This window comes from Cryptomeria japonica, chromosome 5, assembly GCF_030272615.1.
Source record: "Cryptomeria japonica chromosome 5, Sugi_1.0, whole genome shotgun sequence".
Taxonomy (NCBI): domain Eukaryota; kingdom Viridiplantae; phylum Streptophyta; class Pinopsida; order Cupressales; family Cupressaceae; genus Cryptomeria; species Cryptomeria japonica.
In genome coordinates this window covers 925,682,043-925,754,131 of record NC_081409.1, presented here as the reverse complement: position 1 = coordinate 925,754,131, position 72,089 = coordinate 925,682,043, and the positions used below count along the sequence as shown (strand labels likewise).

Here is a 72,089-nt window from a genome sequence, read left to right as displayed (position 1 = left end):
GTTATTTTAAAATGTTGTAGAAACTTTTCAAATAAGACAATGAAATATTAATAAGAAACATTTATAATCGAGATGCAAAAATGAGATCAGTAAAAATTCAAGAGTGATATATGTTTATAAAATAATACATGTTTATATCTGATGTGTATTACTTTAAAATTTATGTTTTTGATTAAGGATAAAGTAGGTTTTGAGGGGGACGTGAAACCCCTTACAATGGATTTTGAAGGGACCCCAAACCCTTATATTTTACTAGGATCTCAAACCACAATACAAGGCTACCAAAATGAATAATCATAGTGAAAAGCTAGTAGTACAACCTTAGTCAATACTAAAAACATCAACTTTAATAACATGCACAAGGGTTTTACTAAGGCTCCCTTGACCTTCAATAGATACCATGGGTGTTTCCAAGCACCCATAACCTTCAAAGACATCAGATTATAACAGATAGACATACAATCATAATCTGGACACATGGGGTTTTGAAAGGCTCCCTTAACCTTACTAAAAACAACAACTGGCCAGACTGGACCCTTGAAAATTACTAGCATCCAGCCTGCCTATGGGTTTTAAAAGGCTCCCACAACCTGAAATAGGCAACAAAAAGATAAGCATTGAGAAAAAACCAAAAGGGTGATTTTGAAAGGCCTCCCAAACCTTCAAGATGGGTTTAATAATGGGCCCCAAAACTAGCAAGAGGAAGCCAGTTGCCACCCAACATATGATCAAAGTCCACCTTCCAACATAACACCTCTCCACTTCTATAGGACTAAAAGAGAGGCCTAAACCAGAAAGACTCCATGTCGACAAACTCCACCAAAATCTTCACCTCTATAGGAGACGAGGTAAGGAAACCCAACAACAAGGAGAAAGATACAATAGCACACCTAGCCTTGACAAATAGGGCATCCAATACCCCTAGTAGAAGTCATCCCACAAAACTTAGCCCACAACTCTTTCCCTTTATAGAAGTGTTAATCTTAGAGGATTCAGTTAATACTGAGAAGGGGGGTGAATCATTATTAACAACAAATTCAAATCTGAAACTCAACCTTATAAAATATTTCACCAAATCAAACAATAACCAACAACAAAACCATATACCAGTACTGGTATCTGCAGATAATCATCTGCTAATCTGATTTATCAAGTCTGCACATTAAGTGTTCATTAACCATGCATGAATTGAAAATAAAACATAACAACACATAAAAACATTCACCATATGAACACCATGCTTTTCATGTGGAAACCCAAATAGGGAAAACCCATAGTGGGAATTGGTACCCACAAAAATTATGCACTCTTTCAGAATGCGCCTTGTTAGGAGCCTAGCCTGGTTAGGAGCTTACAAAGATGCTCTGTTAGGAGTCACCCAATTAAGGTATTTAAATGATGAGCTCTATTAGGAGCTTTGACCTGTTAGGATCAACCTCGCAAGAGGATTTAGAACTCATATGTTGAGCCGCCCTATTAGGGAATTTACAATGTAAGGTCCATTAGGACCTGCTTGGTTAAGGGATTTTGATTGTTGCTTGATTTGAGTATAACACTTAACTACGTGCTTGATCAGATCCAATTCTACTCCAAATCTGCTACGCTTTGGCAGATCTCTCACACTCTAGTTCTGCTTCACAACAAATATTTAATAAACCATCATAAATAACCTTTACAACTAGGTTAGTTACTAAGCCCTAAATACATCAAGAATTTACAATACAAATCATCTCAGGTCATATGAGATCATCATATATATCAATAAAACATTTTACAAGATAATATCAACTGTTGAGTGATCGTAACTCATCATATCAACTCGATCTAATACAAAGTCAAATCTTTAGAACACTTTTCTAAACGCTCAACTATTTCCTATTGGAATTGAGGAAAAATCAATTCTACAGCTCCCAAAGATCACCTGCATGCAAATCTGTCACAGAAAGAGAAAAGAAAAATAGCTATGGAGGCCTGAATTCAGAGTTCTAGAAAAGAGGAGTCATATTGATTGTGCAACAAGAATGCAATTCAATAATTATAGTTTTTAATAAAACTACAAAGAGAGAATCCTTATAAAAGGATACACGAAACCCTAAAGGTGAAAACCCTAAAGAATTATAAGATTCCTAAGTTTAGCTTAAGCATAGAGTATTATAGACTAATAATTAAATAAATAATTATTAGCTAATAAATGATAACTCTAACACCCCCCTTAAGATGAACTTAGGGAGCTGTTAAAAAACAACAAGGACTAAAAAAGCATGTAAAAATGCAGGAAAGCAAAAATGGGTCCCAGCAACTAGGCCTGATGAGGTACCCAAGTACAATAAAATCTTTGTAGTGAAGAAAAAGGAGAAAACCCTATGGGAAAAAAACTCCTCTCCAAGAAGAGATGAAAGATCAAGTGAAGGAATAAGAAGCCTCCAAACAATAGTGTTCCAGAAGATAGGAACAAAAAGAAGAGAATGAAGAACACCACTGAAGTATCAAATAACTGCAAACACTATCGAAGAGTAAGTGCTGATTTGAAGAACCTCCACTGAAATAGAACATGACTAGGTAGAGAAGACCATAATTTGCATGAGTTTCCTCAAATGAAACTACTTGAATCAGATGGCAAACAAAGGCAAACAACTGAACTCGAAGATACAGATGGCATGAAACACCAAAACCTGAAGAGTTGATCAATCGAACCAAGGAAGCATTAGAACAAGAAGATAAACCTCCCCATTATTCTGAAAAGGGAGAGGGAGAGGTACACTAAAAAGAATGGCCAACAAGAACTGCATGACAAAGAATTAGGAACTTCGACGGTGCAGAGAAAGTACATAGTGTCATGGAAGGAGCACTCATTTGACACACATCATGAGGCTAATGTCGTGGAAGGAACACTCATTTGACAAAGGTCGATGGCAAACAAAAGACAAACATCAACCCCCCCATGGCACTTTATAAGGAGTGCATGTACAATAAGGCAAAAGATGTGCAAGATCCCAAGTATACAATGCATAGTGGCACTTTATCTCAGTGTGTTTGCATAAATAAAATGGTACAATGATCAGAAGAGACAGAAGATTGGAAACAAAAAGAATAGCCAAAGATGAGACATCCTACTCAAATAAAAAGATCTCAAGACTTGAAACATCCAAGATATTCACCAGAGTGCTGAAAAGGCAAAAAATTGAATAAAATATACCTGGACCAGAATCTGAAAAGAAAACTCATATGAATGGAAATAACATAGGACAATCTTTCCAATGATATAGTTTTCAAAAAATGGAGCTCAGATGCTCAAGTTATGTCTCCTAGAGTGCAAAAAGGAACTTTTGGCTTTGACAGAAAAAAAACACCATCAAAAAATAAAATTAGAAGATCAAACCTCCAGATATGGATAGATCTCGGAAGAGCTTTCCGACAATATAAGGTTTTTGAAAAAGCTCCTCTGTATGAGCAACTTACAGCCAAAAGAAAAAAAACCCTCTTTTAGGGCATAAAAAGGGTAAGAAAAAAAAATTGACGAAAATTTTCTGACTCATTTGTAGGTACAACCATACATATTTTTGTGCCTCGTAAAGTGTACCAATAAAAAATCATGCCCTAGATGTCTCTCTCACTGAAAATAGGCAAATTATATATCAAAATTCATGGAATTGGCCTTCTGAATCCAACTATGACGTCCTTTCGGCACCAAAATGTACCAAGAAATTAGGTACCCTCAAAAATGGTAAAAAATAACTGCACAAAGCCCCGAATACATAGATCTAAAGAACAAGGCCCAAAAAATCTCATGAAGAGAACATGGGCATGCAGATCTGGAGCTCTAATACCATATTGGAATTGAGGAAAAATCAACTCTACAGCTCCCAAAGATCACCTACATGCAAACCTGTCACAGAAAGAGAGAAGCAAAATAGTTATGGAGGCCAGAATTCAGAGTTCCAAAAAAGAGGAGTCATATTGATTGTGCAAGAAGAATGCAATTCAATAATTACAATTGTTAATGAAAATACAAAGAGGGAATCCTTATAAAAGGATACTTGAAACCCTAAAGGTGAAAACCCTAAATAATTATAAGATTCCTAAGTTTAGCTTAAACATAGAGTATAATAGACTAATAATTAAATAAATAATTATTAGCTAATAAAAGATAACTCTAACATTTCCCAAAAAATTCCATCTTCAAACACGCCAAAACAGCAATTCATCCATCTACGTGGATTGTGCCACATCACCTCCAACATTTTAACTTGATGTAAATCACTGCCAAACCAAAAATCATTACCGGTTAAGAGAATTCTTTATAGGTCTTTAAACCCTAGAAATCATAAACATGACTTCCAGTAAGCAAAACATGATGCGGTTTTGGTTAGATACATATTACAATGATACAAACTCACATTCCAAACCACAATACTTCAATCATCACCAATCACTAGATATAATTAAAAATTCCTCGTTTACCGGTTAAGGTCCTAATTCCATGTTTCCTATTTCTTTACCGATAAGCTCTTTCCGGTAGACCAAAACGACTAAGATGACAAAATACAACATAGTAAACATAGGTTTCCATCAATGACAACATAAATAAATGATCAAAGTCATCCAATCATCACAAATAATCCTTTACCAGTTTAGTCCTCATTCTTCATCTACATCAGTTATGCCAATCATGCCAACATTCTCCCCCTTTGGCATTTTATGGAAACGCCAACATATTCAACTGAAATCATGTTGTTGAGTTTTGGAACTTCTCTATTGCATTTCACTCCTCTGTCAATTCTTCTCTTCTCCACCTGGAACTAAATCTTCATCTATTCTCCCCCTTTCTGTTACACATCTTTTCTTCCTTAGGCTAATATATTTCTTCAATCATATTTCCTATTCTCCCTCTTTGACAACAATTCCAAAGGTGCATATGCATCGTCGATCATCAAATCTAATCTTGTTGTCTTCAACATCTCTGCAAATCTTATCTAAGTTACTCCTCTTGCGGAGTAGCTATCATTTCATCAATCCATAGGGAAGTTTTCAATAATAATACTGGATTGATGCATCTCCTACATCCTATTTTTTCTTGTGTAGGCGTTGGACCCCTAACTTACCTTTGAGGTACTCAAAGGTAGTCTTTAAAAATGGTTTTGTAAAAATGCCTGCTAGCTGCTCTTTGCTTGTCACATACTCCATTTTGACTTATTTTTCCTATACTCTCTCCCTCAAAAAGTGATATTTCAATTCTATGTGTTTAGTTCTTGCATGTAATACATGATTTTTTGAAATATTAGTTGTACTTGTATTGTCACAATAAATAGTTATCGATTCAAACATATCAAGTTTAAAACCTTCTAACACATGTCTCATCTAGATTGTCTGCATGCAATTCATTGATGTTGCAAGATACTCTACCTCGGTTGTTGACTATGAAACACAAGTTTGCTTCTTATTTGTCCAAGCAAACAATCTATCTCCAAGAAGCAAAGCTCCATCGATAGTGCTTTTCCAGTCATCAACATTTCCTACCTAGTTGGCATTAGTAAACACTTTCAAAGAAAAATCACTTGTATAAGGATACCATAAACCATAATCTATTGTGCCTTTCAAGTACTGCAATATATTTTTCACCACTACCAAGTGAGTCTCCTTGGGATCCTTTTGAAATCTAGCAACCAAATCAACAACATGTGCAATATCAGGTCTACTATGAACAACATAATGCAAATTACCAATCATGGAATTGCATTCTTTTTCATCAATAGAGGGTGAATCATCCTATTTAGACAATTTACAACCTGTCACCATCAAAGTACCAACCAGTTTACAATCCTCCATGCCAAATGTTTTCAACACTTTACATACTTACTCTGACAGATAAATATTCCACCATCTAATTGCTAGACCTGCAATCCAATGAAAAATTTAATCTCACCAATAAAAGACATCTCAAATTATTTCTTCATCTCCTCAGTAAAAGTCATACATAAATCATCATCACCTCCAACAATTATGTCATCTACAAATACTTCATCTATCAACACTTGGTCTCCATCAGTCTTAAGATATATGTTACTGTCCTCACTGGTATGTTGGAATCATATCTTGAGCAGGTGTGCATGCAATCTTTAATACCATGCTCTTAGTGCAGACTTCAATCCATACAGTGCCTTATGTAACTTGTAAACCATATCTTTATCCCCAGACAAAGAAAATCCATCCAGTTGTTCTATGTACACTTATTCCTCAAGGATGCCATTAAGAAAATAGTATTGAACATCCATCTGGCAAACCGTAAAGATTTTAAATGCAACATAAGAAAGTAACATTCTTACTCCTTCCAATCTTGCCATTGGTGAAAAGGTTTCTCCATAATCTTCTCCTTCTTCTTGTGCATAGCCTTTGCATACCAACCTTTCTTTATTCCTCACAACCTGGCCTTCTTCATTCAATTTGTTTCTAAAGACCCATTTAGTGCCTATCACATTCTTGTCTTCTGGTTTGGAAACAAATGTCCATGTCTTGTTCTTCTCTATCTAATCCAATTCCTCATTCATAGCATTAATCCAGACATCATCATTCAATGCCTCTCTTACTGTTTTAGGCTCAATAGTTGAAATCAAGCAGGAATTTTCTCTGATTTTCCTTCTTGTTTGTACACCAACATTTTTATCTCCAATAATTTGGTCTTCTAATTGATTCAGTCTGACATATCTTAGTATTACCACTTTTTGTGTTGTGCCTTCTGCTTCATGTTATTCATCTTCATCATTGCTTTCTTCATTTACCAGTTAAGCACCTATTTCTGCATCTTCTTGCTCATCATTCTTTTGCACTTCTGGTTCAATAAACACAAGTTTTTCTTCATCTTTCTCAAGTTCAGATCTACTAGTCTCATCATATTTCTTAGAGAGTTCATCTACCTTCACATTTGCATTCTCAATGATACTTTTTGTTCTCTTGTTATAACATCTGAAAGCCTAACTCTTTGTAGAGTAACCAAGAAAAATACCTTCATCACACTTTACATCAAACTTTCCAGTGAAATCATCATGTTTAATGAAACATTTACTCCCAAAAATTTTAAAGTAACTTACATTAGGAGTCTTTCCATACCACTATTCATAAGGTGTTTTGTTGTTACCTCTCTTGACAAGTACCCAATTCAAAGTGTAAACAATAGTGCTAACTACTTCTCTCCAAAACATTTTTGGTACTTCACCTTGAATCAACATGGTTCTAGCAGCTTCAATAATTGTTCTATTCATTCTCTTTGTTATCCCATTCTATTGTGGAGTTCTAGGAGCTGACATCTGCCTCTTAATTCCCTTTTTATTGTAGAACTTCACAAACTCATCGGAAGTAAATTCTCGTCCCCGATCAAATCTCAAACATTTCAAATTCTTCCTGGTTTCTTTCTGAACTAAAGCTTTGAATTCTTTGAATTTACTAAATGCCTCGGACTTTTCTCTTAGAAAAGTTACCCACATCATCTTGGAAAAATCATCAATAAAAATCATGAAATATATATCACCATAATAGCTCTTAGTCCTCATAGGACCACCTAAATCAGTGTGAACTAAATCAAGGATATTCTCTAAAGAGAAATACTTACTCTTAACAAACACAGAAGTCATCTTATCCATCTGACAGTCCTTACATAACACATTATCAGGTTTAACAAGCTGGGGCAAACCTCTCACAATACTTGATTTTCTAACCTTTATCAAATTGTCAAAATTCACATGACAAAACCTGTTGTGCCATAACCAACTATCTTCAATCTTTTCCACCAAACAACTATTCACATTATTATTCAGATGAAAAAGATTACCTCTTGTCTTCTTTCCAGCATCAATCAATTCTCCATTACTTCCAAGAGCCTTGCACACTCCACTTTTAAATTCTAGAAGATATCCCTTATTAATTAATTGATCAACACTCAAAAGGGTATGTTTAAATCCATCAACCCAAAAGACATCATCTACATTGCTTTTTCCATTTAGTGAAATAGATCCTTTACCTTTAACCATGCATGGTGAGTTGTTACCAAACCTTACTACATCTCCATCAAATTATTCAAGGGATATGAACATGTTTCTTTCACTAATCATGTGGTGTGAGCAACCACTATCTATTATCCATTCATCACTGCTATCCATGTGAGACACCAATGCCTTTTCATCAATCAAATCTTCCTTCACAACAACAAACACTATCTCCTCATTGTCATCTTCTTCTGATTCTTCATCAGTTACTCCATCATCAACTACAGCATAGAATTATTTCTTGACTTTTCCTTTGAATTTCTTAAACTTCTCTTTCTTATCAGTGTTAGGACAATTAGCAACTATACGACGAATTTTATTGCAAGAGAAACACTTCAAGGGTAATATACCTTTATACTTACCAATGCATCTTGGTAATCTCCTAGCTAATAATGCCTCAAACTCCATTAGACCATCTTCATTATCATCATCTGCTCTACTACTTCCATGACTAGACCTGTTGTCATTATTATGATAAATATTCTTTCCTTTCCTCACAGATGTACCGGTTACAGAAGCTTTAAAAGCAGATTCTGACGGTTTTGAAACACTATTATCAAAGTTGTTTAACTAAAATGCAGTCAAATTTCCACTAAGAGAATCAACAATGACTTTATCTTTAGAAATAGATCTAAGTTCTTGAATTCCAGAAACTCTAATAGAATATTGTGGTAGGAGAGTTCTAAGCATTTTACTAACAACAATATCATCCTCAATCTTACATCTAGCACTCTTAATACCACCTACAAATTCTTTAATCCTTTGATCATATTGTGCAATGTTCTCACCATCAACCATTTTCCTATCATCAAATTTGCCTCTTCTTTTGCTCTTTGTACATGTTCATCTCCTCCATAAATCAAGTCTAATTTCTCCCATACCTCAAATACAATTTCTAATCCATGAACATTTATATACGCAAAATCAGATAAAGTACCTACAATTGCTTCCAAGGCTTGAATGTTTTGTTTTTGTTCTTTAAGCTCGTTCGGTGTCAAGGGGCTGGTAGTAGGACCAACATACTTGTTTATCACATGTTTTCAATACTGCAAACCCAATCATTTAATGTATATCTTCATCTAGTCTTTCCATATTCGGTAGTTGTCATTGGTAAACTTGGGACCCTCCTTCTTCATCATCTTACTTCAGGATCTTTCCCTAAAGCTATTAAGCCTTCTGCACATAAAGGACCAAGGCTTTGATACCAATTGTTAATCATAGATGATTCAGTTAATACTAAGATGAGGGGTGAATCAGTATTAACAACAAATTCGAATCTAAAACTCAACCTTATAAAATCTTTCACCAAATCAAACAATAACCAGCAACAAAACCATTTACCAGTACTGATATCTGCTGATAATCATCTACTAATTTGATTTATCAAGTCTGTACATTAAGTGTTCATTAACCATGCCTTAACAGAAAATAAAATATAATAGCACATAAAACAATTTACCATATGAACACCATGTTTTTCACATGGAAGCCCAAATAGGGAAAAACTGTGATGAGAATTGGTACCCACAAAAATTGTACACTGCTTCTGAAAGCGTCCTGTTAGTAGCCTAGCCTGGTTAGGAGCTTACAAAGATTCTCTATTAGGAGTAGACCCTGTTAGGAGTCACTTGGTTAAGGGATTTAAATTATGAGCCTTGTTAGGAGCTTTGACATGTTAGGATCAACCTCGCAAGAGGATTTAGAACTCAGATGTTGAGCCACCCTGTTAGGGGATTTACAATGTAAGGCCTGTTAGAACCTTCCTAGTTGAGGAATTTTGATTGCTACAACTATTAGGGAACAATAATAAATGATCTGGGTAGAGCACTTAACTACTTGCTTAATCAAATTCAATTCTGCTACACTCTAGCAGATCTCTCACACTTTGGTCTGGCTTCACACTCTTCTCAAAAACCACCGATACAAAAAAAATCAACTAAACCAACATAAATAACCTTTACAACTAGGTTGGTCACTAAACCCTAGATACATAAATAATTTACAATACAGATCATCATACAGATCATTATAACATTTTCAAAGACAATATCAATCTTTGAGTGATTGTAACTCATCACAACAACTCGATCTGATACAAAGTCAAACCCTTAGAAAACTCTTCTAAGCACTTCGTTGTTTCCCAAGAAATTCCATCTTCAAACATGCCAAAACAGAAATTCATCAATCTATGCGGGTTTTTCCACGTCACCTCCAACATTTGAACTTGATGTAAATCACCACCAAACCAAAAATCATTACCGGTTAAGAGAAATATTTACCGGTCCTTAAACCCTAGAAAAAATACAATAAAAATCATAAAAATGACTTTTGGTAACCAAACCATGATGCAATTTTGGCCAGATACATATTATAATGATACAAACTCACATTCCAAACCACAAGACTTCAATCATCACCAATCGCTAGATCTAATCAAAACATTTTCTCGTTTACCGGTTAAGGTCCCAATTCCTAGTTTCCCGTTTCTTTACTGGTAAGGTCTTTCTGGTAGACCAAAAAGACTAAGATGACAAAATACAACATAGTAAACATCATTTGCCATCAATGAAAACATAAATAACTAATCAAAGTTATCCAATCATGCAATCTCAATCTCTTCATCATAATGTCATCACAAACAATCCTTTACCAGTTTAGTCATCATTCTTCATCTGAATCGGCTATGCCAATCATGCCAACAAGAAGAATGGTCCACTCTAAAGGACAAGATGAGAAACACAAGAGAACCTCTTGACATGAATAAAACAAGAAAAGCACTCACAATCTATAAGAGAAAACTATAAAAGGTAACAAAAAAATGGCACAGTGATGTCTCCCACAAAGAACCCCTGCAGCACTAGATCCCTCCCTAAGTGAAAAAGACAACTCAAGTGGGGAGAGGAATCTAAAAATCCAGAAAATAACCATTCCCCTGAGACTCCACCCGAGTCCCAAACAACCTCTTCACTCCAAGGCTGAATTGGGTGAACACAAACAATAGATAGAGCGAAGACAACATCCACCGTAGCTTCTACAAACACCTTCCTGCATTGCATAAAAGCCACAAACAACAAATCCACCTCACTCTCCCACCAGGTCCACAAACAAAACCCTGCATTGCACCCTTTGGCCAAACTACACATCGAACAAGACAAGGTGGGGTCAAACCCATCCCCCACAAGGATCAAGGGAAGGTTTGAAACACGAGGCACTAAGCAGACGCTATGGAGGGTCCTACAAGTCACCAAGGAGGGAGGGAAAGAGAGCCACATAAGGTGGTGCCTTCCCAATGGCCCTTGCACAAAGTAGTAGATCCGTAGACACTTGGCCTCCCTAGCTCCTGAAGTAGTAGATCCTCTCTCACTTCATCCAACCACAAAAACCTCCACACTATCTACCCCTCCACTCCCAGATCAAACATCCTCCAAGCAGCAAACACGGATAGCCCAAGAGACAAGGCTTCAAATACAAGTTAAGATGAGATTCACTGTCAATCTGATCACCTCGCCTTCTTCATCTTCCTCACCTACCTCCCGAGCCACAGAAACCCTAGCTCCCCCTCCAACTCTTCCACTCATCTCTCCCTTGAATTCTTTTATGTTTGAAAAATTATGTTGTTTTATATGTTTTAAGGCACAAACTAAACATTCAACATTGAAATCAAAAAAAATTATAAATGAATTTCTTGAATCATTAATATATTTATTATGAAAAGAATAGAAAATTAACTAGATCCCCATCCTTTTATCCTTTATAAATATCATATACTGTTGACTAAAATTTAAATTCCTAAAAATGCTCTCTCAAAATATTTTCATATTAGAAAGGCACCTTGATGATACACATGCACATAGTTTTTTTTCTATCGTCTTATCTTATTCTATAGTTTAACTTGTTCTCAATGTATTTTATTTGAAATATCTTAGTAAATTTTAAAGAATCCTACATTGTTGTTAGCTGACATTACCAACCCTCAATGTTGTAAAGCTTTTAAGTTCATTAATCAACTTAATTTTCAACTAACCATTATGCTGATAATGGTGGACTTCTTCTCATGTATCTTCCAAACATATTAAAATAGAAATGGAAATGAGTCTTATATGAAATTGGCCCTACCAAAACCTATCAAAGAATGCCAAGTCCTTATAGGATTGAGTTAATAAGGAACATTTCACAATATTGAAACACATGCAGCTTTCAATGTTTAGAACTTCGTGTTGTAGTAGCTATTACTTTAAATTCATAAATAATGGTAAGCATTGAGTATTGCAATCATAAAGCGGGGGAAATGATATGCATTTTAACTTGAGGAAGTTATAGGAAAACTCAAAGAATGTGCAATATGTATTCCACCATGGGCCATGGTACATTTTACTACAGAGAGAAGGCCACAGTTTTTCAATCTCATTCAATGGAATTGCCTATACTTGCGGTGAAACATTTAGAATGTGATCTACCTAAAATGGGCAAGGCAATCTCACACGAGGAAGTAATCCATCATTTCCGCATGTCAGAGAACCACTTTTTGTATTGGATTTTTTATATGTTTAACAATCACCTGAACACAGTTTTTTGGGAGTCGGAAAGATGTTGCATGGCCTGAGACAATATTCACAAAAGGATGTAGTGGAGCAAGTCCACTTATAACAAAAGCCTATCGGCTAATTATCTAGAAGCAAAATAAGAAGTGAGAAGAAATCAATTGGAAGTAAATAGTTCCTATATTCAATAATTTTATTATTTACTTTTAGTTTTTTAAAGTTGATTTGTGCTATTATTTTTATTGTTTCTAGTTGTTGTCTTAATATTGTGTGTTTTTCTCTTATGAAGCTTGGTGGGGTAGGTGGGGTGGATTTCTAACAAAAAATTTCTGATTTTAATCTTTGGACCTTAATGACAACTATTGTTGTAAATAAATATTAATGTAACCCTTTCAACTTTCAAGATGAATATAATTTTCTCTTTAACTCTCTCTCACACACAACTTTGATAGATATTAAAGTCTTGCAAATAAAGTAAACTTGCTTATAAACATCAATTTAATAGTCAAAGATCATTTTTTGATCAATTAACATAGGATAAATATTTATATTTTGATGTGATGAGGCACAAAATTACTATCGACTATTTGATTATCATTTAGATGATGTTTAAATAGAATTAGTCATTCATAACATGAGATTGTCTAGAAGTAGAAGAAAAATAAATTTGTTGTAAGTTAACAATTTTTTTAATTAATGTCCCTAATATTTTCTCTTACTTTCATGTGTTGTATGACCACATGATTGAATAAATTTAAGTGCCTCATGTATTAGTGAAATAGTGTAATCAATGATTGACAAAATTATTAAATCATTTTTGCAAATATTTTTCTTGTGTTGTTGGAAAATATTGAGCCCCCATGTATTAGTGAAATGATCTAGTTTAATATTATTCATCTCGTCAAGTATCTAGCAATCAAGTCTTAATTGAACTATTAAAAGGTGTAAAAATTACATCAAATTATTTATGATTTTCAGTGATTCAACATGAATTTAAATATAGATCATGCAACCTTTTAAGTCAAAATATCAAAGTAAACTTAAAAGGAGGATTGGACTTTTCATCCAATTGCTTAGTTTGTGCAAAACTATGCCAAAGCTCAATTTTTATTATTTGTAACACCAAAGTAGGAAATATAAGTTTCATGTAATTCAATAGGTTTTACAAATGTGCCCCACAATTTGACAAATTAAAAAAAAAAGAATTGGTAGAAAATCAATCTTATCAAGATAGCTTATAATTTTGCAAGGTTACACAAAAGGTTCAAACTCCACGAGCAATGATTAAATAATATGCATGTTAGATTCCTTAAATTCAACAATAGATTATTAGTCATTATGTTAATTGACAAGACATACAAAATTTGAATTGTCCAAAAATTGCTTGAAATTAATATTTACTATTAACTCGTTTTAAAACCTTAAGTTAATTTTTTATGAAGAACATGTCAATAAATAAAATATTAGGAATTAGGTTCATGGAGAAAATATTTGATGGTTATCTAGTCCTCTGCAAGAGAATCCTAACAATATTGCAGAGCTCAATACTTTAAATCTTGGGCTTCTCTTATGTAAAGAAATGTACTTTAACAAAGTAGAGATTGAATGGGATTCAAATTTCGTGATTAATTCTATGAGGTCAAGATCCATATTCAATTAGAAATTGACATTTTTGTTAGAGACTATTTCAGCTTTGCTAAAATACTTTGAAGCATACACTATTAATCGCAAATATCGTGAACGCAATAAAGAAGTAGACATCTTGGCCAATAAATAAGTTGAAGGTTTGAAACAAGTCTATAAAGTGAATAATTAAAATTTAAATTAACCCAAAATTTAGTCAGTAAGGATATTTAGAGAAAGAAAATAAGAGGAAGAATCAATGGTTAAAGAAAAAGGTTGGAAATAGCTATCAAGATATGATAATTTGAATTTAAATTTGAATCTGGTAGCAAAAGTCTCTGAGGGTGACATTAGATTTCTGGGTTGATGCAACTATAGTTAAAGATATTACCCTTTGACAGAGATGTAGTTTAGTCACTAATTGAGGTGGATTATTGAATATCCATTTATATCCACCATGGCATGATTGACGTGTATTGAGTTTGAGTGGGCTTGAGTGGTAGATGATACAGACATGTTATTAATTTTAATGTATGAAATTGGTGAAAGCTTCTTAGCCTACGATACTACTTTTAGCTCCATAAATCTAAATTTGTTGGTATGTTTCTTTTTTATTTCTTTTGATGGTGGTGTTTTGTTTGAGAGTTGTTTTTTAAGGAAAAATTGGATATGGCTGACTAAACCGGAGATTTGAAAGGATATTGTAGTGTGTGGAGTTATTGATAGCACTGTGACAAAATTCTCTCAAGAAGTTTCCAAAATACCGGTTTCATCAAGCATGTTTTTTTGGAATGTTTGACATTCATATCCTTCTCCTTCACTTTTTGTAGGCATTTCTCTCCAAGTTTCCCCACTGGTCACTACAAGTAGTCCTTTTTGTCTCCATTGATTCTCTAATTAGACAAGTGGCTAGGAAGTGGAAAATGACTTTCCTAGAAGAAATAACTTAGAAGTGACTGGGTGAGGTAATTAATTATTTTCATAGATTATTTATGCATGCAGTGAAATCTATTTCCATTTAGATCACATATATCATGTCAACATGGATGTTTCAGCAATGTTTCTAGCCACATCATTAACCATGGGTGAAATGAAGGTTGTAGAAAAGGATTTTTTCCATCACATCTTCAAGGACACCTTTTTAGGTGATCTGGATAGAGTTTCTCTCTCAGTGGGTGAAGGAATTACTATTTCACTTCTAGCACAATATTTTGTTTTTCAAAACTCGTATAAGAGAGGTGCCATGGCTTCCAATTCTCACTATATGGAATCAATAGAGTTTAGATGCAAGGGAATTCCAAATTAAAAGGGGATAGACCTTCCTAAAGAGATTGATGGGGCTCACCAAGAAGGGTTGGGTAAAGAGAGCTATAGGGGATGATGTGAAAGAAGATGAAGCATGGGTTGTGAAATACAAATATGATGAACACTCGATGGTTTGGGGAGCTCATATTTGATTGATGATGAGGAGAAACTAAGTCTAGAATAGATGGAGGAACTGTGAGAGGCCATTGAAAGTGTTCAATAAAGATAATTTATAGATATTTAGGGTTTGAGACTCTCCAATGTGGGTTGAGGCAAGGAAAAAAAAAAAATTTCTTTTCCCATAGTAAACTTGTCCTCTTTTTTGTTTGCCTTTGTTCTTTTTTTTGGTTTGCCTATATCAATTATGATTTTGATAGAATCTAGTTCGGAATGGCTTTGCTTATATGTCTTATTCTTTAAACTTCCATAGAAGTATTAACTAGAAAGATCCCCTATTTCATTTGTTTCTTCCTAAAACTCTATGATGGTTGTTTTTTTAAATATCTAATAGATACTCTAGCTTTGGCCTTTTATTGAGCCAAAAACAATTTACAATATATAGAATCAAACAATATAAAGTTTTAAAAAATACATATTACATAACACTTACTACAAAATATTATGTCTTATTCATATTTTATTCTTTCTCATCACACATGTACGTATTTATGTACACATACATTTGCATCCATCCATCTATATATACACACATCCATCCATCCATAAATGTGCATACGTACATATATATACATGTAAAAATGTGTGTGCACACATATGTAGATATACAAACATATATATTCCTACCACAAACTCAAAACACCACAATTTATATGTATTTTTGTTAGCATGATAATTGAAATAGAATTGTGAAAGACAAAGAGCTATTAAGAATTATATATATATATAAACACAATTTTTTCTTTTGTTTTACATTTAAATATACATCAATGTTTTTTTCTTTTTTCTTGTAATTAAATAGTTGGAAGGCCCAACTCCCATTGTATTAAAACTAGAACTTGCACCTCAGCAAGGTGCAATGGTTACGTCGATAGGAAGATATCCTTTGAGTAATATATTGGAGGATAGGGAATAGTTGGAAGAAACAAACATTGTCTTTGTTAGGAGTAATTATTTAGAATATATCTCAGTTGATCCTAAAATATGGTAGAAAATGAATATGAATGGATGCAACTTATAATTTAAACTCGCAAGATATGCAAGACATTTTTATAATACAAAATGTCCTTATAATGTATGAAGACGATTAACTTAGGATATTGATTACATTGAGTAGATTTCTTTTGTGCTATATTCAAAAATATGATCATCAACAATTGTAGTGATTGGTGTCCCTAAGAATGTTGTAGTATGAGTACAATTAAACCGCTACTGGTTTCACCTCTAATAAATGATAAGGTCATCTTCAAAAGATCAACATAAAATATGAAGAAGACATCTCATAGTTAGCAGCAAATGTATTCAATAGTAATCAATTTCTAAGTTAATCATTTTATATATCCATAATGAATTCCTTCTTATTTTAGTGTATTAAATAAAGCCATTGTAATGTGTTGTGGAAACAAATTTAGTTAACAATTTAACAATTTGAATCATATAGGTATGTAACTTTGATTAGGTTGTATACTTGCATTTGATAGGAACTCTTGTTGCATAGTAGCCTTTGTTTATTAGAGTTCATGATCTTCAAAATGTAATAACTCATATTTAACAATAGGGAAAATATAAATGACCCCAATTCAATTGTCAATATTTACAAGGGTTTCCTTGCCTTTTTTCCTAAATCACTACAAAGACTTACTATGCTACTTTGAGAGGATGAATAGGTATTTTATTCTTCCAATTGTTTAATCTTAAAAATCATAGCGATCAAATTAGGTACAAATACTATAATGATTTTCAAATCTAGACTAACCGTAATCACATGATCATTGTTGACCATAAAATTTAAGAGAACAATTTACAATTCTACTTATAGCCACTAGAGAAATATGATGCCAAATTTTATCATCTTTGATTCAAGCATAATATATGTATATTTTAAGTACATAAAAGGTATGAACCAAAAGTATAATGGACTCATAAAATTATGAAAAATAGCAGTAGTACCATTCGTTTAACCTTTAGAATTAAAGTGGGAAAATTAATTGCAAATATTATAATGATTTTAAAACATGGATCAACAATAATCTCATGATCAACATGACTATCATGATTCACAAGCACAACATAAAATAGTATTTATAGTCACTCATGAAAGTCTAATGCCAAACCTTATCATCTTTAACTCAATTGTCAAAAATATGTTTACTAACCCCAACCAATTGAAAATTACACAGATGAATGACAATCAATAGCATTAGGGACTCATAAAATTATGAAAAATAGCAATAGTACAAAGAAAACTATATAAAAATTAAATTATATATTTTATTCATTGAAGTAGATTATAACATATGACTTCAAAGAAGTGCAACAAACTTATAATAGACTCTTGAGAATATGAAAAGAATTATACTTTATAAAATAATAAAACTGAAGCTAAAACATGTAATGCTCCAAATTCATGATAGCACACTCACACTAAAACCCTCTCTAATGTCAAACATCCACTAAACTATGAATGAGCACACTATTGTCCTTTGAACCCTCAAGCATCTCTCCTCCAATCACACCCCAATGGAAGTATGTTGAGATACCTATATTTCCTGTGACAACCTTTTATATATGTACTTTGATAATCGCAACAGATCTAACAAATTATTTGAATAATTTATTCATCTTCATACAACCAGTTCAACTAATCAAAGCATCAAAATTTTCAAATATAAGCTCCACCTTGCAAAACTATGTTGTTTTCTCCTCCTCATTATGTTGCACATGCAAACACACCCACATTTCACACTTACATTACTTAAACTGGATTTCAAATATGATTATATAACTAATACAAACAACAGATACTGATGCTTTCAAATAAAATTAAGATGCACTTAGAAAGAATGGGATTCTTTCATGAAAAAAAAGTGCAGACGGTCAACTAGGAGGGAGAAGAGCTACCATCACATAGCTGTGGGCTCCTTGAGAGGGCATTAAACTTCCCAAATAATCAATCATGTCAGTTTGAACGTCTCGTCGATGTACATTATTCACATATATTCTTTATCTTTGATAATTTTTAGCATATATTTTTTTTTCAAATGCACATTATTCACATATATTCTCCATTCTTCAGCATCTTAAAAAAATGTAAAAATAAAGAAGAAGAATTGGTGAGAAAAATGAATAGATATGTTTGAAGCATTTTGTCAAACAGTTTACATGCCTTTTATATACTTCTACATTTTTCATACATGTCAACCATGGCGACTATATCTGACAAAATCCATCTATCCTTTGTCCATACCCTGTTCCAAAGCTCCCATTTTGACGCAGGCAGGGAGGATGCTTCCACATTTTGCATACGTCTACCAAGGCAGTTGCAACTACAACATATAATATTTTTTCTCTATCCTTTATGCTTTGATGGATGTCCATACCCTGCTCCAAAGCTGTCATTTTGGCACAGGCAGAACAGATGTCGGCAAACGTTGTAGAATTTGATTTCATGCCTGCCAATCGCATTTGCTTGAAAGTTTATAAATCCTTTTCAACAGATCCATTCTATGTATATCCTATAGTAATGGTATTCCACGAGACTACATTATCATCAGTCATTATGTGAAACAATTCATATGCCTTTTGTATGCTTCCACATTTTGCATACATATCTATCGATGCATTTGTAACTACAACATCAGATGAAAATTTACTTTCTAATATTCTTTGATGGATGTTCATTCCCTGTTCCAGAGATCCCACTTTGCCGCAAGCTGATAGAATACTGCAAAGGTTATGGAGACTGTTGTCACACCTGCCAATTGCATTTTCTTAAGAGTTTCAAAGGCCTTTTCAACAAACCCATTTTGTGAGCATCCTACAGTCATCACATTTCATGATACGACATTTATTTGAGGCATTTCTTTGAAAAGTCTTAAAGCCTTGTGAACACCATTATATGGATATCCTGCCACCATTTCAATCCATGAGACAACGCACCTTGTATATGCTTCCATATTAGCATATGTACCAGGGCAATTCCAACTATATCATCTAACAAAAATCTGCTCTCCATTATGCGTTAATGGATTTCCATACCCTATTCCAAAGCTCTTAATTTGGCATAGGCTTGGAGTGTGTTGGCTAAAACGAAATTCCGAGAAGACATCTTGCTCACTTAGAAAGGGGTTTCAGAGTCCAGTTAAAGTTCACAATATTTTTGCATCCTAAGGCAGGTTGATCGGCCTATAAAAGCACATTTATGCGTCCATTTTAGCTAATGGCTGAAACAAGCAAGAAATTTAAGCGAGTTGGGCGTTAATGGTAGCAGCTCATGAACATTAATAGTAGGTAGGCAGCAGGTCTGCTCACAACTTGATAGCAATAGTATATTTGAGTCATTTCTACTGACATGCCTCAGATACAGAGACGGATAAATTAAGCAAATGGAAAAAGGAAATTTTTGGCCACCGGAAACTGGCGTGAAACATGATGTGTTCCGGTGGGCTTTCTCAACAGATATAGCCTATCGGTTAATAAAAGTTCAAGGTTAAACTGAGTCCAAGAAGTTTAACAGAAGTATGAACTATGATAAAATCCCCCAATATACTAGTCCCAAACAATTATAGAGTAAGGTTGTTTGAGGGAAAAATAAAAATAAAAAAATCTTTAGAATATAATTCAAAGTTTATTGCTTATATAAAGATTATAATTTTGTAAAATAAATTTATTAATTAATTGTTTTGAAAATTTTCAAATAAAATTGGACATAAAGTATGAAAAGTTAGTCAAATAGATGTCCACAATTCTATTGTAAGAATATAATTTATATAAGTTTTCACCTAAATTAATGTGCATGTCTCACAAGTAGTTCATATCCATTGTTTCTCATTTACTTTTGTATTTGGCTAGATGCTGTTATTTTTATTATTTGTGGATTTCCAACAAGGATGTTGGAATCACAACTTTTTGGTTATGTCATCCACACTACAGATATCTATTGATGATATTCATCGGAGCATTTGATGGGAAATGTAATTGTTTTTTATTTACATTTCTAATGTATAAACTTAGGATGAAATGTATTCATGATATAAATACTTTGCAAAAGATTTGATATATTCCCATATGCTAATCTCTTGTCTTGAAAGCATGGCACCTTTGGTGTAATTGTATAGGGCTTGAAAAGTGAATATGATTAAAGCCAAAGATGATACCATTCCTGTGATTAGGTAGAGGCCCTCGAAGCTTACCACATCTAGTCTTGTTACATATTCTTCATAATTAGAACATGTATTGGTAGAGTCTTTCAAATACATGCCTTCAATGTCTCGAATGTCACCATTATCTAGAAGACTTAAAATCCCCTTAAAAAAATCTTGCTCCATATTTAGTGACTAATAATGTGAGGTCAATATCCATATTCAATTAGAAATTGGAAGCTTTGTTAGAGACAGTTTTAGCTTTGCTAAAACACTTTGAAGCATACACTATTAATCACATATATCATGAAGGAAATAAGGAAGTAGACATCTTGGCCAATAAAGAAGTTGAAGGTTTGAAACAAATCTATAAAGTGAATAATTAAAATTTAAATTAACCCAAAATTGAGTTAGTAAGGATATTTAGAGAAAGAAAATAAAAGGAGGAAGAATTAATGGTTAAAGAAATAGGTTGGAAATAGCTATTAAGATATGATAATTTGAATTTTAATTTGAGTGTGGTGGCAAAACTCTCTGCAGGTGACGTTAGATTTCTGGGTTGATGCAACTATAGTTAAAGATAGTACCCTTTGGCAAAGATGTAGTTTAGTCACTAATTGAGGTGGATTTTTTAATATACATTTATATCCACCATGGCATGATCGACGTGTATTGAGTTTGAGTAGGATTGACTGGAAGAGGATGGATGGTAGATGATGGAGACGGGCTATTAATTTTGATGTATGAAATTGGTGACTGCGGTACTACGTTCAGTTCCATAAACGTAGATTGGTTGGTATGTTTCTTTTTATTTCTTTTGATGGTGGTGTTTGGTTTGAGAGTTGTTTTTTAAGGAAAAGCTAGATATGGTTGATTAAACCAGAGATTTGGAAGGATATTGTAGTGTGTCGAGTTATTGATAGCATTAATGACAAAATTCTCTTAAGCAGTTTGCAAAATATGGGTTTAAGAAGTTTGCAAAATATGGGTTCCATCAAGAATATTTTTTTGGGAATGTCTGACATTCATATCCTTCTCCTTCATTTTTCACAAGAATTTCTCTCCAAATTTCTCCTCTGGTCACTACTAGTAGTCCTTTCTGTCTCCATGGATTCTCTATTAGACTAGTGGCTAGGAAAGGGAAAATGACTTTCCTAGGATAAATAACTTAGAAGAGACTGGGTGAGGTAATTAATTATTTCCATAGATTATTTATGTATACAATGAAAGCTATCTCCATGCAGATCATAGATATCGTGTCAACACAGATGTTTCATCAATGTTTCTAGCCACATCATTAACCATGGGTGAAAAGAAGGTGGTAGAAAAGGTTTTTTTCAATCGCATCTTCAAGGACACCTTTTTAGGTGATTTGGATGAGTTTCTCTCTCGGTGGGTGAAGGACTCACTATTTCACTTCTAGGACAGTATTTTGTTATTAAAAATCGAATAAGAGAGGTGCTGCAACTTTCAATTCTCACTATATGGAATCAACAAAGTTTAGATGCAAGGGAATTCCAAATTAAAAGGGGATCGGCCCTTCATAAAGAGATTGATGGGGCTCACCGAGAAGGGTTGGGTAGAGTGAGCTATAGGGGTGATGTGAAAGAATTTGAAGCATGGGTTTGGAAATACAAAAATGATGAACACTGGATGGTTTGGGGAGCCAATATTTGATTGATGATGAGGAGAAACGGAGTCTAGAATAGATGGAGGAACTGTTAGAGGCCATTGAAAGTGTTCAATAGAGAACATTTATAGATATTTAGGGTCTGAGAATCTCCAATGTTGATTGAGGCAAGGAAAATCTATTTTTTTTTGCCCATAGTAAACTTGTCCTCTTTTTTGTTTGCCTTTGTGCTTTATTTTTTTTTTGCCTATATCAATTATGATTTTGATAGAATCTGGTTTGGAATGGCTTTGCTTATATTTCTTATACTTTCAACTTCCATGGAAGTATTACCTAGCAAGCTCCCCTGATACATCTGTTTCTTCCTAAAACTCTGTGATGGTTGTTTTTTTTAATATGTAATAGATACTCTAGCTTAGGCCTTTTATTGAGCAAAAAAAAATTACAATATATAGAATCAAACAATATTAAATTTCAAAAAATACATATTACATAACACTTACTACAAAATATTATGCTTTATTCATCTTTTATTCTTTCTCATCACACATGTGTGTATTTCTGTACACATATATTTGCATCCATTCATCTATATACACACACATCCATCCATCCATCCATACATACATGTGCATACGTGCATATATATACATATAAAAATGTCTGTATGCATGTATGTAGATATACAAATATATATATCGCTACCACAAACTCAAAAGCACCATAATTTATATGTATTATTGTTAGAGCAATAATTGAAATATAACTGTGAAACAAAAAGAACTATTAAGAATTATATATATATATATATATATATATATATAAACACAATGTTTTCTTCAGTTTTACATTTAAATATACGTCAATTTTTTTTTCTATTTTTTTTGTAATTAAATAGTTGGAAGGCCCAACTCCCATTATATTAAAACTAGCACTTGCACCTCAACAAGGTGCAATGGTTATGCCGATAGCAAGATATGCTTTGAGTAATATATTGGAGGATGGGAAAAAGTTGGAAGAAACAAACATTGTCTTTGTTAGGAGTAACTATTTAGAATAGATCTAAGTTGATCCTAAAATATGGTAGAAAATAAATATGAACAAATGCAACTTATAATTTAAACTCGCAATCTATGCAAGATGTTTTTTTCATACAAAATGTTCTTATGATGTATGAAGACGATTACCTTAGGATATTGATTACATTGAGTAGATTTGTTTGGTGCTATATTCAAAAATATGATCATCAACAATTGTAGTGATTGGTGTCCCTAAGAATGTTGTAGTATGAGTACAATAAAACCGCTATAGATTTCAACTCTAATAAATGACAAGGTAATCTTCAAAAGATCAACATTAAAAATGAAGAGGACATCACATAGTTAGCAACAAATGTATTCAATATAATCAATTTCTAAGTTAATCATTTTATATATTCATAATGAATTCCTTCTTATTTTAGTATGTTAAACAAAGCCATTGTAATGTGTTGTGGAAGAAAATGTAGCTAATAATTTAAAAATTTGAGTCATATAGATATGTAACTTTGATTAGGTTATATACTTGCATTTGATAGGAACTCCTATTGCACAGTAGCCTTTGTTTATTAGAGTTCATGATCTTCAAAATGTAATAACTCATATTTAACAAAAGGGAAAATATAAATGACCCTAATTCAATTGTCAATATTTACAAGTAAGGCTTTCCATGCCTTTTTTTTAATCACTACAAAGACTTACTATGCTACTTGGAGAGGATGAATATGTCTTTTATTCTTCCAATTGTTTAATCTTAATAATCATAGCGATCAAATTAGGTACAAATATTATAATTATTTTCAAATCTAGACTAACTATAGTCTCATGATTGACATTGACTATAAAATTTAAGAGAACAATTTACAATTCTACTTATAGACACTTGAGAAATATGATGCCAAAGTTAATCATCTTTGATTGAAGCATAAAATATGCATATCTTAAGTACAAAAAGATATGACAACCAAAAGTATTATGGACTCATAAATTAATGAAAAATAGTAGTAGTACCAATCGTTTAACCTTTAGAATTAAAGTGGGAAAATTAATTACAAATATTATAATGATTTTAAAAGCTGGATCAACTATAATCTCATGATCAACATGACTATCATGATTCACAAGCACAACTTAAAATTGTATTTATGGTCACTCATGAAAGTCTAATGCCAAACCTTTTCATTTGTAACTCATTTGTCACAAATATGTTTACTAACCCCAACCAATTGAAAATTACAAAGAAGAATGAAAGTCAATAGCATTAGGGACTCATAAAATTTTGAAAAATAACAATAATATAAAGAAAACTATATTAAAATTAAATTATATATTTTATTCATTGAAGTTGATTATAATATATGACTTAGAAAAGTGCAACAAACTTATAATAGACTCTTAAGAATATGAATTTGAATATGAAAACACACTGAATTATATTACATATAATTGAATTATATTCTATAAAATAATAAAACTGAAGCTAACACATGTCATGCTCCAAATTCATGATAGCACACTCACACTAACACCCTCTCCAGTGCCAAACATCCACTAGACTATGAATCAGCACACTATTGTCCTATGAACCCTCAAGCATCTCTCCTCTAGTCACACCCCAATGGAGGTATGTTAAGATACCTATATTTCCTCTGACAACCTTTTGTTGACTTTTCTATTTTGTCCTTGATGACAAGGCATATTCAATGATAGCTTATGGGTTTCTTATTTTCCACGCCATGTTAATCACTTCGGTCTTTAACTCACGTTTGCATTATGGTTGAGTTTGCCTTGAGTCAGTTTACTCACGTGGCTAGCATTATGAGCTTCTTCCGGATGTCAAAAAGGAATTTATTTTGTTTTGGGATATTTCGAAAGCACCAGTTCATTGAAGCCAGTGTTGTTTTTATCACTCTCAGCTGCACTTGCTCTGTGATTTGAAATAGGGAGAATGTTTTTGGGTTTCTTCTATTTCTTGCTCCCGTTCTTTCTCTGGGCATTGATGGGCTTCCTAAACAAAATGCATACTGCTTCGGTTAGATCTCTGACCATACTCGCTGCTGGTAATCTTACCGTTCGTTTACTCACAGGTATGCACTATAAGTTTTTTTTTTGAAGAAAAATGATGAATGTCGAAAGGAAATATGAGGCAAGTGTTTTTCTTCTTTGGTTTAGTTGCAGATAACTATTTGTTCTTCCCTTATCTTCCGGCATTGTAAAGTTTAGTAACTATTTTTTATTGTTTATCAAATCGTTAAGGGTTTGTTACAGTTTCAAAGGTAATTAGTGAAATTATGTTGAAGATTCTTGTTAACCCTTTATGGGTTTGTTACTATGATTATATCAAGGGTTTTTACAGGATTTTTCGGAAATCATTTTCGAGATTTACTAAACCAGTTTTAATGACTATTCAGTTGGTTACCCTATACGAGGGTTTCTTTAGAAGATCTTATCAGTTGGATAAGCGTTATTGAGAAGTGAATATTTAATTAAAAACCCTACATGGGTTGTGGTCTATAAAATGAAATCAAAATCAGTTTTTGGTAACTGTCTGATTCTGTTTCGAGTGCATTTACATGTATGTGTCTCTTTCAAAAGTTAGGGATATATATATATATATATATGTAAATGTAGGAGAAGCGGGTGTGTATTGTTTTTGAGGGAAAGAAAAGAAAAGTATATTTTGAGAACTCTGTTGTAGGCAAACTCACTGAATATCATACTTTTGTGTTGTAATAAAGGTTCATGATACAACAATTTCAGAATAGATTGACATATGTCATCATGAATCCACTCAGAAACTATTGAAAAGGGTAGGGGTTGAAGCTCCTTGCAGCAGGGCTGCTAAATTAGATGTATTGGTTGGTGGTTAAAATTAATAAAATGATTGGAGTGTTTTTTTCCCTATGATGAAATCTAGTTGGATTTCGAGGGTTTTCACTCAGCACAAAAAAACTATGTCATTGTGTTGGTTTGTCAATTATGTTTAGTTCTCTGATACACTAATTTCATGTTTCCTTAAGTTTCTTTCACAGTCACATGTTGATGCAAGCTTTTCAAATGGACTCTTAGTTTTCAGTTTTTTGTGGCCATCTTAGAACTGTTCTTTTAAGTTTAATGATTTAGCGTACTCTGATTCACCCCCTCCCCCTCTCAGAGTACTCGTTACTTCCAACAATTGGTATCAGAGCATAGGGTCGTCATAGGTTTGTCCTAGGATTGATCTTGGTTATTTTGGAAGTTATCATGTCACAAGCTGAAGGTGCCTCGCTCACTAGAGCTCCTTTATTTGATGGCACAGATTACATTTTTTGGCAAGTTAGAATGGAAGCATTTATTCATTCTCTGGATGTCAGAAAGTGGGAAGTTGTTTCTAACAAGTATGATGTACCATCTATTGTACCTACTGATGCAGATGAAAGGACGAAATATGAACTAGATAAGAGAGCTCGCTTTGCAATTCTTTGTGGGTTATCAAAAGAAGTATTTGTTAAAGTAATGTACTTCAAATCAGCTAATGAGGTATGGAAAAATCTTGAATCTATTTATCAAGGTAATGAAAAGGTTAAAGAATCAAAATTGATTACGTTAAAAACTCAGTTTGATGATTTGAAAATGAATAATGATGAGACAGTGGCAAGTTATTTTCTTCCTATTGATGAAGTTGCAAATGCTCGAAAAGGTCTTGGTGAAGAAATTGATGAACATGATGTGGCTGCAAAAGTAATTAGAACATTACTACCAAAATTTGAAACTAAAATATCTGCCCTTGAAGAGAAGAAAAATTTCTCTAAAATGACTGTGCATCAGCTTCAAAGTACTCTTACTGCTTACGAGATGAGAATTGGTAATACCCCTTCTACCTCTAAGGAAATAGCTTTTAAAATTGAGAAATAGGAAGAGAGTGAGTCTGAATTATCTGATGTTTTTGAAACTTTATTGGTTAGGAAACTTAGGAAGAAGTTTCAAGGAAAGTTTAAATGTTTTGGCTGTGGTAAAACCGGTCACTTTGCAACAAAATGTCCGTATTTAGATCTAAGTAAAGATGAGGATAAATCTGAAAAATCATTTAAAAAACCTTGGAATCCTAATAAAAGGTTGAACAATTTTAAAAAGAAGAGTCTTATGTCAAAAGAAGAGACTGAAAACGAATCTGATGAGTCAAATGTTGATGGTTGTGAAACACTATTCATGACCAAAGTTGAATTTGAAAACCCAGTTGCAGTAAAATCTGAATCAGATTCTGAAGTTGAAATAGAAGATGTAAATCTCGAAGAAGAACTTCTTTGTGCTCTTCAAGAAGTAAAAAGATTTAAGAAACTTGTAATTTCTTATGAAGATTCCAATCAAATCTTACAACTTGATATAGTAAATGCAAACAAGGTTATTGAAACTCAGAGAAGTCTTATTGAAAGAAAAGAACAAGAAATTAGTACTCTACAAAAACAAGTATACACTCTTGAAAAACAACAACATTCTACTGAAAAAGGAGAAACGTCATAGCAGAATTTTGTAATAGCAAATAAAAATCAGTTTGCAAATAACAGATTTTTCCATGGCTATTGTCGTTTTTGTAATCTGTTTGGGCACAAAGTAAATACTTGCAGATTTGCTAGAGCTTCTATTTTTGGTCATAAACAGTCTTTTGGTTTTGTCAGAGACATAAGATGTTTTACATGTTATCAATATGGTCACACTTCTAAGTACTGTAAAAAGTTACAAAAACCTGCAAAAATGTGGAGACCAAAACTTGAACAATCTATGCTTGTTCAAACAGCTCTAATATCTACCAATTCTTCTATTTGGGTTTTGGATAGCAGATGTTCTCATCATATGACAGGAGACAAAAACAAGTTTTCAGCCTTAGAAAGTCATCCAGGAGGTTTTGTTAAATTTGGTGATAATACAGGTCTATACATTACTAGAATGGGAACAGTCATGATAAACAAAGACACTCCTATAAATGATGTCTATTATGTTGAAGGATTAAAGTATAACTTGCTAAGCATTAGTCAGATTTGTGATAGTGGTCGTCAAGTTGTGTTTAATTCTTACGGATGTGTGATTAAAGAAAAGTCAGGGAAAATAATTGCAAATGGTTTCAGAACACATGGTAATTTGTATCATTTGTCAGACTCCAAATATCAAGAATAAAGTGCAGGCATGTGTCTTATGAGTTGTATAGATGAAAATTGGTTATGGCATAGGAGATTTGGTCATGTTAATTTCGATAATATGGTCAGAATCAGCAAAAATAAAAATGTTTGAGGTCTACCTCTGATCAATAGACCTACAAACTTTGTTTGCAGTGAATGTGTAAAAGGCAAACAAACTAAGTCATCTTTCAAATCTAAGGAGTTTCTATCCTCAAGGCCACTAGAATTAGTTCACATAGATTTGTGTGGTCCTACGAAAACACAGTCACTGAATGGTGAAAAATATTTTATGTTGTTCGTAGATGACTACACCAGAATGGTATGGGTAACTTTTCTCAAGCATAAGTCAGAGGCTTTTGTTAGGTTTAAAATATTTAGAAAAATGGTTTAAAAAGAGTCTGATTTGAAACTAAAATGCTTAAGATCAGATAAGGGAGGTGAGTTCACTTCTCAAGATTTTGTTGAGTATTGCGAAAATCATGGGATTAAAAGACAGTATTCTGCTGCTCGGACTCCCCAACAAAATGGGGTAGTTGAAAGAAAAAACAAAACTGTAAAAGAAATGGCAAGAACTATCCTTAATGAATCTAATCTGTCTAATAAATATTGGAAAGAAGTTGTTCATATAGCTGTATATATTTTAAACAGAGTACAAATCAGAATAAGAACAACTTACACTCCTTATGAACTATGGTATGGAACAATAGCATCTGTCAAGCATTTTAGAATCTTTGGTTGTCAGTGTTTTATCAAGAATGATTTTGAAAATCTTGATAGCTTTCATGCTAAATCTGATGAAGGAATTTTCTTAGGTTATTCTTCAAACAGCAAAGCATACAAGTGTTTTAATAAACGCTTGAATAAAATTGTTGAATCTATTAATGTAGTTTTCAATGAAAATCAAAATGTGATGAAAAATCAGATTCAAGATGATGATGAGGAATCTAATTTAGAAGTTGGTAATGCCTCAACATCAAAGGAACCAGTGATGACCAAAGAAGATGAAACTAGCTCAAGTAACCAAGAGGAAGTTCCTAACTTTAAGGAAGACATACCTCAGAAAACACCTTCCAAGATAATTGCTAAACAACATCCTGAAACACTTGTGATTGGTGATAAAGATGTCGGTATAATAACTCGTAGAAAGGTAAAACAAATAGAACAAGCTCAGATGGCTGAGCACTTTTGTCTTTTAACAGATTTTGAACCACAAAATGTTTCTGAAGCCCTAAATGATCAATCCTGGTTAAATGCAATGAAAGATGAAATTAATCAAATTGAGAAAAATAAAACATGGGAACTTGTTCCTCGTCCAGATGACAAAAATGTAATTGGAGGAAAATGGATTTTCAGAAATAAGTTAGATGAATCAGGAAAAGTTATTAGAAACAAAGCTAGATTTGTGTGCAAAGGGTATGCTCAACAAGAAGGGATAGATTTTGGGGAAACGTTTGCTCCTGTAGCTCGTTTAGAATCCATTAGAATGTTTCTTGCTTATGCCTCATTTAAAGAATTTATAGTGTACCAGATGGATGTTAAAACTGCATTTCTGAATGGATATCTAGAAGAAGAGGTTTATATGGAGCAACCAGAAGGTTTTGAATCTTCTGATTATACAGATCATGTTTACAAATTAAAGAAAGCACTTTATGGTCTGAAACAAGCACCACGTGCTTGGTACTCTAGACTTGATTCATATTTGATTTCTAAAGGTTTCACTAAAGGCAATGTTGACAGTACATTATATACTAAAGTTGTTAGCAATGATCTTCTAGCTATTGAAATCTACGTAGATGATATCATATTTGGATCTACAAATGATGAATTATCACAGAGTTTTTCAACCATTATGGAATCTGAATTTGAAATGTCAATGCTGGGACCTTTATCCTTTTTCTTGGGTATCCAAGTATCACAACTAGAACATGGACTTTTTATTTCACAAACTAAATATGCAAAAGAGATGTTAAAAAGATTTCAGATGGACCAGTGTACTCATGTTGGTACACCTATGGAAACTGGGTGTAAGTTGGTTAAGGTTGATGATTCTCCACTTGTTGATCAAAGTAAATATCGGTCTATGGTAGGAAGCTTGCTCTATCTCACTGCTTCTAGACCTGATTTAATGCAAGCGGTTTGTTTGGTCTCACGCTATCAATCTGCTCCTAGACAATCTCATTTAAATGCAGTAACAAGAATTTTTAAATACATCCAAGGTACTCTGGATTTTGGTTTATGGTATCCAAAACATGGTGATTTTACATTGATAGGGTATACTGATGCTGACTGGGGAGGTTGTATTGATGATCAACGTAGTACTAGTGGTGCAGCTTTCTTCCTTGGTGACCGGCTGGTTTCTTGGCACAGCAAGAAGCAAGACTGTGTCACTCTGTCCACAGCTGAATCTGAGTATATTGCTGCCACAGCTTGCTGTACTCAAATGCTTTGGATGTCTTATCAGTTGGCAGATCTGGGTGTTGTGATATCCAAACCTATGACTATATTCTGTGACAATACCGGTACTATTCAAATTTCAAAAAATCCTGTGATGCATTCCCGTACCAAACATGTTGCACTTAAATTACAGTTTTTACATGATCAAGTGACTGCAAATGAAATCATTCTTGTTCATGTGTCCTCCCAGGCACAAGTTGCAGACATTTTTACCAAAGCTTTACCAAAGGATACATTCATGTGGTTGCGTGATCGTTTGGGAGTTTACTCTCAATCTTTTATTTCAACTTAATTTCTTCAGTATGGGGGAGCTTCTCACCATGCTCCCACCCAGGCCCTCTTTGTCCTTGCTGACAAAAAGGGGGAGAATATCTTGGTTCTATTATCTTGGTTCTTTTATGATGGTTCTACTGCTGCATGAGATGGTTTATGATGGTTCTATTGCTACATGAGATGGTTTATGATAGTTCTATTGCTGCATGAGATGGTTTATGATGGTTCTATTGCTACATGAGATGGTTTTCTTGATGGTTCTATTGCTGCATGAGATGTTTTTCATGATTTGGTTCATGATGGTTATATTGCTTATTCCCATTGTTTCAGATTTACATAGTTACAATGATATCTTGGTTCCCTGATTCTGATTCTTGACAATGATTTTTTGGTCATCAGTTTGATTTTCAGTTCTTTTGGCAATATAGTTTGCACTTGTATGTTAATCTATTTCAGCATGTCAGAAGTGCTTCTGGTTCACTTAATAATTTGATGAGTACTTGATTCTCAAGTCTGGATTACACGATATGGTTGATATACTTCTATCCCTCTGTTCAATGGTGGTTATGTTTTTGCCATCAAGGACAAAGGGGGAGTTTGTTGACTTTTCTATTTTGTCCTTGATGACAAGGCATATTCGATGACAGCTTATGGGTTTCTTATTTTCCACGCCATGTTAATCACTTCGGTCTTTAACTCACGTTTGCATTATGGTTGAATTTGCCTTGAGTCAGTTTACTCACATGGCTGGAATTATGAGCTTCTTTCGGATGTCAAAAAGGAATTTATTTTGTTTTGGGATATTTCGAAAGCACCAGTTTGTTGAAGCCAGTGTTGTTTTTATCACTCTCAGCTGCACTTGCTCTGTGATTTGAAACAGGGAGAATGTTTTTGGGTTTCTTCTATTTCTTGCTCCCGTTCTTTCTCTGGGCATTGATGGGCTTCCTAAACAAAATGCATACTGCTTCGGTTAGATCTCTGACCATACTCGCTACTGGTAATCTTACCATTCGTTTACTCACAGGTATGCACTGTAAGTTTTTTTTTTGAAGAAAAATGATGAATGTCGAAAGGAAATATGAGGCAAGTGTTTTTCTTCTTTGGTTTAGTTGCAGATAACTATTTGTTCTTCCCTTATCTTCCGGCATTGTAAAGTTTAGATCAAATCATTAAGGGTTTGTTACAGTTTCAAAGGTAATTAGTGAAATTATGTTGAAGATTCTTGTTAACCCTTTATGGGTTTGTTACTATGATTATATCAAGGGTTTTACAGGATTTTTCGGAAATCATTTTCGAGATTTACTAAACCAGTTTTAATGACTGTTCAGTTGGTTACCCTATACGAGGGTTTCTTTAGAAGATCTTATCAGTTGGATAAGCGTTATTGAGAAGTGAATATTTAATTAAAAACCCTACATGGGTTGTGGTCTATAAAATGAAATCAAAATCAGTTTTTGGTAACTGTCTGATTCTGTTTCGAGTGCATTTACATGTATGTGTCTCTTTCAAAAGTTAGGGATATATATATGTAAATGTAGGAGAAGCGGGTGTGTATTGTTTTTGAGGGAAAGAAAAGAAAAGTATATTTTGAGATCTCTGTTGTTGGCAAACTCATTGAATATCATACTTTTGTGTTGTAATAAAGGTTCATGATACAACAATTTCAGAATAGATTGAAATATGTCATCATGAATCCACTCAGAAACTATTGAAAAGGGTAGGGGTTGAAGCTCCTTGCAGCAGGGCTGCTAAATTGGATGTATTGGTTGGTGGTTAAAATTAATAAAATGATTGGAGTGTTTTTTCCCTATGATGAAATCTAGTTGGATTTCGAGGGTTTTCACTCAGCACAAAAAAACAGTGTCATTGTGTTGGTTTGTCAATTATGTTTAGTTCTCTGATACACTAATTTCATGTTTCCTTAAGTTTCTTTCACAGTCACATGTTGATGCAAGCTTTTCAAATGGACTCTTAGTTTTCAGTTTTTTGTGGCCATCTTAGAACTGTTCTTTTAAGTTTAATGATTTAGTGTACTCTGATTCACCCCCTCCCCCTCTCAGAGTACTCGTTACTTCCAACACCTTTTATATATGTACTTTGATAATCCCAATAGATCTATCAAATTATTTGAATGATTTCTTCATCTTCATACAACCAGTTCAACTAATGAGCATCAAAATTTTCAAATATAAGCTCCACCTTGCAAAACTATGTTGTTTTGTCCTCCTCAAACACATCCACACTTCACACTTGCATTACTTAAACTGCATTTCAAATATGATTATATAACTAATACAAACAACAGATACTGATGCTTTCAAATTAAATTAAGACGCACTTAGAAAGAATGGGCTTCTTTCATGAAAAAAAAAAGTGCAGACAGTCAACTAGGAGGGAGCAGAGCTACCATCACATCGCTGTGGGCTCCTTGAGAGGGCATTAAACTTCCCAAATAATCAATCATGTCAGTTTGAACGTCTCCTCGTTGTAGATTATTCACATATATTCTTATCTTTAATAAATTTTTAGCATATATTTTTCTTTGAAATATACATTATTCACATATATTCTCTGTTATTCAGCATCTGTAAAAAAATTTACAAATAAATAATAAGAATTGGTGAGAAAACTGAATAGATATCTTTGAAGCATTTTGTCAAACAGTTTACATGCCTGACAAAATTCATCTATCCTTTGTCCATACCCTGTTCCAAAGCTCCCAATTTGACACAGGTAGGGAGGATGCTTCCACATTTTGCATACGTCTACCAAGGGAGTTGCAACTACAACATATAATTTTTTTCCTATGCTTTGATGGATGTCCATACCCTGCTCCAAAGCTGTCATTTTGGCACAGGCAGAAAGGATTTCAGCAAAGGTTGTAGAATTTTATTTCATGCCTGCCAATTGCATTTGCTTGAGAGTTTCTAAATCCTTTTCAACAGATCCATTCGATGTATATCTTTTCAACAGATATATTCTATGTATATGCCTTGCGTATGCTTCCACATTTTGCATACATATCTATCAATGCATTTGTAACTACAACATCAGATGAAAATTTACTTTCTAATATTCTTTGATGGATGTTCATTCCCTATTCCAGAGATCCCACTTTGCCGCAAGCTGATAGAATGCTGGCAAAGGTTATGGAGACTGTTGTCACACCTGCCAATTGCATTTTCTTAAGAGTTTCAAAGGCCTTTTCAACAAACCCATTTTGTGATCATCCTACAGTCATCACATTTCATGATATGACATTTATTTGAGGCATTTCTTTGAAAAGCCTTAAAGCCTCGTGAACACAATTCTTTGGATATCCTGCCACCATTTCAATCCATGAGACAACGTTTTTTCGAGCCATTTTATTAAACAATTCATGCGCCTTGTACATGCTTCCATATTAGCATATGTACCAGGGCAATTCCAACTATATCATCTAACAAAAATCTGCTCTCCTTTATGCGTTGATGGATTTCCATACCCTATTCCAAAGCTCTTAATTTGGCATAGGCTTGGAGTGTGTTGGCTAAAACGAAATTCCACGAGAAGACATCTTGCTCGCTCAGAAAGGGGTTTCAGACTCCAGTTAAAGTTAACAATATTTTTGCCTCCTAAGGCAGGTTGATCGACCTATAAAAGCACATTTATGCGTCCATTTTAGCTAATGGCTGAAACAAGCAGGAAATTTAAGCGGCTTGGGCGTTAATAGTAGGTAGGTAGCAGCTCATGAACATTAATAGTAGGTAGGCAGAAGGTCTGCTCACATGTTGATCGTAATAGTCATTTCTACTGACATGCCTCAGATACGGAGATGGGTAAATTAAGCAAATGGAAAAAGGAAATTTTTGGCCACCGGAAACTGGCGTGAGACATGATGTTTCCGGTGGGCTTTCTCAACAGATATAGCCTATCGGTTAATACAAGTTTAAGGTTAAACTGAGTCCAAGAAGTTTAACAGAAGTCATGAACTATGATAAAATCCCAGAATATACTAGTCTCAAACAATTATAGACTAAGGTTGTTTGAGCCAAAAGATCTCAGGATATACTTCAAAGTTTATTGGTTACATTAAGATTATAATTTTTTAAAATAAAATTATTAATTAATTGTTTTGAAAAATTTGAAATAAAATTTGGACATAAATTATGAAAAGTTGGTCAAATAGATGTCCACAATTCTACTGTAAGAATATAATATATATAAGTTTTCCCCTAACTTAATGTGCATGTCTCACAAGTAGTTAATATCCATGTTTTCTCATTTACGTTTGCATTTGGCTAGATGCTGCTATTTTTAATATTTGTTGATTTCCACCAAGGATGTTGGAACCACAACTTTTTGGTTATGTCATCCACAATACTAATATCTAATGATGATATTCATCTGAACTCTCTATTTGATGGACTCATGATATAAATACATAGGAAAAGATTTGATATATTCCCATATGCTAATCTCTTGTCTTGAAAGCATGGCACCTTTGGTGTAATTGTATAGGGCTTGAAAAAGGAATATGATTAAAGCCAAAGATGATGCCATTCCTGTGATTAGGTAGAGTCCCTTGAAGCTTACCACATCTAGTCTTGTTGCATATTCTTGAAAATTAGAACATGTATTCGTAGAGTCTTTGAAATACTTGTCTTCAATCTCTTGAAGCTCACAGCTATCTTGAAGGTTTAAAATCCCTTTCGAAAAGTCTTGTACTAAAGAAGAATCTTTATAGAAAACCTACATTAAAAATATCACAAACATATAACTCTTCAAAATGATGAACCCAACAACATATTTAAGTAGTGTGAATTGACTATTCTTAACATCATCTGATTCAACATTCAAAAATCAATTTTAACTTTGGCATTCTGTTTAACATTTGAATAAAATGATATAAATTCAAAGAAAACTTACAAAACCAAAGCCTCCATTTCGGTATGTGCGCCCCACCATTGAATAACCGCATCGGCCAGAAAGAAAAGCACGAACATATGGTATCTCATCTATAATGGCATCTACGCCCCCATTCTTTGCCCCTTTTGACAGCGCCTCCTCATACGCCCGTGGAGATGAAGTTTGGTCCAGTTGTTTTTCGGCCATTCCCAATTTGTCCCTTAGAAAACTTCCGGCACACGAACCGTGATAACCCAGTTTATAGTTACCAAGGCCATTTATGAGTGGAGTAATTTGTTGGGCTGTCAGTCTCGAGCTGAGATTAGCTGTATAGCTGGACGTTAAAACCAACGCCACGAACAGCCACGCTACAATAACTATTCGATTCAAATTGTTATGGATTCTCTCTCCTGTAAAATAAGGAATATATGTAAATACAACATCTACATTTAAATCTGTAAGAGATTGGTACCCATCTAAGTATCCCACGAAAAAGATATTGAACGAGCAGAACATGGTGAGAACTAAGTGGAAAGGAAATGCTTACGGTGAGCGTAAAACACGGCAGAAAATGCAAACCTGGAAGAATTAACTAGAATTTGGGTTATTCAAAACTAAAAGTAAATGTAGAAATTAAAGAAAGAAGTGAGAAAACAAGAATAAACGCGATACCAAATCAGAGTGACCACTTGGGTAATGAGACTTCCTCTAAAGTCGGGATTTGTTTTATGCTCAAGCAGCCACACCACTACTCCTGTATATAAAACAAACGCCGCCGTTGTAGCCCACAGTGCTGGACTAAATGGTTGTAAGAATGTCCAAGCGTTGTTAGCTTCATCCTTAATGGGCGTGGGAGCTACGATCACTAAACCTGTTTCCGTGAATGGTTGTGTGAAATCAACAATTTCACTCCGGTTTGCTGTAATTGTAATATCACCCACAATAGCGTCGTATTTCTGTCCAAGCAAAACAGTATTTATAAAATTAGCAACTGTCTAATATTCTTCCGGAAAGGTAGAAAAAATTTAAAAAACAGACCTTGAGATAGACTTGGCGGATGAGTTCATTTGCATCATGAGAATCACTTCGCCCATAAAGAGGAACTAAATCATACTGCAGTTGATAGTCAAGCTTTTTCACAACAGCATGAAATACATCAATGATGAACCCACTGATTTTAGTTTCATTACTTTGTGGGTTAAATGAGACATTGAGTAATTGGTCCCATCCAGTCACAGGCACTGCGATCTTCAGCTTGCTTGGTATTACCCAACCGCGAGGAACCGTGACAAACCCACCAGGCCAAATCACGGATCGAAGCATCTTGTTACCGAAAGATGGAGGAAGTGCTTTGAGAAACATGGATGAGTTAGAAGGCCAATACCCAGCTATTTGATAGCTTTTTCCAACCACATTCACTATCTCATAACAAGAACCGTACATTTGCCCTTCATCAAACCTAACAAGTCCGCTTAATCCAGTGAAATTCGTTAAGAAAATCTCCCGCAACAGCTTCTTACCTTGCTGGAATACCTTGATTTTGGTATTTGCTAGTACTGAAAGACTGCTTGAGGGTTTCAGAAAACTTAACCTTGCGTTCCTTTCCATCTTTCCGATTGCTTGGGATATCATGAGTACCGTATCATAGGCCAACAACCCATATGCATTGAGCTCACTGATTTTCATGTTGGGATTATCGAGTCTAAATTGTCGTTCCCACCTTTCGGTGAAATCATTCAGCTGTTTCGAATTTGGGATGTGTGTTTTAACTCCAAGGAGGCCTTGCATGGATGACATTGTAGAAGCATTTACCACATAATCCCAAAGACTGGTAAACTCGTGTGTTGTTATCCATACATAACCAGCCTCCATCATTCCTATCTCTTGCGCCTCCGTGAATAGATTGATGCCCAGATCAGAAGGGGTGTGAACAACAAAAACACTGGATTTAATTGACTTTAGTTTATAAAGCTCTTCCCTAATTGTTTGTTTCTGTGAAGTTGAAGGCATCATCGATGTGTAAACAATTTCAGAGTGGAGATCTCGAAGGGCATCACGCAACGCGGACATAGCCCCGGAACCAAAGTCATCGTCTGAGTGAAGAAATGCAATGTTTCTCCAACCGTAATGCTTAACCAGGGCTGCAATGGCTTTCATCTGAACGCGATCGCTGCGTGCAATGCGAACAAAATAAGGGAATCTCTGGTTGGAAAGGACAGGGCTTGTGACAGACAATGAGAGAATTGGTACATTGGCTGCCTCTCCAAGATCTGATACAAACGGCGCAGCGTCAGATGTCTGTGTTTGTATCAATGCCACTAATTCGTTGGCCAAAAGATCAACAGCTGCACTTAAAACTAAATATGTATGAATGAAAATAGAAAAAGGAAAAGTTCATTCATGACAACCATACATTTACAACACGTCAAAAGACAATTTAGGCATTTGCTAATTAATTTAAGGGTTAAAATACCAGCGGAAAGGGTTTCAATTGGTGTTTGCGCCTCTTGCAGGTGAAGAAACATTTGAGTGCCGTTGAATAGCTGAGATTGATTGTTGACATCTTCCACCGCTAACTTGATGGCAGTCTTTGCTATCTTTCCCGACCAGGAAGTGGAATCAACTATCACCCCTATGTTAACAGTCTCCTCTTGAACGGCAAGTTCAAAACTCGCAGCCATTAAAACGCAGATAACTGGAAATAATGGCACAGTTTTCATCTCCAATCGTCTGCACCACACAATCACATGACAATCTTGTCCACCGAAGGGAAATTGAAATGTGTTCCAAATTATGCAAAATAATGAGCCGTATTCCATTGGGAAAAAATCTACAAACAAAACAAGAAGAAATTGGCCTGGCAGCGTTATAGTCGATGTACCCACTATTTACGCCTACTTTTTCTTATATTCGTCGTGTTATTTGAAAATGCTTTTCTAAAGTCTTCTCAATCATTTTGTTTGTATTATTTGTATATAATCAAGTTTATATCAAGGTGAAAATTTATATATGATTTTAAGTGATTAAATGTAAATTTGATTGTTTAAGTATTAAAATAATATGAAGTTTTTACAGTTCTGAATATTAATGTAATGAGAATTTTAAATTTAACTGTAATATTTTTTACATTATGAAAAATGTTTTGAATGATACTTCATGATTCATTATTACAATGAGTAAGAACAAAAGAAAAAAGGGAAAAATAATAATAAAAGATTCAAGTAGATAAATAAATGAGAAGAATGTAAAAATTATCAGTGTTAATTCCAGAAATTTCATCACAATAAATGTCAAAATAAATTCAAAATGAAAAAATAGACTTTTTATTCAATCATATAGTATCATTAAAATTATTTTGGAATTCCAAAACTCTAATATTCATATAAGAAATCAAAATCTTCATATGATATACTAGTTTTAACAAAATTGTTCAAATTTTATCATATATGAAAAATCTTCATAAATTTTTATTGTTAATTAATATAATTATTTATCACATTTTCCAAAAGATAAAATAATAAGCTAACTGATTTTTCTTATTCCAATAAAATGAGTCGATTCATAGTGTCATTTCTAAGGGAAAAAGATATCTACAAGCAAAACAAGAAGAAATCAGCTAGAAGCAAACATTTGTTATAGTCAATGTCCCCACTATTTATTCTTATTTTCTCTAACTTTTAGAGTGATATTTGAATATGTTCTTATTTTCTCACTTTTATGGTAATATTTATTTTTTAAGTCATTTCAATCAAGTTTTAATCAGATAGTTAGAAGGTGAAAATTTGTGTATGGTTGTAAATGATTATGTCTAAATTAGATTGTCAAATATTAAAATGATATGAAGTTTTTATAATTCATGATATTGATGTAATGAAATTTTTAGATTTAACTGTGCGATATTTTTTACATTATGAAAATATTTTGGATCATATTTTCTGATCCATCATTAGAATGAATAGTTTTTTCATTATGAAAATATTTTGGATCATATTTTCTGATCCATCATTAGATATAGCAACAAACTCAAATAGATAAATAGACAAGAAGAATGTAAAAACTATCACATAATTAACTCTAAAAATTTTATTACAATAAATGTCAAAAATGAATTTAATATAGAAGAACGAAATTTATTGTGAAGTATCTATAAAAGTATAAACAGTTTGAACTATTCATATAAGATATCAATTTTTTTTTAATGTAGTTTAATAGTTTTTACAAATTGTTTAAATATTATTATATATGAAAAATTCTAATTTCTTTTTATTAATTAATATGAATATTTATTCTTTTTGTGAAAAAAAATAAAGAATAAAAATATTTTACAAATGTATTCTAATTTCTTATAATTTTCACAAACTGTAATTTTTATAGAAAATTGAACATAGCAAGTAGATTTGAAGTTTTTTAAAATTATATGATAGTTGCAAAGCTCATCATTCTCAATATTCTTAAAACATGAGAGCTACTTAAAATATACAAATATTTTATATTGTTTTAACTTTTAACCCATTCAAATAATTTTGTATAATTTACAAAAGATATAGGAGATGACAAATCTAATAATCCGTTAAGTTAAAATAAGGTATGGTTAGTATAAGAAGTTGGGCCCATTTTTATTTAGAAAATTGTGGAATTAATGGATATTCATTTTGGTTCAAAAGAATATATCTAAATAAATATTCATTAATATTTAGAGTTTCATTAATAATAGATACTTGTTTCAAAAAAGTATTAATACAATTAAAAAAAAATCTTGAAAGAGGAAATAAAAAAATCCACATATTGTATCTTTAATAGTGTTCTCATTCCACATTCTCCCCCATGAGAACTAGTTGAAAAAAGTTTTGAAGTATACATATCTCTATTACACATATTTTATTTTATTTTATTTCCTTATTTCTAATGTAAATGAAACCTAAAACCCTAGACCAAACTCTAACACTTGAACATATAACATAATCTAATAATTAGGCTTAATTATAAACTATAAGAACTAAACCAAAATTCTTAAGCTCTAAATTCGTTAGTAATAGGTTTAGGATAAACTTGACATTTAATCTAAAACAAATTAGCCATTAAATTATAATGAATTTATTAAAAAGTTGTATCAAATTATTTGTTTTTAAATATAAAAAATTACAAACATAAATTATATTAAGAGTTCTAAATGGATTAAATTGGCATTTAATCTAAAACAAATTAGCCATTAAATTATAATGAATTTATTAAAAAATTATATCAAAATATTTGTTTTTAAATATAAAAAAATACAAACATAAATTATATTAAGAGTTCTAAATTTCATTAATTTATATCATTTATAATATCAAAATATGCAAGTTAATATTAGGTGCTCAAAGTCAGAGAACTACTCTTCTATTAACTGGTTCCTTTATAAAAGAGTTACAATTTTGAGCATCACCCAAAACCTATATTAGAAGGAAGAATAGGATCAATTTCTCATCTTTCTTCTTAATTACACATTATTTTAATTACAATCATAGCGATTTTAATTTAACGAAGAAATCTTGAATAGTGTCAAATCTATCTAACTCAAATTAATGAGCTCATTCTCTAATTGATGTGGTTTCTTGAAATATTAGGCCTAAAATAGGAGAGAGGGGCTAGTAAACAAGTTCCAATTCTTATTTTTGATTAAGGAAAAAATAAATTTTGAGGGGACTCGAAACCCCTTACAACAGATTTTGAAGGGACCTAAAATCCTCTTGACTTAACGGGAATCCAAAACAAAAAAATTTGAACATTGTAGAAAGATAGAACGAAGACTAATAGAAACCAACCAAATGCCTAAACAATAGAAAAGGGCATCAAAGAAAAGGCAAAAGCATCCACAAGGCCCACACCTAAAAATAAGGGATACCACTTAATATACACGAGCCCATCCCAACACAAAAAGGAGGCTAGGGACTAGGGCCTAGGAACAAAAAAACAACATAAGACAAAATAGAAATAGAAACAAAAGGAAACTATAGAGAAACGCATACAAAAAACACCAACAAGCAACAAAAATCCCAAGAACCCCAAAGAAAAAATTGGAACAAAAAACTAACACACCAAAGAGACCACATCATAGAGAAGGAACAAACCCCAACCACCCAAAACCCCAAAAACCCAAAAAATCACAAGGAAAGAGGAACTTGGAAATAAAAAAGGGCCCAAAAGAAAGGAAAGGCAAAAACCAAGGGTAGGGAAGACCACAAAGAATAAATCCCAACATCAAGGCAACCTAGAAAGCAGAAAAAAGAAACCCACACCAGAAAAAAGCCACAAAGGGGAGTCACAACACTCGAACAAAGCCTCCACCAAAACGACCATAGAGCCAAGCAAGACAAAAACAAAGACAAAAGAGAAGACAAGAGGGAAGACCATAAAAAGCATCGACAAGACAACACCAATAGAGACAAAAACAAGAATAGCCCTAACAAAACCCTTGCCACTTGAATCCCAAATACACTTGCTTCCGAACTCGCACACCAATAGTTGAAGGCAACCATAGAAGACATAAAGCATATACTGCACCCCCAAAAAAACGTTGAAAGTCTTGATGCCAACACAAACTAGATTAGGAAAAAGAGAGAGCAACAAGACAACAAAGGAAACGACCCACTCCGACCAAGGAGGAGGGAGAACCATAAACCCCATAGTTCCAATTATTGTTATAGTACATGTGTTTATAATATTCAATCTTGTTGCATATTTTTACTAGTATATATTTTAAATAAATTATCCACATATATATTTAAAAAAATAACTAGATAATCCGTCTTTCACTTTCTCTCTTTGGATCTTCTTTTGAGTAGCATCTTTAGAAGTCTTCTTGGGAATCCTTCTCTCTAGAGATCTTCATCATTATCTCCTTGTCCACTAGGAGGCACTCGTTGAGTAGAAGAAAGTGGATGTTGAGTAGAAGAAGACTATTCTTGACTTTCATTTTATTTCCTTGCAGTATCTTGATACCTTTATGGCATTACATTGGATTTTTCCATAGTCTTCTTTCTAACACATTCTTGAGATCTTTTGATAAATATGGAAGATTAAGTTTTAATAATTTTGACTTCTTTTATTGTACAACAAATTAATGCAATTTACTACATTTGCACTTGATAAATAAAAATAAGGTGTACCAAATCAAATTCATCATCTACAATGTGTGGGATATCACAATTCAACTTAAAAGTTATAATCTATCTCAATGATAGTCTTATCTTGTAAACTCAATTTGCTAACCTCATACCATCAACACTATTTTCTTAGTAATCTTCAAAATGTGGGATATGATTCAGACTTGGTTGAAGAAAAAAGATTGCTCAATGACTAATGTTAAATGCATGATAATTATATTATTAGATCCAATCTACTATATACAAGATGAAAAATAATTACAATGTAATTATACAATATTGTAATTGTAGAATAGTTACATAATAGTAATGTAACACATAACGTCCAAACTTATTACATTGTTCCTACAAATATAAACTTTACCTACCCAAGGGAGACCCCTTTAAGGCTTACATCAAGATTTGCTGAAAAAATTAAATGAATACATATTATTTTAAAGATTTTATTTAAAGGAGTAATTCCTTAATCAAGTGGAACTCGCCCAACAAACCTCGTGACCCTCACAAAGGTGTAGCTATGAGATAAATTATCAAGTTCTCTACTTCATGAACTCTCAAATCATAGACATTGATATATTACAAAACCATCATCTGAGTTTTATCTTAACCCTTGTAAGGGTATAATACTTGACCACAATCTCATGAACTCTCTAGGCAACCACCCATACTTATCTTGGGTTAAACATTAGTGATAGAAGCTAAAGGGTGGATCTCTATCTTGTTGGGGTAGGCAAATCTTCTCCGAAAAAAATCAATATAGATAACAATGTTCTCTATTTCATGAATGTTTCACCTCATCTTCAGAATCACATTGCCAAAGTTTTGAGTTGTCAAATTTTTAGTCTTCCTACTTTGCATTTGGGCTTACCTCTCACTTTTGGTAAAGTAGTTAAGTTTATTTAGTTTTTTTTACTATAGATAATCCAAAGGAAGCTAGTAGGTTGGAAAGGAGCCCTTCTAATTAGTGCTAGAAAAATTCAACTCCTGAAAGCTTCTCTCCAAAGTGCATCGATGTACCTTCTCTCTCTATTCCATATCCTAGGTACTTAGGCAAAGAAATTGGATGAAATCGAGAGGAGATTCTTATGGTCTTGAAACGAATAGAGGAATAGGATATCCTTGATTGACTAAGGAATGGTCTACTCTAATAAGGAGTTAGGAGGTCTTGGCATTAGAGACTCTCGATACCTCAATTTGTCTTTCCTTGCTAAAACTCGATGTAAACTTATAGTGGAGAAGGTATACTAGTTGAATGTGATGAAGATAAAATAACTTAATGGAAATGAAAATAGAGCCTTTCTTTCTATTTAGGAGCTTCCTAGGGGATCCCACATATGGAACAATCTGATTAAATCCAAATTGTTGCTCCATAAAGGATTACTTTGGAAGGTTGGAGACAATAGGAGTATTAGCTTCTAGACGGACTCTTGGGCTGTGACTACTCCTTTGCAGATTCACTCAATATGTTTAGCTATGAAGAAAGATTTGGTTGATAGATTTGTGATCCTTCTAATGGGTTATTAGTATCTTGGTTCTTCCTCAACTAAATATAAATTCAACCCTATGAAGTTTGAACCTCTGCTTCAAATAGTAGTTGGAGAACTTCTTAGGATTTTGAATAACTTAATGTTATTCAGAATGGAAGCTAAGGGCAAATTAGTGTGGGCTTTTTCTAAGGATGGGAATTACTCTATTAAATCCAATTTTTATCCTATTCTCCCTTACTATCATTCTTATTTAAAATGGTTGAAAATAAGGAGTTTTAAAATAATACCAAAGGTTTCCTTAATATATTGAATGACTTGTCACAAAAGGATACTAACTATTGACAACCTCCTTGAGAGGGGTATCCTAATTGTGAATAGATGTGTCTTGTATGAAAAGGTGAGGGAAGCCATTAACTGTCTCTTGTTCCATTGTAATTTCTCCTAGAAATCTAGATAGAATATTATTAGTATGTTCTTGTTTTCTTGAGTGGCGCATGTGGATCCCAAATTGGGCTTGTTAGGTTGGACCTGTCCATCAATCCATCCTTTTATAAAAAAACTGTCATGCTAAGCTTCTTAACACAAGATGGATTTGAAGGAAAGAATGTATTAATAGATTTTTTAGAGATTTTAATTCTCAATGGAAATATATAGCCTGATCTATTATTAATAAAATCAAGTAGAATATGAAATGATTTGGAAAGTTCAAACATTCACACCCCCCTCATCCCTAGATTGGCTCATAGCCAAAAAAATGGGAAATGATAGATTCACTCTCTAATTTTACTTACCCTCTGTATTTGTATAGAAAAAACATAATATGATTTCCTCCTGGCAACACTAGATGTTTAAAACTAAACTTCAATGGTTATTATAAAGGGAACCTAAGTTGAGTACATCAGGGTGGGGTAATCAAAAATCTAGGTGGAAGAGTGGTGGTGGCCTACACAACTAAACTGCCTTTTTGAAACTATCACCAAGGACAAGGGCTACCAATAAATAATTATTAAGGGGGATTAAAAAAATATCATCATCATGCTACAAGGAAAGTATAAGCTAGGCTAGAGTATGGTTGACCTTATCACCAAATTCCAAGTCATCATTGCCACCTTTGGCAATGTAAGTATACAACACACCTTTAGGGAAGGAAATAAGACTACGAATAGGCTAGAAGACCTTGGTCCATTGTCCAACAAGCTCAAAATATGAATAGCACAACACAAGTTGCCTAACAACATTTGTGTCATGATTCGTGAAGATAGTAGTCCTAATGATACCAAAACATTTTAAAATTGCCTTTTTATTTATTATCCTATCCACACTATACTTCAATCATTTATTGATGTGGAGTCACTCTATTAAATCTAGTGATAGCTATATTTCCTTCAAAATAACCTTTAGTTGTTATTATCCCAAAGCTAGTTTTAACAAGCCCTTATCAGTCCCTATTAGTAGCTTCTTTGAAAAAACTATGGATAGAGATATCATTCAAACTGAGCCTAATAAGTGTGGTCCAATTTCAAACAAAATTAAGCTCTTTATAAGAAGGTTGTGAAAGTCAATCTAGAGTTGTACATTAAAGGCATGAAGGGTTTCAACCCTTCTTTGTCTGAGTAGTTCGCCCAATCTTGGGATGAGGGTGAGGTTAAAGTGGGGAGTTTGGTGTTTAAAGTGTCTATGGAAATAATTGTAGTTACCAATAGTCTTTTGTGAAAGACACAACCTTCCCCAAGAAACCTAAGGGAAACTATAAGGAATATTCTATGAGATTATTGAAGCTAGGGGAGAAAGTTACTTGACTGTAAAGTGAGTTCAAAATAGATGATTTTTGTAGGGTTTGGAAAGAGGTCACACTGCTCCTTATGAAGTATATTATACTAGATGATAGATTGAAATGGATCCACTCTCAACTCTTCATTATGCTCAACTACAAGGAAAACTTTAAGAAACCACCCCCCTCAGACAAGGTGTAAAAACCTAGCGAAAGGTGTATAATTATCGAGGAAAACATTAATTTTACTAGCAACATTTTGTAGTTTACGGAGACAAAATAAGAATCTCCATTGGCAAATCATTCATGATCACTCAAAGTTTCTGAAAAATCCAGGCGAATTGTAATGTTTTTAAAACCCAAAAAAATATTTGTATTGGTGATTTCAACCTATTTTCAAACCATAAAAAAAAAATATTGGCGATTTCAACCTATTTTCTAACCATAAAAAAAATATTGGCAATTTCAACCTATTTTCAAACCGTAAAAAAAATATATTGGCGATTTCAACCTTTTTCCAAAACATAAAAAATATATTGGCACCTCAATAGTCCCCATCAAGTCATTAAAACACATGGCACATAGTCGTCAGGCCTCTGCCAGAAAGACTGCCCATTATAAAATCTCACGACCAAGCAATAAGCCCTTATGACTCTATCTCTAGCTCATAAGCTGAAAATGCTAAGCCTTCATAACCTCAAGAGATAGTACTGAGGGCAACTGAACTGTCGCTCACCAATTCTTGACCTCAAAATGTTGTCCTTGTCACCGCAACGACCTAGAGATAGTGGTAACTTTAACCCTTGTTGCGTACTTGCCAACATAAAATTGTTTATCTCTTAACCGCTAGTACTTCACTCACAAGCTTGTTGCTTGATGTTGTCTTCATAAATTTAACCTTGCAAGCTGGTGATAACCATAAAACTTAACCAAAAACTGTCTAGTCGCTAGCTCGTGACCTAAAAATACTAACATTAAACAAACATGAGAGCTGGAGACAACTGTGGTGGCAAGCTAATAAGTATGATGAATTTTTAAGGCTTGGATGCCGACTCATTCTTGAGGGACTAGTTTGAAGGTTTCTCCTGATTCGAGGTTGATTAGACAAGAAAGGATGATAGTTTTAGAGGCATAAAAGGATTGGATAGCTTCTGAGTTAGAGATGAGAGATCACAGATTTCTCTGAGAAATCAGAGGTTGCTTGTTGTCAAGGAGTCTTAAGAAACATTTGTACAATCAAGGAGGAATAAAATCAGAACAAAATCATTCACATAAGATGAGTCTTATCAGGATGCAGTGGACTTGATGGACATAACTTCTAGAGTCCATAGCTGGTAGGGTAAGTTGAAAAGCACCAAAATGATGATTTTTCATGTGAATGAGCATCACCAGATGAAGTGTTAAAAATTTATAAATACAATGGGGTGGTGACTGAATTGGTAGAAGAGAAAAGAAAACTTTTTCATTTTCTAAGAGTGTTTTTTTCCTCAAAAAGGAAGATGATGTTTGAGCAGGATCATGTATGGAGTTACTGCATGCTCTGTGATACTGGATGGGTGTTTTTTTTTTTCTCCTGTGTGATTTTGTTTATTGTCGGAGGAGTTGTGAAAGTGAGAAGGATTTCTAGAGGGGGCATGAAAGCCTTTTCTTATCAAGAAAGGCCACGCATGGCACATCCTCTGCTTCTAATCTACCACTAGATGGTAGGGGGTTCGAAGAAGGAGCCCGAAGAGGAATGAAAGAAGTATTTGTCTGGGTGGGGAGTGGCAGCCAATCATCTCTGTGAAGGCATGGAAGTCGTGACCCCTCCCCAACATAATATGTTTTTCCTTAAGCTCCTCCTTCCACTTTCTCTAATTGTGGACATGAACACTGAAGTTCCTCCTCTATTTGAGGAGTGACTTTACTTCTTGCCAGGACCCAGTATCCCTTCCTAGAAGGGAAAAGCTCTGTTTGATAGAACATAACATCTCACACTCCATCTGAAGGCATCAAGATGATAATGGCACGACTCAAGAAGTTTTGCTTCTACCAATTTTCAGTTCAAAATTTTGATTCATGGGTGCTAGCACATGGATAAAGAATGTTTTTGTAACAGAATTGCATATGGCCTTTTAGGCCTAATTACTGAGAGTAAATCTTCTGTTGACATGTATCTCTTGGCCAAAAGCTTGTTTCTCCCTTTTCTTTTATAAAAAGGGAAATCAAGGCCATTATAAGGATTCCTTTTTGAGGGGTCTCTTGAGGGTTCCGAAATTCCAACTTCAGGTACCTAATGGAGTAAGGCATTGAACACAACTTATAACTATCTTTAAATATCAGTTTTGTTTTCAATTTCACTAACAAATCACTATAATTTGTTGAATATTAGAATACATTTCTTTTCATGTCTGTTATTGTCTATTCTACCCATCTCATGGTCTGATTAGATTGAGGATCATTGGAGGACTTTCCATCCTTGAGCATTTTCCTTGTCATTGAGCCCATATATGAGGTCATCTGCCTTGTTTTAGTGAATATTTGAGGGTGGTGCAGAGATCATAAAATTCGCTAAAGGGATCACCCTCCCGGGTTGTGCAGAGCCCAAAGTCTAGAAGGATTTGCAGAATCCTTGTTAGTTGGTCCATGTTCTTGAGGATTTTAATAGTTGGATTTGGATTCTCCATAGATATTTGAAGATTCAGCTTGGTTTTTGCCTCTTGCAGTGTAAACCTATTTGGGAACCAACAATTGGAAGGTCACTTCTTTTGTGACATCTCCATATTGATGCAAGTATCATGGTATAATAGACTATATATGTGATCTCTTATTGAGACAATGATCATATAGAAAGAAAAAATTCTCATCCACAATGAATCAACTATTATATCAAATTAAGGATCACTTCTATTGTGACATCTCCCTATTTTTATTACTTATGGAGGTTGTACTTATTCAAAACTCACTGATTTGACACAAAGGAGATAAATAAGCTACAAATCATATTTGTGTTGATCTTATATAAGCACTTCCATCATATAATGTTCAGAGATTCAAAATTTCCAATTCAAAGACTCGAAGAACACTATTCAGACTTCTATATTCCTCTATAAAATTATAAATAGTTACAGAATACTCATGTTACCATGTATCTTACCTATCAATGACTGAGATCTATGACTCAATAAACCTAGACTTTACAAAGTTTATTAGCTCCTTCCTAAGTGATCATGGTATTCCTTTTATAACCAAGGAATGAAAACAAGCTACCAATTACTTAGGAAACTAGAAACTAGAGTAGCAACTAAAACTCTGACTTGGCACCTTTGTTTATGGGTATTCAAGATAATGTTTTTAACTCAATCAAGGTCATCCACAGCTATCACAATGAAATCAAGATGCCTTTTCAAACACTTATCCTCCCTATTAGCATCGCTTAGGTGCTAGGTCATTCTACTCCTCAGAACAGACAAAAACAAAATAATTATTCAAATTTCAGTTTGGGCCCTTTTTCTCTTGTTCATAATTATTTCCCATCCAGCTACTTCCTTATCTGTAGGCTAGGAAAACTTCTTAACCCCCTCTAACTGTCCAATGGCCTCATTCTACCGAGCATCAGTTATAGCCCATGCATTAGCAACAAACTTTAAAAAATCCACCTCAGATTGTATAGTGCGTCCAACACTTCATTAAAACCAGGAATATCTATGTCATTTCCTAGGTGGAGTAAAGTCTCTGTATTTTCTACTACCATCTCCAATTCATATTTCCAAACATCCAATTGCTTCATATTTCCCTCTTTGTCATATATGGCAGGAATGGAGACACTATAGCCATCAACAAATTTCTGCAGTTCTCCCTTTATTAGTTGGTCCTTTCCATTGAAAAATTAAAACAATGAGTTCACAATGCCTACAATCTCCTTGGTGTCCATTATTTTCTCTGGTAGATCATCCCTATAAACTATAGAAACTTCCAATTTATCCATTAATCTATTCCTTCTTGACCACAAATTGAATAATGGTTCCAAAAATGAAATGGTAGAAAAACACACATCACCAGCTTCCTTTAGAGAAATGCGAAAGTTATGAACATCTTTAATTTGACCTTTTAACATATCAATTCTATGTTAGAGAACCTCCAACAGACCAAATATCCCTTTCTCATTTCTAGTTTCCTCCAACGTCTCTATCTTCCCATCATACTCCTCAAGCTGAATTCGTGATCTGGTCGGGAAATGCAACCTCAATAGAAACAAAAACAAACTCCTCAGATACATTGGTGGCAGCATCCAACATCTTTGCAGGATGGCCATGAGATGTACTCTGCATATTGGATAATTTTTTAATCAGCTCCTTGATTTGTTCCTCCATTGCTGCACTCTTCATTATCTCTTATTGATACTTCTTTGCAATTACAACTAGCTCCTTATATGTTTCAACATATCTATTTTGCAAGTCCAATGTTTTAGCTTTATTCATATAGGAGACATGTGTCATTAAATATGCAATTTCATTATCCTCAGTGTCTTGTAGATTCCCAATTAATTTGTCTCCCTTCTCTCCCCTTGAACATTCATGAGATGGGGATTTTGTGTGGCAGGGGCAAGTGACCAGATTGCAAGTCTCTTGGATTTGGGATCAAATCCTTATCCTCTTACAAAATAACCTACTTCAACCTTTGATCTGAAAAGAGGATCTGATTACCTTTTGATTTGATCAATAATGAAGGTGGAGTGAATGTCCCACCAAGGCAACAACAACATTCCACTATTTTCTACAAGGAATCTTGCTTGTTCCACCATTAAATCCTAACAATCAGGATCATAGAGCTGGAGGGCTTGAACAATTTGTTCATTTTTCTCTTTACCTCCCTCTCCCAAATACAATTCTTTTCTCAATTCATTCTGCTTAATTTTGACTAGTAAACTTTTGAACTCATCTATTTTTATGAAAGAACTGTCTTCCATAAAAGACTTTGATAGCATAATCCTTTCATCCATGTGAGTAGCCAGAGGTAAATCCAATTCTTCCACTTCTTCTTCAACTACCTTCTCCCTAAGCCTTTTTCTAATAGCTTGAAAGTATTTACCTTTCTCAACAGCCACTTCCTTAGTAGGGTCCTTCCTTACCAATGCTCCCCATTGCTCAACCTTTTGTCTTTTCACAGGTGGTTCCCTCACAAGTTCCAACTCATCACCACTCTCAACAATGTCAACATCCATTACCAGCTAATCAGCAAGTGTATTGCCTTGAGAGGACAATTCATCCTCTGATTCTTATGGCTCCTTTTGTCCTGGCATTTGAGCCATTAAGTCCTCATAAGCATTGAGCATCTTCTCCATTCTTTCAAAATAACCCTCCTGATGATAAAAACCAACAAAAGTGGAGTCACTCTCTTTGAATTCTTGTTCTAACCTCATCAAATTACCCCATTTCCTTCTTCTCTCTCACACAACAGTCCTTGCTATCAAATTCCTGACTACATCCTCTTCATCAAGAGGCTCATGATGTTTCACTTGTGCCCAAGGTTTCATTCTCTTTAGTGCAAGTTTTATAAACTGCTCAGGGTCACAAAACCTAGAATAAGTAGTTACCATTATGTATTGTTTTAACCATTTATTAATTTCAGCAAAAGGCAAAGGAACCACCCAGAATCATCAAATATACCCTAATCTACCTGGGACAGGGGCGTGGCACCCTAGTCTTGCTGAGGACAGTGGCATGGTGCCATGGTCCCTCTTCTTTTTAGTGATTTTGAGCAGGTTGCAGCTTTAGGTCATCATATTTGCAATCTTTCAGTTGCAGTCTCCTGTCTGCAGAAATAGGACAGTGGCGTGGCACCCTAGTCCAACTCACTTTTGGTCAATTTGTAGCATCAGGTACACATCCAAAATACTCTCCCTTTCATTCTTTCAGTATCTTAGTTTTAGATCTACAAGTTTGTGCAATTCCGAGTTCATTTATGTTTCATTCTTTATCTCCTAATCTAGTTGATCATCAAACCTTAGTTTTTCTCATAATTTGTAATAAGAGAAATAGAAACCCTAGGAGGTAATCCTTGGCTCTATTTTTCTCATAAGAAGTAGCCAAAGTGATCTACCTCCCTAGGCTCATTTGTATTCCCAATGTGTTGGCAAAAGTGGGATTAGGTCCTAGTCACTTGGTCTCACTTTTCCTACCACCACAACAACAACAATGAAGGATATCCATGATCAAGTGAAAGAATATCTCAAACAAAGTGCAGATAAAAACAAGGAGAGGGCATATTTGAGGAGAAGGAATGTTCAATACAAGGTTAGAGATATAATACTTGCACTTCTAAAGAAAGAGAGACTTCCAAAGGGTAGATACACCAAGCTCCACATGAAGAAGATAGGCCCCTGCAAGATAATCCACAAGTTTGGTGAAAATGACTATGAGATTGCACTTCCTCCTTGAGTGGCTATCTCCTCAATATTTAATGTGGCTGATTTATACCCCTTTAAGGGGTCTTTGGATGCAAGTGCAGGTGGCGAAGCTAATGAATATTGGATGCAAGACCTACCACCCTCTGAACCATTGAAACTTGAAGCCATTATTGACACTAGAGAAGTGAAAAGGACAAGGAACTGGGTCTAAAATGAGAACTTAGTCAAATGGAATGGGATACCTCTAGAAGATTCCACTTGGATGATTGAGGAAGATATTAGGAAGCATGCCACATCTCTCCAACATTGATATCAGGTGGAACATGAGATCTTCTCCACCCTGGGTGTAAGGTGCAGGAGCACCTAGCTATTTTTTGTGCCTCATAAAGGCTTTCTTGTAATGGTTTTATTTTTATATCTTTTGGAGGTCTTCAATAAGTTCCACTGGACCATTTCAGATGTATTTCATTCATGTATGTTGTCATCTAGTTCATTTAAGTGTTCATGTGGCTCACTAGGTCCTTATGGACAAATATTGTCATGGTGTGGTCACATGTTAATAACTTGCCAAACTTAAAGGGAAGTGATGTAATAATTCTTATTAGGCCTATTTTGACATGATTTGATGCAATAAAGATCATAGGAGGATAGTTATTTCTAGATTCTCAATAAAGTAAAAGTGTGTTATTGACCTAACAACTTGGCAAGTTGTTTTGTTGATTAGGCATGTATTTTACTTTCAACAACTACCTAATTTGAAAATATGTTAGGATTCATTAAGGATAGTTGGAAATAACTATATTTAAACCCTTACAACTTAAAAGGAAGGGGTTGGACATTTTGTGGAAGGATTAATAGAAATTTTTTTTTTTTTCTTAAAAATTTCTATTTTTTTTGCTGCCCTTGTGCTTGGTACATCCTAACTATAGACTATAATTCTTTCAAGATAACATATTCAGATAGAGGGATGAATTAGCTAATTTTTGGTGGTGATTTAGTAAAGATCCATTATTTTTTAAGCGATATATTGAGGTTTTACTGAAAACTGCCTGAAAACCCTAAGCAACTAGGGTTTGTACACTAAAAAATGTAATTTCTTCAAAATTCGACTGTGGAAACACCCCAAACTAGATGTAATGGTAGGTATGCAAGTCCTTTTTAAGATTCAGTTGGTCTCAAGTCAAGGGATGCAGTTTGGAGGGAGAAGGTCAACCCATTTTAGGTCTGACATCTCTATGTGGTAGACTGAGTCTAAGTGGTTTTGGCGATTTTAAAGTCACATTTTTGAACCACTAACTGAGAAATGGAGTGACTTTTGAGGGTAGGTGCTATGGAAAATAGGCCTAGTTGAGCCCCTAAAATAGTGATAGTCCTAATTTTGACCAATTCCCTCCAAAGGAACCTAGGGTGGATTTTAAATATGTTGTCATAATCCTTAATGGGTATCTAAAAAGGTCTTCCTTTTGTGTCTATGATAAGTGGTCCTCAAGTTAGATCCTAAAAAGTGCCTAGGTAGACCTAGTTGGTTTACTAGCCCTTAGTGAAGGAAGTGGTCTTGTTGGGGATTCCAAGACAATTACAAGTATTGGAAATGTTTTTTTAGTGGTTCCTAATGCCTAAAATTCCCAAAGATCAGTGATTCCAAGTGAGTTATTGATTGGATCCTATTTTGACCTTTGTAACCTAGTCTTATGCTCTCATGTTGCTTGGTGAAATGGACATGAAGGCTCATTACTAGTCCTAACCTTTTTGACTACCTTGCAGTGGGCCTTGATTGATATTTTCATTTACTCTCAGTCCTCTACATCAATTATGTCATATTTGTCTTAGTCTATTTCTAAAGCCATTGAAAAGGATTAACCCCTCTCCACTAGGGTCTCATCCAAAGAATGTATAAATTCCACCTAGCTTTATACCCCTTTGGTGGGGTCTCTTTTATTGTGGTTCGGCCTATCTATGATTCCAATATATTTTTTCATCTTATTGTTACCCCCTTTAATTCAAGGGAACAAATTATGTCTCACTCGGGTTATAAAATTCTTACTAGTAAAAACCTTGCTAGAATGACCAAATTTAAGGTAATTGCTGCCACCAAAAAGGATCAATATGTGGGTGTCTAGTTTGAGATGGAATAGAATTTGGTTAATGAGATTTCTAATGATTTTGGCTGCAAGTCTCTTTCCTCGAAGGATTCATACTCCTCAGATACTTCAAGGTTGGATTGGTCCTCTGCTTAAATGGAAGGTAACTCTAGCCCTCTCCCCCTAAATTGTCCCTTCTTTGCTAATCAAAACCCTCAAAGCACCACTTCGATGTTGTCTAAAATTGTGAAGGACTTGCATGAATATGTTCAAAGATAGGAAGAGTTTATTAAATGCCTCTTCACGTAGATGAATGTTCCCATTAAGAAGATCAATTGACTAGAGGTGGCAGCTAAGGTTGACTAGGGCCAACACTAGGGTGGATGACTTGGATGAAGGTAAGGTTTGAAAAACTACTAGTGATCTTGTTGGAATTATGGGGTGGTGGGAAATGGTGAGTAGAAATATTAATGATATGGATTCCAAGATCAAGATGGCGAGAGCAAGCTCAAGCTGGAAGAGATCAAGAAAACCCAAGATGCTCTTAAAAAGAAAATTAAGAGGTAAACTTTTCTTGTAGGATTGTGGCTAGCAAGCACAATGCCTCCCTAAATACTATCCATGATGAGATGGAAAGGAGAAAGAAAAAAAAGAAAATGCATGGAGTACGTGGCCACAAGATTTTGTCCCACTGCTTTGATGGTTAAGGTCACCTTTGAATCTACATTGGTCTCCTCTAGTTTTGGGATTAGTTCGAGTATAAAAGTCTCTTTTTCTGATAAATAGCTTAGTTTGTGCCAATATTGGTAGGAAAAGGCGACCCTCATGAGGTAAGCCATCACTTTGTGTTTGTGATGGGCGGTTGCTTAGTGTTTTGGAGTTTCTAGTTTTTCTCTATTTGCTAGTCTTTCAATTTAGTTGCCAGCTCTCTGTTCACCCTAATAGGCTTTTATTGTATTTTGGTGGGGTTTCCTTTTGCTATTTGTGCATCCCTCATGCACTCTTGGTGTCACTTTGCAAATATGTAATAGTGTGAGCCTATCATACTTTTATTAATCAAAATATGCTGCAATAATTATTCTCCAAGGCTAGAATGACAATTCTTGTTAGTAAATGAATTCTAATATGTAATTTTCTTATTTTATCTCAAAACTATATTAAATGCCCCTTATTTATATTTGATTATATGCATATGCAACACAAAAGTGGTCAAATGATAAAATGTGGAATGAAAATGTTATAAGTTATACAAAAACGACTAAAATATAGGATGAAACAGAATGTAAATGCCTCTCGTCACTTTCCATATTAAAATGTGGAGTCAGATACAAATAGAATAAAAAGACTTATACTATTATACAACTAAGGTAATGCCATTGGAAGAAAGAATTATGAATGAAGGAATTCACCTAATTTTATTTCAAAATATTATAATTTAGTACACTTTTTCATGTACATATATACATATGTGTATAGATTTTGGAAGTGAAAGAAAATACAAATGCTTGTGTATATTATTTATTCAAATCATTTAAGTCCAAAATAAATGTTAGACTAAATTTATAGCAAGAAAAGTAAATTATAATATCATTCTATTCTAAAATTTAATTTTTAATAATTATTAAATTTTATATAATTTTTAAATATCAGAATATATAATTTGAAATATTAGATTTCAAAACAATAAAATAATTTCCTACAAAATTTAATATTTATATTGTAAAGAAAGAAGAAAATAAAATCATAAGGCACAGTAATATAAAATCTAAGTTTATTTTAAAAGTACTAATAATTATAAACAAAATCTTAATTTTGTTTAAATTTTGAAAAAATAAAAAAATCATAAATCATTTGTTGATTTAAAATTTCCAAGCAAAATTAAGGGATACCTATTAAAAAGGGATAAATGACAAGTGGTTGAATTTGATAATAGAATTATTTATTGATGAATTTGATTGGACGGTTCCTCATTTCGAGTCTCCAAATTTGATGAATTTTATTGGACGGTGGCTATAATCTTTCGAAGCTCATCGCTCTCTGAAAGATTTAAAATCCCTTCAAAAAAATCTTGCACTAGTAGAAATAGTACACAGTCTAGATCCCAAATGAAAAACCTGCACCCAAAGCATCACTAACAAATCAGTACACACTCTGGATCCCTCGTGAAATTATAACTATTATTAATATCTAGAAAGAGAACTTACAAAACCATAGCCACCACTTTGATAAGTGGTCCCCACCATTGAATAGCCGCATTGGCCAGAAAGGAAAGCACGAACAAATGGGATCTCAACTAAAATGGCATCCACGCCTCCATTCTTTGCACCTTTCGTCAGAGCCTCCTCGTACGCCTTTCGCGATGAAAATGGTTTAGTATTTATTTTGGCCAGTCCCGAATCGTGATTTAGAATTGTACCAACATATGAACTGCGATAACCCACTTTATAGTCACCACTATTTATGTGTGGCGTAATTTGCTGGGCAGTCAGTCTGGAAGCGAAATTTGGGTGTCAATGTAGACATAAGAATGTGGTATGCCAATTCATGTGACAATCATTTTATGTCAATATCATTAATTAGTAATTTTTGTTTTATTAAATTTGGTTTAATGGTAGAGGACTGGATTGATAAGAAGGTGGTATATCGGACCATGTGAAAATATCTTTGTGTCAATATCATTATTCGATAATTTTTATTTTACTGAATTTTGGTTTAATATAGAGGAGAGAAGAATGTTAATATAGAAGATAAGAAGGTGGGACATGGTTCAATGTAATAATTTCTTTATGTCAATATCAATATGTAGTAATTTCTATCATATTAAATTTAGCTTATTGTTGCTAAGGAGAGTAGAGTGTCAATGTAGATAGATAAGAATGCGGTGCATGTTAGTTCATGTGACAAACACTTTATGTCAATATCATTATTTAGTAATTTTTGTTTTATAGATATGAAGGTGGTATAAAAAAGATAAGAAGGTGGGACATGGCTCCATTTAATAATTGCTTTATGTCAATATCATTGTGTAGTATTTTATATATTATTAAATTTAGCTTAATGTTGCTATGCTAGTCCATGTGGCAATCGCTTCATGTCAAAATCATTATTTAGTGATTTCTATTTTATCAAATTTGGCTTAATGTTTGAGGAGTGGATAGATAAGAAGGTGGTACATGGAAGATAAGAAGGTGGGACATGACTCCATTTAATAATTGCTTTATGTCAATATCATTGTGTAGTAATTTCTATCTTATTAAATTTAGCTTAATGTTTCTAAGAAGAATATCGTGTCCATGTAGATGGATAATAATGTGGTATGCAGTAGTCTATGTAAGAGTCATTTTATGTCAATGTCGTTATTTAATAATTTTTGTTTGATTGAATTTCGCTTAATGATTGAGGAGTGGATAAATAAGAAGGTGGTAAACAAAGGATAAGAAGGTGGAACATGGCTCCATTAAATTATTATTGTATGTCAATATCAATGTGTAGTAATTTGTCTCTTATTAGATTTAGCTTAATGCAATTGTTAAGGAGAATAGAGTCTCAATGTAGATGCATAATAATGTTGTATGTCAATATCTATAATGGCATCCACGCCTCCATTCTTTGCACCCTTTGATAGAGCTTCCTGATACGCCTTTCGCGATGAAAATGGTTTCGTATTTATTTTGGTCATTCCCGAATCGTGATTTAGAATTTTACCAACATATGAACTGCGATAGCCCACTTTATAGTCTGCACCATTTATATGTGGCGTAATTTTCTAGGAAGTTAGTCTGGAAGTGAAATTTGTTGTATAGCTGGATGTTAAAACGAAGGCTACAAACAGCCACACTACAACAACTAGTCGACTCAGACTATTACGGATTCTCTTCTGCAAAATGGGAAACACAAGAAATATGTAGATGCATTTAATTAGGTATCGAAGGATGCAAAAAATGGTGAGTACTGAGTGCAGAGAAAATGCATAGGGTGAGCATAAAACACAGCACAAAAAACAAACCTGGTAGAATAAAAAAGAATTTAGGTTATGTCCCAAACTAAATTTTGTTGGATTGTGACAATAATAATATAAAGTTAAGAGTACTATTATTCCTGTAAACAATATCAAATACGATGAAATGGGTAAAACAAGGAAACTGTTAGGATTTAGAAACGAATTAGAAGAGCAGAAAAACAAAATAATGAAATCACAAATAAAGACAAATGAGACACAATTTATCATGGTTCGGCAGATTTCCTACGTCCGCACTTAAAGAAGGGGAATCAATTATATTGAAGACCAATTCTGGTTTGTTCATACACAGCTGCAAGCAGCTTCAGAATACACACAACAAATGACATTCAACCAGCTCTTAAAGAGCTTACAAACAGAAGATGAAGAACCAAAGGTTTTGGCGGTAAAATAGAAGGAGTCCATTGGACTTCACTTCCAACAATCTCCCACTTGAAGGACAATGAACTGCTGCAACAAGTAGATCCCCCTACTCAATCCTGTTATTAAATATTGGAAAGGCTGAGAGAAGCTCGGCGAAAATCGAACTTCTCTCACTTAACAACTTTAGTGAGCACATCAGCTGGATTATTTTCGGTATGAATTTTATCTACATGAAACTTGCCTTCTTCAACCATGTGACAAATATATTGACTGCGAACATCAACATGTTTTGACTGAGGCTGAGATGTCTGATGTTTAGTCATAAAGATGGCACTGCTATTATCACAAAACAAGGCAAAATCTGATTGCTTCAAACCCAACTCGCTGAACAAGAGTTGCAACCATACCATCTCCTTTGCTCCCTCAGAAAGAGCTATGTATTCAGCCTCTGCAGTCAATGCGATGCCAGAGTAGAGAAACCACTTGGGTAGCGGGACTTGGATATTTGTGTTTGTTATGTTTTTTTGCTCTATTTTTTTTCTGCAAGTTTCTCCTTTATTTCTAGCTAAATCCATAATCTCTTATGCAAGTTTAGCTGAAAATTTAACATGGTATTAGAGCTTTCAGATTGCTAGGAAGAAGAAGAATTAATGATGAAAAAGAACTGCAAATTAATTCACACTAAAAGGAAGTTGTACATATTCTGCATTTCTCAAATGGATGAACAAAGGTAGATAGTCTCTAATTAAAAAAACTAATCATCTCAAGACAAGAAGATAATGAATCTCTAAAAATGTGCTCCTAGCTAAAGAACTGCAAGATATCCTCCAATCAGGATGTTGTCATTGTTTATCCAATGCTCAATATTGTCCCACTAGAAAGAAACTTTGGAAGCACTCGAGGATGCGACTCTGGAACTCTACCAGAAACAATCTCTAAGAGAAAACAAAGTTGCAACTTTGGAATCTCATTTAGACAGGAATTTAGAACAAAAGAATACTTTTGGTTGCCAATTGGAGAAAGAGTGCAAAGCTTAGTGGTTAATAGTATATCCAAAAACTGATCATCTAAAGACAGGAAGATATGAATCTACAGAAATGTGCTCTAAGCTGAAGAACTGCAAAGATGACATCTGGTTGGGATGATGCCATTGTATATCCATTGCTCAATAATGTCCCACTAGAAATAAACCCTAGAAGCACTCGAAGATGCAACTCTGGAATCTCATGTAGTCAGGAACCCTGCTAGAAAGAATCTCTAGGAGCAAACAAAGTTGCAACATTGGAATCTCATGTAGATAGGAATTTAGAACAAAAGAACATTTTTGGCTACAAGTGGAGGAAGAGTGCAGAGCTTAGTGGTTAATAGAAACTTTAATCTTCTATTTTTATTCAAAAAGAAACCTATACTAGATTCTTTAAGCAAAAAAACCCCATATTAAACTTTATTAAAGTTCAATGTTTTACAAAGCACCAAATTTCCCAGATCTTTATCATGTCATGCTTGCAAAGCACATACAATTTTTAAAGAATCAATATAGGAAAAAAAATCAAAGAGCATGCAAAAATTATGGGAAGAATATGCATGCATCTAGAAATAGAGGTCTACATCAGTTTCCATGATGATGGTAATCTTCAAAAATCTGTCTCCAAATAACCGTTAATGCTTCTTCTTTCTAGCAACCTGGAAGATTTGATACCATGTTAAATTTTCTGTATAGCAGAATACAGATCTAGCTAGAAAAAGAAGAAACACTTGCAAGAGAAATGAAGAAGAAAAATAGAAAAATTGAGAATGAAATTATATTAATTCATTGTACTTATTACATTATTGCGAAAGCATGATTTTATACAAATCATGAACCAATGCATGAACGTTGATCATGCAGAAATCGTTCATTCGAACGAAAGAAGCAAACTGAGTTCAACTTGTTATTTACCCATAAATCACTGAGATTACGGTTGTTGTTTTCTATATGAACAAATAATGAGAGAATTGGTACATTGCCTACCTCTCCAAGATCCGCTATATTGGTACTAGCCTCAGATGTCTGTGTTTATATCACTACCACTACTTCGTGGGTCAAAATCTTAATAGCTACATTTAGCCCACAAAAACTAAATCTTAGTGGGAAATAAATATTTATGAATGAGGGTGATAAAGGAAAGATTTAAATCTTTCACCATACTAAATCTTTAGTACATGTCAAAAAGCAAAAAAAAAATTCACAAAATAATATTTTTTAAAATATTAGTCAATGAACAATATAACTTAGGTCATATTATGGTTAAACAAAATGACATTTTTAAACAATAGATAATTGTTAATGAAAATAGATGAGATACGCATACCTTTAGAACATTTGATCATATTTATTAATTAATTAAAAAGTAAAATACATTGTATTATGATATTTAACTAGTTAATAAATATAGTCAAATATGTGTTTTGATGTCAACTTTGTAAATTCTTTCATGTTCCCTCACTATTTGTAATTTCATTTTGTTCAATAATATTTTTTGGCTTCTTTTTGAATACATAAAAAGAAACAATTTGATTCTTCATAAAATGATGTTTTTTAAAAGACTAATTAATGAATAATATAACTCATGTCATATTACAATCAAACTGATTGACATTTTTAGATAATGGAAACTTACTAATCAAATAAGACTAAATACTCTTAAAAGTAAGACAATAATACATCCCCTATAATAATTTATTCTACTCCACATTAATTTTATGATTTTTTTTTATTTTTGTAATTATTTCAATTTCATTCACATCCTTAATCTCTTTTAAATAGTTAATTGAATTTATTTATGTAAAGTTATATCATTTATCATATGTATATCTTAATATTTATTTAAAAATAAATATAAAAAAATCAAATTAAAATGTTAATTTCAAATAAACATGATATTTGTTTTAAATTTGAAAAAAAATAGTTATAAAAATTGTATCGATGTAGTTTAAATTATGTATAACTTAAATATCAATATATTTATATGAAAATAAAAAATGAAAATCAAATACATCTTAACATCGTATTAATTTAAAACTAAATGAACTAATAACCTCTAACTTAAATACTTCATAAAAAAACATTAGTAAGTTTTTAATAAAATTATTTAAATAATTTTATAATAAATTTTTTATAGAAAACATAACATGTAACTTAAAGAACTTTGAAAATTAAAAATATTTGTTAAACATTTACTAAATAAATCAGTTAATCAAGAAAATTTAAATATATAAAACTTTAACAATTGAATTGAAAAAATTGATTGATCATATAGAAAAATTTATGTTTACCTTTTATAATCATCAAGTAAATTATTACATATAATAATTGGTCTTATCAAATCTTCTTTATGTTTAAAACTGTCAACTAAATTATACGCAATTACTCATAAAATATGAATGGAAATGTCCATGTAAGTTAACTAGAAATGGAAAAGTCTTCGAAACTAATAAAGAAATAATAATAATGCCACATATTTTATTTTTATTTTGACCAATCAGATCAGGCGAGATTGACGTGGAAGAGGGGATGCTCTTGTAGTTAAAACAAGAAATCATCTAGAAGCAAAGGAAGAAGAAATCCATTGGCACTAAACATCTCTTGTAGTCAATATCTCCACTATTTACTTTTACAATCGATTTTAATACTAGTGCTTGCACCTAATTAAAGGTACAATGGGTAGGTCGATAGTAATATATATCTGAATTTGCCAATTGTACAAAATAAAATGTGTGGTTATTGACAGTGTGAATGGTTTGGCACATTGTATAGTTAAAAGAATTCAACATAATTATTATACTAAAATTTTAAATAACAATGCAATTTCATGTGACGATAAATGCCTTTCTTTAGAAAACTATTTGAGTATTAAATAAATCTGTGAAGATTATAAGGTACAAGGGGCAAAAGATCTGGAGCCCTTTGATGAATATGCTTTTGTGAATGGGTTGTGCTTGTAATTGCAAACTTTGAACAAATATGATTACAGAGGTATGCAAGAATATAACCAGTATCCAATTCTTTTGATGTATAGGTTTTTTAATCTTAGAAAGATAGCTATTGTAGTTTTGCTTGTTATTTCTTGGTGATGGTTGGATATGGACTATTTTGCATTTTAGAGTATCTCTCAAAGGAGAATGTAGGTTCAATACAAAGACTATCCAATGATTTAACTCTAGATATCCCTGCGAATCTCAAGCCTTGTCTTTTATTTGTTCCAATATCAATCATTACCTTCAGAAGTGTTAAACCCTGGGATTTGTGGACTGTAATATCCCATGTTATCGTAAGTGGGACTTTCCTTTTGTTTTTGATTAAGGGAAAACATGTTTTGAGGGGGACCCGAAACCCCATACAATAGGTTTTGAAGAGACCCAATACCCTCAGATTTTACTAGGATCTTGAACCTACAATGAATATTCTACCAAGAATGATAGACAAATAAAATCAACAGACCATATCAACAAATCTGGCTATAGCCAGCCAAAAGCCAACATAACCACAAGCAAAAAAAAGCCAGCCAAACTAAGAGAAAGTTATTACAAAACCTGCTAGCAGCACATCCTAAACCATTAGATAAGGTCTATAGACTCCCTCATCCAAACATAAGGGATTTTCCGGGTTCCCCTACCCATATGCAGAAAATTCAAACAACAAAAGCTAGCTTGGTCCTTAACCAAAAACAATCACAATCTAAGTTGGTCCCTTCAAAATTGTTAGCATCTAGCCAGACATAAGTTGGGACTTTCCTTTTGTTACCCAATGATATTGGTGTTATTGGTACAAGTTTTGGATCAACGAGATACCATGGTGGCCCAATGTAGTTATCTATTCTTGCTATAACATATGCTAGAACACTTGGTGGATTGGACCCATATCCACACACAATGTCAACTACTTCATCAAGAGCTCCATTTACGAGGCCTGCAATTGTCTATAAGTTTGTTGTTAGCATAATTCATTTCCCTTTACATAATAGGAGTTATTTTGTGAGTTGTTCATCTTCAAATTCAGCAACTAGTTTACTTCAAACGTTTGTCACATTTCTAATAGAAATTGGACGATTTAAACTTTTTAGCATTTTTTTTGTTATGGGACCTAACCAATTCATTTGTAGAAAATAAGTGTATTGATTTGTTAAATTATTCATTCTGACTTGGTGTGAGTTCCTTGCTTGTGCGTGACATCAACAATTGCCAATCATTTTGTGTAGGTTGTATATTTCATATATTGGTAAGAATATGTCTAAATCGTGCTTGTGCTATGTCCCCACCTTGTTGGTGAAATGATGTTTATAAGGTTATGATTATTATAAAAAAAAATCATAGTTCTATGGAAGTAGATTTTGAAGTGTATATAGGCTTGTCCATTATAGGCAGTAATTATGCAAAGTAATCGACCAGAATCATGAATATCCCTTCGAATTGTAAATGTTATTTATTCAAGAAAGCTTCGCGTAACCTCATGTCTATTCGTAAAAGTATTTGGTCCTATGAAGCTCATCTCATTAATGATAATATATCATATACACTTCATATCTTTTTGGAATGTAGTTAGTGTCTAGCCTTCTAATGGGTTGGTGCAGGAGCACGAAGGGCCCTTTGAGGCAACTATGGACCATTTTGGGTCAACCATTGTAAGAAGGCCATGTTGAGGAAATTTAATTTATTTCTAAGGTTAAGTAAGGTCATAGTGTTCATTTGGATTGAATTTGTAAGGTCATTGTAACATGTTGTCACCTTTAGGCCAATTAGGCCCTAAGTAGGTCAACACTAGTCAATGCCTCCAGAGGTGGTCAAATGTGATAAAATTGATTTAATTCATGGTTTAATTTAATATTAAGCATTTTTGAGGATTAATAGGTTGATAGGGTGTCATTTGGTTAAAAATTGCAAAAATTGTCAAAATTGACAATGTTGTCAATGCAAAAATTTGTTGTAAAAAGTGCATTAGGAAGTGGTTTGTTGGTAGTTCATGTTAAAAGGGTGTTTATGAATGTTGGAGGATGGAAAGGCCTTTAAATATATTCATTTACATGGACAAGGGCTGGTTGGTACATTTTGTACAAAGATCTCATCATTTGAATGAAACTTGAAACTACTTTCTCTGCAATATCCTGCTACAGTGCTGCTAATGGCTTCATATCTTTTATGTCCAAACATTTTAGAATACAAATTTGGATTTTTTGGAAAGGTTTTTGAGTCACCTTTCATTTGAAACTGATTTTTTTTTTTATTTCATTGAGTTTTGACCACTCTACAAGCATTTTTCTTATAATTGGTCTGAAACCCTTAGTTTTGGGGTTTTGAGGAACAAAAATGCATATCTAACCATTCCATCAATGGATCACAATAATAATTAGTGGAATTTTAGATTTTGTAGTTCTCCAGATGGGTTTTCACCAGTTTTTATAGAGCAAAAGTTTGGAGGTTGATTTGGGGTGTTGAGGGCTTAACATCTCTATGTGTTAAGTTGATTGAGCATGGTTAGAGAAACCACTTGGAGTTTTGGCACCAAAAAAAATAAAGGGGTTATTAAACTTGTTGAATCCATCCATATTAGATATTTCCTTTCTATTCATGGTGATTTTCCAAACTAGTGAAGAGTTTGTGTTGCACTTCCTTTATTAAGGAGGCCTAATTAACCCTTCAAAGACTCTGAACAATCAACTTTTGACCATGTTGTTCCAAAACAACCTAGGCACATTTTGAGATATGTTTAGAACTCTGAAAAGGGTATCCAAATTTCATAGTATTTATATCTAGTATATATCAGAATATATTCACAACTGTCCTAAAAGGGAGGGCTAGTAGGAACACAAGCCATTGTGAAGAAAACCACATAAGGGGATGACCTGGGGATGAACCATTACTCAAGTGGGTTGGTCACGATGCCTAAAAAAAATTTAGCACCTTGCCCAAAGGTTTTCAGTTAATTTTGGGAGTTTGAGTCAAGTTTTGTGTAAACTGGGTTAAGATTGGGTTGACTAGTGAATGAATCATTGAATCAAAGAATGAGTCATTCCTTGTGATCTTGCACTCTAAGTGTGTTTATTGAGTTATGTCATTCAACCCACCCTTGGATCCTCTACATCTGTATATCTTTAATAGGTAATTTGAGGACGCAGTGTATCGTTGATGTGCTTATGTTGAATGTTGCAATTACTGTTGGAGCCACTATAAGTCTCTGGCGGCTTTGGAGAGTGTGTCCTTGGAGTGAATTCCTTATACAACTAATAGGCATGATTTCATTGTTTCTACTGTTCCTTGGATAATCATATATAATGCTTCATTTGAAAGTTCCTTGCTATGATTCGTGATTATTGTGAGTGCTAGTTGTTTCTCTAGTGATAAGGTATATCTAGGTACATTGGCCATGACTGGTTTAGGCCTGTCTAGGCAATTATTGTTTGCTATTGTTATGAATTCTGATCCCATGTCATGTAGGTTATGCGACGCTATAATTTCATTCCATTTGTAGTTGTGATCAAACTTACGTCTATCGAGCATCTCATTTTCATCTAGGCTTAGATGACTTGTTATTCCCATTTGTGAGAGTAATTCCCATTCTTGCATTTCTAATGCATCCTCTGTGTTTATATAATATTCACTATCTTCTTCTTGTTCAATATTGGGTCCCACTTCATTGGTACAGTTGATGTGCTAGACATCATACTTATTTCTATTCATTTAGGTACAGTTTACAATTATCCTATCCTTGTGAAGGCCTATGTCTTGTTCTATGTTCCAGAAGTGTTTGTATAGGAGTAACTCACTCTAGCAAAACTATTCAAAGTTTTCTAAATCTTGCTTTGAAATGCTGTAGAATTTTGGGAACACGTTCACAATGACCTTTATTGCTCGTTGTTTCCACTTGCATCCTTTACGAGCTACAACATAGGAGTAAGATCTTACATATTCCAATAGTGTTATGAATTATAATTTGGGGGCATTTGATATAAGAGTCTAGGTAACTGATTTCTAACTTACTTTCTTTCCCTTTTCATGTTAGTCGATGTAGCACTCTTTGTCCAATATTAAAGGTTGTCAAAGGTCTATTACACACAACAAGGGGAAATTTATGGAGAATATGGTATGTTTCTTGAGTACCAATATCGTGTTCTACCAAAATTTCTATCATGAATCTTTGATATGCGCTTACTACGATGTCTTATGTCCTTTGGCTCATAGATATTCTTGTTAGCATATATTTGCAACTCTCTAAGGTCCTCTCTGCTTTTGATGCATATTTGGAAATGTATTTTAAGATAAGTTATCGCAAGACAACAGGTTCACAATCTATAATCTCTCTCAATATTGAGATCATTTCTTGATTGCGTATATTTTAGTCATTCATCCTTTCTTGCAGGTTTATACTCCTTCCTGCTAGTGTTATCACATGATAATGTGGATATACCTTGCTCTTTACAGGGAGCTTTGTATTAACATTCTAGTTTTTTCCCTTTTCTATTTAAGCACGCTCCCTCATTAAATTTTTTATCATTGGACTCAATTAATTATGATTTTGTAGTCATTTGAGGTGTTTACAGCCAATATCTCAGACATATTTAGCAGGCATGGATCATCATGAGGAGAGTAGTGTATTGTACTATTTCTAATTGATGCATCTCATAGGTTCGAAGCGCTAACGTGCAGGTCAAAGAATGCCCTTTCTTGTTCAACCTCTGCATTATTTTCCCAATCCAGACTGTCCATGTCTAGTGCATCTTGGAGCCAAAGGAATCCATGTATTTGGGTCATTCCTCGATGTTGTCATTCATATCTATACCATAAGTCTTTTGTATTTAAGAGTTTCTCAATTACTTCTTCACAAAAGATAATAAATCATTGGTGTAAGTATAATAATATCGTATGTGGGTTATCAATCACATTTTGTAGGCAATGCCTATTTGATTGAATTGTTAAAGCCATGTCATTTGTGAGTAATTGCAGCAAATCTAGCCATTTTGTGTCTGTTGTACTTAGTGTGAAGAACAGTGTGGGTGATCCAATTTGGCTAATCATATTAGACAATTTAGAGTGAAACTTTCACCAATATGGCCTTGTCCCTCTCATTGATGACCCAAAATGCATAATCTCCTCAGCCAGTTGTGTGCCTAGCAAAGACTTGAGGTGTGCGTGCAAGTTTTCAATGGTGGTTGGTATAATCTCTTCTACATTTTTTTAATGAAAATTGTTGCAAGTCATCGACTATGATGTCGCATCATAAGATTGAGAAGACAAAATATCGAAACTTCGGGTGCCTCCCAAATCTTTGGTCACGAAACCTTTTTAGGTGTAATACATACTCGTGCATTTTTACCTCTTTTAATTGTGGTTGGGGTTGTAGTGAAATACCATTTGGAAAAATTGTAGGGAATTCTATGTCAATTAAACACTTATACTCATTAACTGGAGATGAGTCAATTATAGGCCTAGCAATACTATCAATTACACTATCTTCAAGCTCCAATGCCTACTTCATGATTTCAAGTTCATAATATTTGCTTGGTAATTTAGCCACAAAGGATTATGTGCTTGTTGTACCATTTATGGTTTGTTCTTCATCACTCTCATCATCAGTATTTAGCACTAAATTCATCATTAGTTTTTATGGTATGTAATATATCAGAAATATTTGTTCTTCTTTCAGGGAGTTCTAACAAGTGATCATCATTGATTACAACAATTTTTTATAGTACAGATCATTTTTAACTTTATATTCCAATGCATCTCTAACATGTGACCTCCTTACATAGCATTCATAACATTGACCTTGAGTATTTAATCGACATATTATAAGTACATCCAAGTCTGACACTCTTCGTGGAAGGTCCTTTGCTATACTTTTTATGTCTTGTGGGAAGCTGATCGTGTTTCCACTATACCTATATTAACCTCCAATAGTATGTGTTACTTGCAAGATAGGATTTACCAAAGCAATGAGCATTTCTTCTATTTGAGTTAGCTTTTTTAGGACATCTAGTTGCTCTCTAGGGTCCATGTTATTGTTTTGGGAGAATCAATGTGTTCCTTTTTCATTAAAGCACCTTCAACATGTAGTTGCAGGGTTTGACGAGTAGAAGAGAATTCCTAGGTAAGACTCCTTACACACATTACATGTTTGTAGGGAAGATATTATATCTATTCTTTGTCAAAATCTCTTTAGTGTTGTTGCAAAGTTAGGATTATTTCTAAATGTAGGCATGTGTGGTATTTGTTGTTGTTGCTGGATAGTTTTTTTTTTTTTTTCTTTTGAGGTGCCTACACGCAACTATTTGATCTTTGTGTTGTGCATAATAAGCATGACTTCTTTTCTAAATTTTCTTTTTTCTTATTTCTATTTGCCTCGGGCTAAGTTGTCTCTTTCCACCATTATGGTTAGCCATCTGTAAACAAACTCAATGTTTCTTATCGATATACAGATTTTGGGTTTAGCTAGCTAGCTATCACAAATTTAAAAATATGAATGAAAAGCCGATGGTATTGATACGATATACACAAAAGAAAACAAATGAAAGTTCCAAACATCCTATATTTTTTCACATGAGTTTAATGTGCAAGCTATGGAATTTAAAGTTAAAGAACAAAAAGCAATTCAACCAATACAATATATGCCGAGTTTTCTCTTTTTCTTCACGCGAGTACAATATATTAGGTAATGAGATGATATGAGTAACATATATAATATATAAATAAACAAGTATATATACATCTGTATACATTTATTATTACGGGGTGTTGCACATAGGCTTTTTAACATTACTATGTATCAATGTTTGATACATCTTTTTTTCTTTACATGAAAAAGTGACAATCACTGTATAATCTTATATCCACACGCTTTAGAAGAAGAGTATCTTGTGCTCTATTCTATAGATTTATTTTACATATATTCATCCTTGGTTGACTAGAGCCAATGTTTGAGCTTTAAAACTTATTGACATGAACAATGTACGAATTCGTTCTTGGGCTCCCATTTCATTATACATAGCTTTAATTTGTTCAAGTAAGGTATTGCTTTCTGGAAAAAAATCTAGTTGCTCAACCTTAGTAATTTCTGCCTTCAATCGTTCCTCTGTTGGAAGTGGAAACACTCTAAGAGGGGGGGGGGTGAATCAGAGTGTAAAAATTTTAACAAGAACTTCTTTTATGAACTTGACAATTTTGATTCACAATAAGCACAGATGACTGAGACTTAACACCTTGATGTAATACTTTTAACGAAGCATGAAATATACAATAGAACCAACTGAAACACTTGATTCAGACTTTTCAGAAAATAAAATGGTATTGAATCTTTTACAAAAACATGAAACATCTAAATGAGTATTTCAAAGATTGCATTACATAAATTCAACAAAACAGAGTATGAAATGAAAAGAGCTAAAGATATGACGTATCAGAGCATAAATCAGTAAGACAAAATGAGACAAGACAATGCACATAACACCATAGTTTTCATGAGTGGAAAACCCTCCTGGGGTAGAAAAACCACTCGGTAAGATCCCTTATATTATTTCAAAGAGCACCAACTCAGTTCACAAGTTTTAGAAACCACAAGGCCTCAAGGAGCACCAACCCCTCTTCTTATCCAATAAACATTTCAACTCGAGCTATAGCCACTGGTAATTTTATGCATGCACTTAAATCTTGCAGTCACAAAACCATCAGTGATTGGAGCGAGAATATTTTACCAATCTGTACAAATGATTCTTTCTAAAAGATTTTTGCAACAATATTCTTCAAGGCTTTGAATCATAATAACATACTTTTAAAGGAATTCAACACTATCAGAGAGAAAAATTCAATCTCTGAACAAAATAATTTCAAACATTATAGCCTCATGTACTCTGCAACAAAACAGAGTATTGATTCTCAAAACCCTCGACTATCTAAAATCTCTGATAATCTACAGCACTTTCTTTTCTTTTTCAACAAATGCTTTGTCTTTCACTTTATTCACCCTTCTCTCTTTTCGTATCTACTGTTTTGTATTTAAACTGTTTTATTCCCCCAAAAACACAACGTCTTCCAGAATAACCCTCGTATAGGGTTACCGAAATCTTATGGGTATTGCAAACTAAAAAAACAAATAACCATTTAACTGTGCAACCGAAAGAGAAAACTGAGAGATAATCTAAAGATGCTTGATTTCCCAATCATGAAAAATAAAAATAAAGCAAGGTCTGTTTCCTTATTTCCATTTTGCATAACCGAAAAACCTGATTCGAAAAATCTGAATCTTTTAAACATATGAACAGGAATAATACCTGTGAAACACAACCTTATTGATAACTGAAAACAAACTAACCAGAAATCCATTAAGCTCACGGTTAAGACCACTTTTGCATCATTCTTTTCAACCGAACAAACTGACTCAAGCTCCTTAGCTACAGCGGCGGCTGCATCTCTCATGGCGTATTAGGGTTTGAGACGAACTTTAGACTTGTTCAAAAACAAAATGAAACACAAAACATCTTCCGAAAAACTTTTAATCTGTCGGTCACAAAGTGTATTCTGAGGAATATGCCATTAGTCCGTAGACAGATTAAA

The 72,089-nt window shown here is 33.6% G+C and overlaps 2 protein-coding genes across 3 annotated transcripts; one reads left to right on the top strand and one right to left on the bottom strand.

The window, feature by feature from the left end:
- Window positions 1-30,222: 30,222 nt before the first annotated feature.
- Window positions 30,223-31,389, top strand: LOC131876299 (uncharacterized mitochondrial protein AtMg00810-like). The gene is made up of 2 exons (XM_059221221.1): window positions 30,223-31,122; window positions 31,231-31,389. Exons 1-2 carry the CDS (start codon window positions 30,223-30,225, stop codon window positions 31,387-31,389), a joined length of 1,059 nt encoding a protein of 352 aa, XP_059077204.1.
- Window positions 31,390-35,736: 4,347 nt separating this feature from the next.
- Window positions 35,737-39,133, bottom strand: LOC131051167 (glutamate receptor 2.9). Of its 2 annotated transcripts, none has more exons than XM_059221851.1 (6): window positions 38,731-39,133; window positions 37,296-38,602; window positions 36,930-37,213; window positions 36,805-36,836; window positions 36,279-36,667; window positions 35,737-36,101 (listed from the first exon to the last, which is right to left on the bottom strand). In XM_059221851.1, exons 1-6 carry the CDS (start codon window positions 39,074-39,076, stop codon window positions 35,766-35,768), a joined length of 2,694 nt encoding a protein of 897 aa, XP_059077834.1. In that variant the 5' UTR covers window positions 39,077-39,133; the 3' UTR covers window positions 35,737-35,765. The 2 variants fall into 2 exon arrangements, with proteins under 2 accessions (XP_059077834.1, XP_059077835.1); XM_059221852.1 differs by having other exon boundaries at window positions 37,296-38,527.
- Window positions 39,134-72,089: the final 32,956 nt, after the last annotated feature.

Excerpts from the sequence above, each read along its gene's own strand:
- LOC131051167 (XM_059221851.1), bottom strand. The coding sequence starts at position 39,076 with ATGGAATACGGCTCATTATTTTGCATAATTTGGAACACATTTCAATTT. Across the intron at positions 36,837-36,929 it reads CAAGTGGTCACTCTGATTTG|GTTTGCATTTTCTGCCGTGT; the intron begins GTATCGCGTTTA and ends TAATTCTTCCAG. Across the intron at positions 36,668-36,804 it reads TGCCGTGTTTTACGCTCACC|GAGAGAGAATCCATAACAAT; the intron begins GTAAGCATTTCC and ends CTTATTTTACAG.
- LOC131876299 (XM_059221221.1), top strand. The coding sequence starts at position 30,223 with ATGGAGCAACCAGAAGGTTTTGAATCTTCTGATTATACAGATCATGTT. Across the intron at positions 31,123-31,230 it reads AGTTGGCAGATCTGGGTGTT|TTTTTACATGATCAAGTGAC; the intron begins GTGATATCCAAA and ends CTTAAATTACAG.